Below are 72,089 nucleotides of genomic sequence, written 5' to 3' on the forward strand. Positions count from 1 at the left end.
TATTTACATGCTTATTTTTGTAAGTTCCACGAGTTATGAGATATTTCCTATTTCTAACAATTTGTCTGTTATTATCGGCTAATTTTATGTCATACGATCTATGTCTGAAATTTTTACCTATTACTTCTCCAGGAATATTTTTAGAATTTGTTTTTACATAAACTTTTTCATTTTTTTTAGTTTTGGCAAATTTTTTGTTCTCTTATCATAATAATATTTTTGACTTTTTTGTCTTTTTTCAAGGAAATTTTTAAAATAGTTCCTTTTGATATTAACTGGTTTTAAATGATGATCTGCAACAGGTAAAATACTTCTCAAAGATCTATTATTTAATAATTGTGTAGGTGAATATATTTTATTATACAGAGGAGTATTTCTTAGCTCCAATAATGCTAAAAAAGGATCATTTTTTGCCGCTTCACATTTTTTGAAAATATTTTTCACAGTCTGTATAGTTCTCTCTACTAACCCGTTTGATCTCGGATGTTTTAGGCTTGATGTAAGATAAATAAAGTCCCATTCATTTGCAAAACATCTGAATTCATTTGAGGTTAGTTGGGGTCCATTATCTGAAACCAGAACCTCTGGTTCTGGCAAAAATATTTTTAAGCTGAGTAATCACTGATTGAAGTCAATGAATCTAATCTAACAATCTCTGGATATTTAGAATACTAATCTACTATACAAATATAATGTTTTCCTTCAATTTCGAAAAAATCTAAAGCCACTTTTTGCCAAGGTCTTTTCGGAATTTCATGTTGTTTTAGAGGTTCTGAAGGATTACCTTTACTATACATAGCACATGCTGTACAGTTAGCAACAACATTTTATATTTCCCGGGTCATGCCTGGCCAAAATAATATCTCTCTTGCTCTATTTTTTGTTTTTTCTTTACCCAAATGACTAGTATGTAACTTTTCTAAAATTTTTGTCCTTAATTTTCTAGGAATTATTAATTTTGAATTTTTAAACAATAAATCATTGTGATATGAAATTTCATCTTGCATTGAAAAATAAATTCTTACACATTCATGTACTTTTTGTTTTTCACTTGGCCAGCCATTTTTTGATAATTTAATTAATTCTTTAATTTCTTGATCTTTCTTTATTTCATTTTTAATTTCTTCTAATTTACTTTCAGAAACCTGTAAATAATTTGTTACAAGGAAAACTTGAGCATTTAAATTTTCCTCGAATATTTTTTCAAAATTTATTTCATCTGCTTCAGATTTATAATTATTATCATGACCTCTTGACAATGCATCTGCTATGTACATTTGTGATCCAGGTTTATAAATTATTTTTACATCATATTTCTGAATTTGAATGAACATTCTTGGAAGAAGTGGTGGACACATATTTAAAGGTTTTTTTACAATGGTTTCAAGTGGTTTGTGATCACTTTCGACTATTACATTTTTTCTTCCATATACAAAATGATGGAAACGTTCCAAACCGAAACAAACCGCGAGTGTCTCTTTTTCTATAGGGGCCCAACTACTTTGCAATTGAGTTAATGATTTTGATGCGTAATAAACCGGTAAATTATTTTGTAAAAGAACAGCTCCTATTGCAGTTTGAGATGAATCAACTGAAACCGTGACAGGTTTGTTCACATCATAGAACTGTAAAATAGGTTTTGATGACAAACTTTTTTTTAATTCCTCGAAACAGTTTTGGTGGTATTCTTCCCAATGCCAAAGTACATCAATTTTTAAAAGATTTCTTAAAATTTCTGTTTTCATTGATAAGTTTGGTATGAATTTTGAAACGTACGTAATCATTCCTAAAAATAGCTCTAAGTCTTTTTTACAAGAAGGAATTTTGAAATTTTTTATTGCCAATACTTTATCAAAGTCAGGTTCGATACCTTTATCTGATATTTTATGACCAAGAAAAATTAAATTATTTATACCAAATTTACATTTACTTAAATTGATTTTTAAATTAACTTCTTTACATCACATCAATAATTTATTTAGTCTTTCATCGTGTTGTTCTTCACTTGTTCCCCAAACCAAAAAATCATCGATATAAGACTCTACGCCAGGTATATTTTCAAACAGAAATTTAATCTTTTTTTCGAAAACTTCTGAAGCAAGTGTTATCCCATACGGAAGTCGTAAAAATCTATAGCGTCCATAAGGTGTATTAAATGTGCAAAGCATCGAATTTTTTCTGTTTAATTTTATTTGATAAAAGGCATCAGAAGCATCTAGAACTGAGAAAAATTTAGCACCTTTTAATTTTGATATTATGTTATCTATTGATGGTAATGGATAATGCTCTCTTTTGATGGCCCTATTAAGGTCTTTAGGATCCATGCAAATTCGTATGTCTCCATTTGGTTTATTTACTATTACTAAAGAATTTACCCAATCTGTGGGATGATCAACTATAACAATTATTTTATTTTTTTCTAAATTTAATAATTTATTTTTTAATTTTTCTTGGACAGCAATTGGAACTTTTCTGGGAACATGAATTTCTGGACAAGCATTTGGTTCTAATTCTATATTGAATGTGCCTTCTAAACAACCCAAACCTGTAAATACATCATTGAATTCTTTTATTTTTTCATAATGAGCATCTTTTAAGTGTTCTGCTTTCAGAGAATGGACCAACTGAATTAATTTTAATTTTTGACAGTCTTCTTTACCTAATATTGGTACAATATTTTGTTCATCTACTATATAAAATGTTAAGTATTCTGATAATTCTTTTATTTTACAATTTAAATTACATTTTCCTAAAATTCTTATTTTTTCTCCTGTATAGGTTTTCAAAGTAGCTTTATCATATATTAAATTATTTGGATTAATTTCTAATTTTTCTAAAAAAATTGCAGGAATTATATTGACCTGAGCACCTGTATCAAGTTTAAATCGAATTTTTGTACCATTATGAACATCTAATAAAACTTTCCATTCATTTTCATCATTATCATTCACACAATCTATAAACAAATCATCATATACCTGTAGCTGAACTTCACTAACTGATTTACACATTTTAGCAAAATGATTCGATTTTCTACATTTTGCACACATTTTTCCGAAGGTTGGGCAGCGATTCTTCTCGTGTTGAGTTCCGCAGCGGTAGCAGTTAAACTTTCCCGATTTCACATATTCACTATTATTTTTCACACGCACACTTTCATTTGTCACCCTCTGACATCTTGATGTGCCTTGACTGGTCGATGGCCTGGGTACAAAACGAGTTTCTTTTGAAGTGAATTTTGTAACAGCTGCTTCAGTTTCTCCATGATGTCATCTCTTCTTTATTTTGTCCACTGTTAAGTTGTTACTTTTTACACTACTAATTTTTTCCAGTTGCTCCTTAGTTCTTTCTGCTACTCTACAGATATCAACAGCTTTTGAAAGGGAGATATTTTTTGTTCTTATTAATTTATTTTGCAATTCTACGTCCGACTTAAGTCCCAAAATTAATTTACTGGTGATTAAACTGTCGGTAAGGGTTTCAAATTCACATGATGCACTCAGATCTCTAAGATCCGTTATGTAATCATCGATGCTTTCATCTGGCTTTTTATCCTTTGAAAGAAACATGTGCCGTTCATAGGTTTCATTTTTTTCTGGGTTGAAATATTCTTCAAATTTTTTATCCAGTACTTCAAAATTCATTTTGTCTTCTCCTGCCTCGTAAGTGAAATTGTTGTATATCTTCAGAACTTTGTCTCCTATACAAGTTAACAGTAGCGATGATTTATATTCGGAAGGCTCATTCGTAGTTCGTGTTGCTTGAAGGAAAAGTGCAAATTTTTATTTAAAAAACTTCCAGTTGTCGGAGAGACATCCTTCCATACTCATTGGCTCTGGCTGTTTTATATTAGTATTAATGTGCTGATGCACAACCGATTCTTCTTTCAATGCATTAGGCATTTTCACTTTTTAAACTTATTTATATCAATTACTTTGACTGCGCCATGTAAAGGTTTCAAATCATACGACCTTTGCTAGAGAACTGCTTTATTGAGGACTGGTCTGCGAATATATAAAAGTATTAAAACATACATGTTGTTTGTTTCTTTGGGAAACATTAGTACAGTAAAATAGGTTAAAGATATTATATTTTATGATAACTATTCGAACTTTCTTCCGAACAGGTATGGTGGAAAATGTTTTACAGCCCATATAATCGCTAAAAGTTCTCTGTCAATCATAGAGTACTTTGATTCAGCGTTGCATAGTGTTCTGAAAGCGTATGCTTTTCCTATAGGTCCTTGCGAAAGAACAGATCCTATTGCAAATGCACTAGCATCTGTCGTTGAGAGAAAAGGTTCTTCGAAGTTAGAATAAATCAAAATTGGACTGGAAGTAAGGGCTAATTTTAATTCGTTGAATTATTTTAAACATTCTGAGTCGAATTTAAATGGGGTATCTTTTTGTAATAATTTTGTGAGTGGTTTAGAAATTTTGGCGAAATTTGGTATGAAGCGTCGATAATAACCAGCTAAGCCTAAGAAGGATTTGATTTCTTTTAAATTTTTTAGTTGAGGGAATTCTTGGATGCATTCAATTTTGGAGGGGTTTGGTTCAACGCCGTTTTTCGTGATCACGTGTCCAAGATAAGCGACTTCTTTCCTTAAAAAATCGCATTTGTCTGTCTAAATTTTCAAGTTGTCTTTTCTTAGTCTTTTGAACACTTCCGTCAGTCTTGAAATATGTTCGTGGATTGTTTGGTGAGTATATAATAATGTCATCCATATATATATAAGACAGCGCTCGTTTTGGATGTCGAGGAGGATGTTATCCACCACTCTTTGGAACGTGGATGGTGCGTTATTTAATCAGAAAGGCATACGGACAATTTCGTAATGACTATTCTCAACAGAGAAGGCTGTTTTTTGAACGTCTTTTGGGTCGATTTCTATCTGGTGAAATCCTGATGGAAGATCAAGGGTAGTAAAATACTGACATTTTCCAAGTTGATCTAGTAGGTCGGAAATGTTGGGTAACGGATACTTATCGTCTACTGACAGTTAGTTCAGATTTCGATAGTCAATCACAACAAGCCATTTGGGTTTTCCTGAAGGATCTAGCTTTTGTAAACACGGATCTTGCATTATTAGTTTCAGTTGTGTGTTTGATTTCATTTGTGAAGGTGAGATTGGCGCCTTCAAGATAAAATATGTCAGAAAATTCTAGGCATAATTCGGTTATCATTTGTTCTCCTTCATAGTTTAAATGATCAATTGAATCGGTGGAGGTATTTTTCACAAGTTTTTGGTTTGAATATCGAAATTCCTGCACCAGTATCTATTAGAATTTTGAAAGTATTTGAGAGGTCTTTGATATAGTATACATTTTTTTGAGTTCATGGAGTGAAGTGAACTTACATGAAGCGTTGTTCTGGGAAGTTCAGATCGAAGTGATAATCTTCTAGGTTCATTGATTGGATCTGGATTTGAATATCTGACGTGATGTCTTGGGATTGACTGAAATCTGGAGGGTGTCCTAAGATATTTGGATTGTTTACGTATTGGTCGTGTTGGTCGTTTTGGTCATATTGATCGTATTGGCTGAAGTTCTCTCCTGATTCGCATGTGTGCTTTGAGCATGTCTCTGGGGTTTCCAGCGCGTATTATTTGTCCTAGTCTGGGTTCAAATCTCCTAGTCTGGGTTCAAATCTCCTAGTCTGGGTTCAAATCCGGTAAGTAGTGTATTCAGTGTGTCATGGTTTCAATGAGTCTCGATTGAGCTGTCTTTTGATCGGCAGTGAGAGTAGATTTTTCAATACAAGCGTGCATTTTGGCTGGTAGCTGTTTTAGTCTTTGCAGGTCTTGGCTTAAAGAGGTGAGATATCGGGTATCTCCAAAGTTTCGAGAGCTTATAAGTTGGGCAGCTCTTCGGCGATGTTTGTTTTTAATGTGTACGCACAATCACAAGCGTTTATAAATGTCGTTAGAAATATTTGGTCTCCTTCAAACTCAGGGACGATTGAAAATATCTCCGACAATTTATATGGATCAATTTTGAGGATAGGTTCAGGGATTGGTTCAGTGGCATTTTCGTTATCAGGCATATCGCTCAATTAATCGATTCACTGGACTATAATAAATCAATAATAGCAATACTCAATACCTTTGAGATAATCGAACAGTACGATTATTTTGATGATAATTGATCTGTGCAATTATTAACAATTAGTTTTGACAATAAGCCAATAATCAATCTGTATGATTATTGCAATGTAATAAAATTCAATACAATAAACGAAATGAATCTTTGTTGACTTACAATATTTGTTTCATGGGTGATTCGTCTTGTTCTCGAAGTTTTCCACCAGAGGCTTCACTAGGTGTCCCTTCCGTGGGTTTCTTCAAGCGATAACTCCTCGGATTCTTTTGGTTCTCGCTTCCTCGAAGGGCTCGGTTCTTTGTTTCCTTGAAGGGATCGGTTCTTTGTTTCTTCGAAGGGCTCGGTTCTTTGTTTCCTTGAAGGGCTCGGTTCTTTGTTTCCTCGAAGGATTGGAATCCACCGCTGCCAGTTAGAATTTTCTTGTTCTAGCAATGTTCCGGAATCCGCGCGACTGCGCCAAATTGGTTTATTTCTTTATAAACACTTTAATACAATATTTGAATACAATATGAAAAACTTGTTGAACAATTGAAAATAAGTAATTGATGATGGACTATACTGGAGAATGATTGAATCGTTAATGAACGTCTTTCTGACCTCGCAGGGTCTATTTATATGTTTGGTATGAAAAACAATATTTGAGCACTTTTTGCAGGAAGCTGTTATCGCTTGTAGTTTAATACGTGTGAGACGTTAATTCGCATATAACATATATATATATATATATATATATATATATATATATATATATATATATATATATATATAGTTGACTGGCTATTATATAACAATAGATTATTTTTGAGTTGGGTATTTCAGTAAATATCTGCGGGCTATGGAAACACTATTTTTTGTTATTCAAGCTTTCGGAAATATATTTTTTTTCCTTTATCAAGAATATCTACAAAATAAAGATCATGCAAATATTATACAATAATAGATATGTTACAAAAGACTCACCAAAGTTAGTTTGAACTATGAAAAAAGGCATATAAATCCAAACATAAAAACGAAAAGTCAAATGCAAAATTTGACGTTGAAAATTTTGTTACAGCACCAGAGAAAATGTTATTATTATAATATTTACACACAGTGTGAGTTAAATGTAATTGTAAGTGAAAAATTATCAGTGATATGATATTGAAATTATTTGGTCAATTTTATTGATCAAAAGTTAAAATATAATTGTAAATTTGACTTGAATTTTGTATTTCTGATTTTTTGTTTAAATTATTATTGTTTACTTATGTGAACCATTTCTAGAAAAAGCCTTTTGAATTTATTATTTTCAACTGTTAAAATTTTAGTATTTTGATAATCCATAACATGATCTGAAGAGATAACATGTTCAGCTAGTACACAGGAACGTTTGTTGGGTCTGCAGTCACTTTTATGTGACGTGATTCTTCCAGATTACGACTGGTCTCACTAATGTAAATTGAATTACAAGAAGAACATGAAATACTATATATAACATTAGATTTTTCTTTGTTGCTGAGAGGGGTTTTGATTCTAGAATATAGGGTTGAACTTGTTTTATAAATCTTGGTAGAAATTCTAATAATTTTTATGTCACGAAATATATTGAGTAATTTAGGGGTTGAATTTGGAATATATCTTATAGAATAATTATATATAATTTGATTATTCTCATTAGAAGAAGGAGAATTATCTGTTTCGGAAATTTCATACCTAATACTACGTGAAGTTAGGGTAGATACATTTGGATAACTTGAATTAAGATTGATTTTTTAAGTAGATTAAATATTTATTCAAAAGCTCAGGAAGATATGAATTTTCCATTGGAATACTTTTTTTAAATTTTGAATCATTTTTAACAAAATCCGAATGGGACAATCTAGTGACTCTTTCTTTAAGAGATAAAATTAAGTTGGTTTTTATCCTCGAAGGATGCTGTGAAAAATGACTAATAAACCTATTGCTACATATAGATTTTCTGTGCCACGTAGTCTTAAGAATGTTTCCTTCAAACCTGATGATTTTCATGTCAAAGAAAGGTAAAGAATCATCAACTTCTTTTTCAAAAGTAAATTGAAGATGTGGATTGAAAGAGTTGAAGAAGTCAAGAGTGTTTTCGATCAGATTTGAAGGGAATGCTGAGAATATATCATCGACATATCGTTTAAGGAGGGGAATATTATATTCTAGTTTATTTAAAATTTCAGTCAGAAGGTCATCTTGTACAAAATTGCAAAGAATTGGAGATAAAGTAGAACCCATAGGTGTACCAAATATTTGTTTATATTATTGATTGTTGAATTCAAATATATTTGTTTTAAAAACAAATTTTAATAAAATAACGAAATTTTTTTGTCAATTTCGTTCTAATAATTTTCAATACTTTGAATTATTGATTGAAATGGAAGATTAGTAAACAGAGGAACAACATCAAAACTTACAATTTTATATTGATCGGGTAACTGAAAATTGTTGACGATTTCACTAAAATGGAAAGAGTCTTTAATATAAAACTGATTAACAGTTGTGTAGGCAAGAGTTAAAATATTTGTCAAAAATTTTGCAATTGGGCCGTTAGGAGAAGAAATAGAGGAAACAATAAGTCTCATTGGAATAGATGGTTTATGAATTTTAGGTAAAGCGTAAAATCTGGGAACAGTAGCGTTATAGATTTTAATTTGTTTGGCAGTAATGTCATCTGATTGTTTTTTATTAACCAAGTCTGAAATTAATTTATTAGCTTTCTGTTGCAATGTACAAACAGGATTACCTCTTAGTTTAGTCTAATATTGTGGATTATCAAGATGTTCTTGGCATTTATTTAAGTAATCATGCTTGTTCATAGCAACAGTTATATTGCCTTTATCACTTTGGACTATGTAAATTTGCAACAAGTAATTGGCAGTTTTATATTGTTTTCAAAATTCTGCAAACGAGCGGTGAATATCAAGTGTTATGATTTTTGGATTTATCTTTATGGAGAATAGACAAGTAAGTATCAAAATATGATATTTTGTCCATGAAGATAATAATAAAAAACTCAAGAACCGCTGGACCCATTTTTATGATTTTGTGTTTTTGGATTTATCTTCGTCGGGAATAGGATAAATATTGAAGTATGATATTTTATCGATGAAAATGATAATAATAATGGAAGAATAATAATAATAAAAGAACTCAACGCTGAATGTAAAGAGAACCTGCACATCTATAGATGTATAACGCAAGCGTAACCTCTCTATGGCCTGGATTGACTACCGTAAGGCATTTGATACAATATCGCAGGAGCTCATCGTGCATTTGCTCAGATGTCTTGCAGTATTTGACAAAATAGTGAGATGCATTGAACAACTGATAACACTTTGCGAACTCTCTTCACCATAACATCTGGTTAAACAAGAGTCCAAACAGGGTGGGTCATTTTCAGAAGGGGTGTATTTCATGGTGATTCCCTCAGTCCCCTTCTCACTATTGCCATTATCCGTTGCGCTCAGAAATACTCGAGGGTATGCCGTGGTACCCCTGAAAACCGAAGGCACAAGGTCACCCATTTGTTTTATATGGATAATCTTAAACTTTATGCCTCAGAGAGAAGGATCTCCATCAGTCCTTGAGGGTGGTGGAAGAGTACACGCATGATATCGGTATGAAATTTGGTATAGACAAATGTGCAATGGCCCATTTCAAAAGAGGACGATACGTGGACTAAGGAAAGGATATGCAGCTCGTAGATGAAAGCATCCTACACCATATGGATGCCGTAGAGACGTATACTTACCTCGTGGTGAAACAACGCCACTCACAAGAAGTAACAGCAGTGAATGATTCTCTTCGTGGCAAGTATCACCACAAACTTTAACAGATCTGGTCATCGGGACTGTCAGGGAAGAATAAAGTTAGTAGATGAACAAGGCCGATTCGACCGTTTTTCGTGCGTTTTCGACCGTTTTGCGTGCATTTTCGACCATTTGCTTGTGTTTCCACCGTTTTTCGTGCGTTCATTCGTTATCGTTTCATCATTATTGTCACTTCTTTGTTGTTGTCGTTTTCTGTTTTTGTCAAGGGTACATTATCATAAGGCGGTGAGCCTAGATAAAAAAGAAATAATTTTGAATAGAAATTTATTATACATTTTCATTTTGGTAATATATCACAAGGCCATTTGCATATAATGTATACGTTTCGGAGACTGCAATTGTAGTCGGTTCGGTTGTGAATGTGATGCATACATAGTGAGACACCTTGGTTGTTGTCAAATGTGGGAACCATTCATGTTGTGTTGTCATAGCCCTCTAAATTCACAACGCGTGTAGGTATATTCAACTCGTGAAATTTTTCAATTAGAAAGTCATGTTTTTGATGTCCCCGCACATAAATGACATCGACACTTTGCAGATTTTCCATGAGGATGGCATCCAATCGATTATATTCCACAAAGCCAGAGGAATACCTCAATCCATGAAAGTTTTGCTCCAAATAACAGGCGGAACGACGATCTTCTGTACTCAAACAGGAAAAAGGTGTGTTTGGCAGCAGTAAAAAGTTACTACACTGAATTCCAATCCTAATGGCTGTTTCTTTAGGATGGAATTTTTGCTCGACGGTGAAGCCTTGAATATTTTACAACAGCTATTCTCATGTTGACTCTTCGATTGATACTGAAGCAAAATCACATGTTCAGTTCCATTTTTTAATAATTTCGCTGAGTGGGAGGTGTTCTATGACAGTGTCGTGCACACACAATGATGCAATAGGCTCTAGTGTTTTGAGGAAATCTCTCGGATGCTTCGATTTCAAGTTTTACATCAACACTGGAACTTTTGATGCTCTCATCCCTTCTGGAACAATCGATGACAAAGAGAGCTTTGTCCGTAAAGACGGTGGAAGTGAGAAGAGGATTATATTGATTAATGATTGTGTAGCTGAGACCAAATTGTGAGTAGTTGAAATAAGCTTGCGGAAAATTCCCCTTTGCAAAATTCAAATGCATATTTTCCTTGGGGTACTTCTCACCGTTTAGAGTGAGCGTTATATTGGTAATATTCAAATGATTGAATATTGTTGGATCATTGTTAACTTTAGTGTAACAACGATTTTTTACAATCACAAAGCGAGGGCTTTCGAGGAACGAGGAAGTGTTAACGGCTCATATTTCATTTTTTGCACCTTGTGCGAGAGCAGGCAGCATATGGAGTTCCCATTTTCTGAACGGAATGAGAATAGGAGTGTCTGCTTGGATGGCTTTCAAAAGTTGCAATTCAATTTGACCATGCGGAAACATTCGTTTAACTTTCAGTTCGATATTTTCAATTTCAAATTTAACTTCCGTTTTCGGTGTTGATGCAGCAGGAGTTTCTTCTATTTTGAAAAAATTGCTATCATCTCCAGCCCGTATTAATCGAGTGGTATGTTTACCTTAGGAAACACTCTGATAATCTTTGAAAATATTCAAAAAATGCTTGATGGTTATGAGCATGTTGAATGTTAGATGCCTTGTGTTGATGACGCCTGTAATGTCGTGAAAAGTCTAACTAGAGGTGGCCAAGTGTTTGATATCTTCGTCGGTGTAGATAAGAAAGCCTCTAACAGTACTAACAATTCCAAGTTCACGAACTGCTTCCAATTCCTCACCACTCTGCTCATAACCAGCAGATTGAAACATGAAAGCGCCAGCATTGTTTACGAATGACACCTTACCGTCCCGTTTGGTCTTCTCAACTTTTCCACTAATGAACAGCAGACTATCGTACAAAGCATCGTAGGCATCAGATTGATTGATGTTGATTTCAATAACATCGTTGTTGCTAAAATACTTGACACAAGGATAGTAGGTACGCCACTCTACCTTTTGTATGGACTCGATTGTATCGATTTGCGGTTTTCGGAAAATGTTGAACACTTGATTGGACAACTTGATAACCAAGAGATTCCAGAAACAATGTATTTTCCGTTGTCATTAGTTGTCGACTAGTGAAGGTCTTGGTGAAGACTGACTTGGAGTATGGAGGTGAATTATTTTTATATATAGTCAACACCATACTTTTACTTTTATTCCAAACGAATTATTATTTTTTCGTTTCGGAAATCAATGAGTCTAGAATGTTGGTCGAGCACTCGCAGCGTAATATTTATTGTTTATTTCGTCTGTATGTGCAATAGGTAGATAAATGGTGTGATTAGGTGATTCGTCGATTGCATACCCCGGATCAACATCAACAGCAAATTCGTATATCGTATGAGTCGGTGTGAAAACCGAATATATGTATGAGTGGTAGGATTCCTCCAGATTTTGCTTCGAATAGTATTCTTCTAGGTATCCGTATGTTTTTAAGTCCTCCAGTTAAACTCGATGCCATTTCAGCAGATTGCAAAGACTAAGCACTAGATTTCTTAATAATGGTAAGATGTGGCTTCCAAGTTTTAGAAATTTTTTGAATCATATTACGTCGAAAGGACAACCCCATGTCGAGCTTTCGTTTTGCTTTCATTGTTTAGTTACGGGCCAGCTTTTTGACCAAATCTAGCATCTTTCGATTTAACGCGTTTCCAAGCTCTATTTTTCAACACTTGATCTGCTTTATGACAGTCATCTTTACAATACTCGTGCAAAGAATTTACACCGGTGTCACCGCGTTTCAATCTCTTTTTCAATTTGGTGCCTGGTCCGCAAAACTGATAACCAGGTAGATGTAATTCTAACGGGCGATTATTGATAAGCGAATTGACGACACCTGCACCGGAGTGAGTCAACATTTAGAATGATTGGGTGATGACTGATGTTTTTATTTATAACCGTAGCGCACTCATTGTCCAACATCACATCATGAAAGTCGTTCAACAAGACAAGACATTACCTATTGAAAATTTAGACTTTTTAAATGAAGCCTACAATAGTAGTGTGGTTGGGAAGCACGGTATATTATTGCCCAATTCGTTTCGTGCAATAATGTGTTGGCCGAGTGGTTGTGGAAAGACAAACGCTATCTTAACAGTGCTATTCCACCCGAATGGCGACAAATTTAAAAAAAATGCTACGTATATTCAAAATCATTGTATCAACCTAAATATCAAGTGACTCATAAAATTTTCAGTTGAGTCATTGGGGTTAGGATCTTATCCGTTCAGGGAAAATGAGGATATCATGATCCCTCACGAAGCCAAATCAAATTCCATATTCATTTTCAATGATGTCGCATGCGATGGCCAACAGAAAATTCACAAATATTATTCTGTATATAGGCATGAGAACATTGACGCCGCATATCTTTGTCAGACAAATTCAAAAATCCCCAAACAATTGATACGAGACAATTGCAATATGATTATACTTTTAAAACAGAATGAAATGAATTTGAAACATGTATTCGATGAACACGTCTCTCCCGACATATCTTTCCATGAATTAAAGAGAATGTGTGCCGAAAGTCAGCAACATCTATATGGAACTGTTGTAATAATCAAGAATATATAAGTATACACAGTGTGTGATGTAGTATCATTCACCATCATGAAACCTTTGAGCAAAGAAGTTGATGTTATTCGAAAGAATAAAATCAACGAAATTGCACGCATCATTCGAAAAAAATATTTGGCTCTGAAATTGGGCAAATCCGAAGAAGATGAGTCATTGCAAAGATTTTTCAAACCCCTGTCTATTCCATTGAGGAAAATAGCGAATGAAACAACAACACAGTCAGCTACTTCCCCACTGAAAACTGAGGCAAAAACCGAAGTGAAACAAGAGATAGTAGGAGAGCCTGAAACAACTCCATTCCAATCCCTCGTACATGTTGTAGGTACAGATGAGGATTATGATGATGAAAACGTCTTTAGTGGGTATACAGTAGACGAACAAGATGACAAAGTTGCGTCAGGCATAAGTTTACATTAAAAAACATTGGGGAAATATATGATGAGGTATCTTCGAAATGGTTCCTAGGCCAAAAGGAAATCGATTTTGACAAGCGTAACGGATACATAAAATTGGCTGGGTATCACTGGAAAGGAACACCTGTTATATATGAATTGTTATTTCTCGACATGCCTGAAAATTATAATGCTGAGGATTTGAATGTATACAAAAAGGTTTTGGATGTATCGAGCACTCACAAAAATTCCGATGGGCATCTAAATGGCACTCAGAGATACAAGTACACCAACATAATCAAACCGTTGTTTCCTACAGCTGGAAATCGTCGAAAAGCTGGTACTGGGTTTTCTCAACCTAAAACACCTCTTACTACTACTACTTCGATGACATCATATATACACAAAACGTTACCTCTTGCAATGACATTCAATACGAAACCCATTGAATACATTTATTGGGACGATCCCAACGAGCTATGCGAACGTCTCAAATTCATGATAGCCTCTCGAGATGCAGGAAATACTTCACACAAGAATGAAATAATTGCCATTTTGAATGAACTCAAAGAGGCAAAAATGATTCTTTAAGGTACACTACGTTCCCCAATACATTATCGTTTGCAAAATGGTTATCGAAAGTTTGGTCGTAGCGACAGCAACAGAAAGCGAAAATTGCCAACACCCTCTGGAGGATGTTTGTTGCATTACACCTCATATGGTAATATTCATTGAGGTGATGTGAAATTGTGTCATGTGAAGAGCCCTACCACTGATAACGATGTTGCTAATAAAAAGTATGTGGATGGAATCGATAAAAAACTTGCTTCATTTATATATCAAATAGCTAAGAAACACGAAAAAGAAATGATCCAAGTAAATGAAGAACTAACCAAATTTCAAGGTGACATCTCCAAACAAATTACCGAAATAAATTCGAAGGTACAATCTACTATCAAGGAAATCAAAAAGATACAAAATGAAGTTCAAGCTTAACCATAATAAAAGAGCGGGGTTTACACATATTCACCATCAGTCGTCATGACTTCCAAAGACAAGATTCAACTTGTCAACGAACTACATAAACCAATTAGAAAAAATTATCCTCGACGCTGTATAGTTGTCAAAGGAATAGATGGGTTATGACAGATGGACTTGGCTGAAATGAGATCGTTCGTTCACCAAAATCGAAATTTCAAACTGATTCTAGTCGTCATAGATTGTTTTTCGAAATTTGTGTGTGCTCGACCACTGAAATCGAAAACGGGAGAGGAAATTACCAAAACGTATGCAGATATCTTGACACATAAGAAAAGTTGTCCAAAAAATTTACAAACCTATCGAGGGAAAGAATTCAACAACAATAAGTTTCAAAATTTGATGAAAAAACATGGAGTAAATCAATAAAATACGTATAGCATCACTAAAGCTTATATGGCTGTACGTATCATTAGAAATACTTTTCAAATATTTCAGTCTGAATGGCACCTACAAATGGTTGAATGTCTTGCATGAAATAACAAAATCCTATAATGATTTGCGACACTCGAAGACAACCTTCAAAAATCACCAAAACCAACGAAAAACAAATTCTCAAATCAACGTACACCCATCTGAAAATAGCTGGACCAAGAAAATTCAAAGTCAGTGATGTACGTATCAGTAAGGAAAAAACACACCCAATCGGACTACGGAATTATTCAAAATTAACGAAGTTAACATTACCAACCCCGCCACCTCAATGCTAGAAGGCATGCAGGGTGCACCTATTAGGGGTGCTTTCTATGGGAAAGAATTTTAAAAAAACTGCAAATCCTTATATATATATATATATATATATATATATATATATATATATATATATATATATATATATATAATAATTCGTGGACACAACACTCAAAAAAAGGGGGCAAACCGTGGTCATGTTAGATGTAGCCTGGGAATTCTAGGTCTTCTAACTGGAACCACAAATGTGCGGTTGGCTTCTGTTGTTGACTCCGTACATATGTGTTGTTTCCTGCTTTCGGCAAACAAGTGTTGCCCATCTTTACACTTGGCTGCACCGCGCTGATGAGGCCAATAGCTAGAAACACGTGTCCGCGGTTTGCCCCCTTTTTTTTGAGTGTTGTGTCCACGAATTATTTCATTCTTGATTTGTATCATACACACTCGATAAAATCTCTATTAGACAAGTCATAACTTCTAGACTATTAGGTGTATCAAAACGAGATTTGGTACAGATAAATGGTATGTGGAGAGGAGAGTTTTCACATATTTTTCACTTTCCGGTCCGGTCCGGTTTCAGCGGAAATGGCTCCGGTTCTGAATTTTTAAATGGAACACCCTGTATATTGTAACATTTTTGGATTTCTGAGACAATTCTGGATCAGAAACTGACATTTCCGGAAGTTTTTCAGCCTACTTGATTTTTTCAGAGTCACTTTTAAAATTGCATCTAGGTGGCCATGATCGGACGTAAACTAATCTATGGACCTCAGGTGATATCAGAAAATTGCAATAGCGGAGTTTTAGTAACTAGTGTGTTGAATATGAATGAGACAAGTTTACAAAATAACATTTTCGTGTCTAACTATTATTTTTCAAATGGCGACCATTTTTTGACAAGCACTTTCCGAAAAAAGGATTTTTTGACAAATCTAACGATACTAATTTATTTGCGATTGGATCACAAATAAGAACATAAATTAAATATTACTGAGGAAAATACTCGATACAAATTCATTTACTTTTGTCAAGGGTGCCATGGATAGGAATGATGCATAATATTTTGCGGTTATTTCCATCAAGTCCACTTTGGAGAACAAAACGCTCACCTAGGTTATGACAGTGACATAAGCTTTATGAGCAGAAAGTAGAAGTTTCTCTTAATTTTCGTTAATTCTAGTTTAATTTTTCGTCGAAATAATGTATACTCAAAGTGAAAAAGTGGATATGTTGTTATTGTTTGGAGAATGCCACAGAAATTCAAGGAAAGCTGCTGAGTTGTATGCTCAGAGATATCCCAATCGACAACACCCATCTCATCAGTATTTTCCCTATGTTGAGAGTCGTTTTAGGCAAGAGGGAAATCGAGACGCAGAACAGAGGTTTGTCATAAATGAGGAGACTGAGATTAACGTTCTTGCTATGGTAGAAGTTGACAAAACGGTTTCTTTAAGAGAAATTAGTAGAGAAATGCAGATAAGTCACGAATCAGCAAGAAAAATACTGAAAAAGCACGGATATCGAGCATTTGAATATCAGTTACATCAACATTTGTATGCTGACGACGGCAATAGAAGAGTAGTATTTTGTGATTGGTTGCTTCAAAATCATAGAGTTAACCCAAATTTTATCAACTTCATTCTATTTTCCGACGAATCACGGTTTACAAATAATGGCATGTTTAATAAGCAGAATTGTCGGTACTGGGCCCAACAAAATCAACATGCAATGAGAGAGGGCAATTTTCAAGAAAGGTTTGGCGCCAATGTCTGGGCTGGTATCGTTGGAAACAGAATAATTGGTCCAATATTGTTTCAAGGTCAGTTAACAGGGGTTAGATACTTGGGTTTTCTTCAAAATGAAATCGAGGATCATCTTAATGATATGCCTTTAGAAGTTTTACGGCAAATTTACTTCCAGCAAGATGGAGCACCACCCCATAATAGCAGAGACGTACTTGATTTTTTAATAGAGCATTTTAATAATAGAGTTATTGCAACCAACGGTCCAGTACGGTGGCCTGCCCGCTCACCGGATCTGACTGTGTTAGATTTCTTCATTTGGGGATATATAAAAGAAAGGGTCTACTATGCAACAGCCCCAGCCACTCTCGAAATCTTAGAAGAAAGGATTCAACAGGCATTTAGCAGTATATCGCCTCAAATGTTACAAATGAAACAATTGAACGAGCTGAAATGTGTCTTGAACAAGGAGGGATGCACTTTGAAAATTTACTATAGTGGAATTTTCAAGAACTTAGGATATTGCAAAAAATCTAAGTGCATCGCTGAAATTATTAGTTAAATTTGTTGAATTTGTTGATCCAATCGCAAATAAATTAGTAACGTTAGATTCGTCAAAAAATCCTTTTTTCGGAAAGTGCTTGTCAAAAAATGGTCGCCATTTGAAAAATAATAGTTAGACACGAAAATGTTATTTTGTAAACTTGTCTCATTCATATTCAACACACTAGTCACTAAAACTCCGCTATTGCAATTTTCTGATATCACCTGAGGTCCATAGATTAGTTTACGTCCGATCATGGCCACCTAGATGCAATTTTAAAAGTGACTCTGAAAAAATCAAGTAGGCTGAAAAACTTCCGGAAATGTCAGTTTCTGATCCAGAATTGTCTCAGAAATCCAAAAATGTTACAATATACAGGGTGTTCCATTTAAAAATTCAGAACCGGAGCCATTTCCGCTGAAACCGGAAGTGACCGGAAAGTGAAAAATATGTGAAAACATTCCTCTCCACATACCATTCAACTATACCAAATCTCATTTCAATTCTCCTGATAGTCTAGAAATTATGACTTGTCTAATAGATTCGTTGACACCCGGTATACATCGGAAAAGTCTAGGAATATTTTTAAAAATGGCAATAATTTTTTTTAGATCGCTTTAGGGAAAAGAAAGGTTGACGGGTGATTATTAAACGAATGTAAGTTATAACAAAATTTATTAAATGGTCAAAAATACTGAGTGCGCATATAAGCAAAACTAAAAAAAATATGGCTCTTCTTTGGCACCCCGAAAAAAAATCATAATACAAAAAAAATTGGAATCAGTACAAAGTATGGCCTCCACGCTGGTTTATTACGGCCCTACATCTATCGTGCATCGACAAAATGAGATTGTCAATGTCTTATTGAGATACATTTGCCCATTCAGCGATTAAAAGCTCTCTCAATTGAAACGTTGTGTAAATGTTCCCCATATGCGGAGTAATTCTTCGTTGAAGCATGTCCCACACATGCTCGATGGGATTCAGGTCCGGTGATTGTGCTGGCCATGACAATAGATCAACTCCTTCGTTGGTGAGCCAGTCAGTCACTAGACGCGCGACATGTGGACGAGCATTATCGTGCATTAGGTGGAAGTTTTCACCAACAGCACCAGCAAACGGACGGACGATAGGTAGAAGAATGGTGTCGAGGTACTGTCGAGTTGTGAGGGAGTGATTTGGAAAAACGAGATCGGTTCTGCCGCCAATCATGATTCCGCCCCATAGCATTACTGTACCACCTCTGTATGTGTGGACTTCCTGGACGTATCTCAAACGTTCATTATTTTCAGGTCGTCTCCACAGTCTAACTCGACGAGAATCTGAATGAAATCCAAATCTGGATTCGTCTGTAAACAAAACTGTGGCCCAATCATTTGCATCCCAGTTTTGATGTTCTTGATACCACTCTAATCTTCTACCGCGATCGCCTCTCGACAAAGGTGGGCATCTAAGTGGCCTTCTGTTGTGGAGATCTGCTTCATGCAGTCGATTTCTGACAGTATCACGACCAATGGTTACCTGGTGCGTCTGCTGCAACACGTTAACCAACTCAGGTGCTGTGATTGTCGGTTGTCTTCTTGCGGTTAAAACCAAAAATCGGTCTTGAACTGCAGTTGTAGCGCGTCCTCGCCCTGGATGTTGTTCGGCTGGACTGCCAGTTTCACGGAAACGCCGCCACAATCGACTGATAACACTTTGGGAGACTCCCAAACAAAGAGCTACATCATTTTGTCGCATGCCACCTTGAAGAAGCCCTACAGCTCTATTCATCTCAGCCAATGGTAAGTGATGGCGTTCCATGTTAAAGTACAATATTTCCAGTTTAATTGCTGAGCAAGAACTGCATAGAATGTACAAACTCGACACTTTCAGATTATTCATTTTAGCCGAAAACCTACAGTTTGTAAAAAACTTGATAAAAGATTAGTTACCGTTTTTGCAGGCTTTGTTCAACCCATAGAAATCTACAGGGTGGTCGAGTGTACCAATTTAATCGAAATGAAACGACCTCATGCATTTATTTTTATGATATTTAGTATGTTATAAAAATATCCCTAGACTTTTCCGATGTATATATATATATATATATATATATATATATATATATATATATATATATATATATATATATATATATATATATATATATATATATATATATATATATATATATATATATATGACTAAAGTTCATTTCCAAGACTTTTCCTGCTAACTAATGGCTAGTTCCAAGACTTTTGTATAGTTCCAGGACGGTCTTGGAAGAGTTTTATGTTTAATATAGACTACCGGTACCTCAATGTATAGTTCCAGGACGGTCTTGGAAAAATAAAAGTCTTGGAACCCATGTTACCAATATAAATGACTCATGTGAAGCTGGCGCCGACTTTGTGCAAAAACACATTTTTTGGAGTTCTGGGAATATTCAATAGTTCTGGAGTTCCTGATATAAATATTGAATAGTTTTAGCAAATTGTGTATTTCAATAAAAAAAAATTGTGGCGCTTACTTCTCACGGTGCCAACTTTTTCGAAAAACTTTTGGTGGTATTTTTCGATGAAGATGGAATAGTTCTGGAGTTCTTGACCATTTTTGAATATAGCTCTGCAGAAATAAAAAGTTATATAAAAAGAAAATCAATTTTTGACTTAGGAAAATCATCATTTTGGAAAAAAATTAAGAGATATTTCAGTTTTGATGGGAGTTCTGAGTAGCAATCGGTAAGTTCTATAAAATATGTCAATCAACTTTTATAAAAAAATCGAAACTTTAATTTATTGGCCATCATAAGGTGAAAAATTCTAAAAACCGACGTTTCGAATAATGACAGAAATGAATTTCAGAACAGTTCTGATGGAAGTTCTGAGTAGCATTCGGCTAGTTACACTGAATATGTCATTGGACTTTTATCGAAAAATCAAAACTTTTCAAATTATTTATGCGAAATTCGAAAAACCAACATTTAGAATGACAGAAAGAAATCTCAGAGCATTTCTGATGGGAGTTTTTGAGTAGCATTCGGCGATTTCGACAAAATATGTAGATCAAGTTTTAGGAAAAACTGTGTTTTTGCAAAAAGTCGGGGCCAGCTTCAGATGATTTATATATAATGTATAATTTCAGATTTTTACAAGCAAGTTGATATCAATTTTGTGAGATTACATGTTACCCATGTAAAAGAACAAATATGTTTAGTGAGATTATATTTATGAAGCAATATTACAATGAAAAATCACAATCAATCGGTTATGTTGTGAATCGCATTGTCAGTACAACCTTTTTGTGTTTTCACCGGGCCACTATGTGAATTCACATAATTAAATCGCAATCAATTTACTTTGACATCACAAGAACTGTGGTAAAATCCAATATCCTCTAATTTGACAATCACTCTTTATTTTAACTTACCTGAATTTTGAATTTGCATTCTGATAATGAATTTATGTTGTAATATTCATATTAATTCCGATATTATCTGCACTTCAGGCTATTTTTTTTAAGTGATCTCATGTATATATAGCTGACGATTATGAAAAGTCGAGAAAATACTATTTACTTACCGTGAAAAAACGCGTTTATATTCAAAATGACACAATTAATGAAAAATATTCAAATGATGTTCAGTAGTACCGTGCCTATTGATTTTTTTCTTTCCTGCAGACGTTGTCAAGGGCATTTGACAATATTTCTTTATATTTCAGTTGTATGAATTGATTCGATAGTCCTGAAATGTTTCAAAAGAGATTATTGGCAATTTATCTAGCGTGTAAATTACCTATGATCTTTTCGGAAATCGCAGTAAAATTGTTATTTGATAAAAATTATTGGAAATTCTTCACATAAACACTGTAAATTTTCAAGATTCGCTCAGAGCCGTACCTTTTCATTGTACTTCAGATTTCAGTGCTTTGTTTTTCACAGGAAAACGCATAAATTTAAAAAATAAAGAGACTTAATCGTGAACCAAGTGAGATGTCGTGGTGTGATTTATTCAACTTATTCAATGTGTACCTTGTATATTCGGAGTATCCACAGATTTATATCTAAGATATAACTTCATCAATGTCCAAATCCATCCTGTTTTGGCGAATAAATCTACTGTAACAAAGAAAACATTTTTACATTCACCCGAATGTTATGTTTTGTATATTCAATTTCATCTCAAGTTCAGTAGTCGATGTTACTCATCACCAAAATAAAAAAGTGCACATAAACATGGGACTGTATAATTTTTGAGATACAGGGTGTTAAACATTTTCTAAATGATTTTTTTTTCAATATAGAAATTTTTTATCACGACACGAGAAAAACTATAGTTTTATTAGTGTTCTGCTAAGACTTATTATAGAGAAATTCAATATGACCTAAATAATTGATGAATGAATGATATCTTTGGAATCCAACTATCAAGCGTTAGCTCATTTTTGCCATAGGATTTTTGTTTCAAAATTTCTCTCATTGCATGTGATTGAAATAAATCTGGGCCCGAAATAAGATGTTCTCACCTATTCAGGGTGTTAGTGAATAAGCGCGACAAACTTCAGGAGGTGATTCTGTACGAAAAAATTATGACAGTTTGCTCTCTAACTTTTGTCCGCCAATTCTTCGTATTTATAGATAACAGATGTTAAAGTTTTTTTAAAAACTGACTATTCCATTTATTGCTCCGAAACCGGTCGAGATATGCAAATTAAATTTACTGGGCTTCAAGGGGTAGTTATTGCATATTTTCTTACATACAATTGAGAATTTTGTTCATCAGTGGCGTGCGTACGGGTAATTATCTCAATTTTTTTCAAGAAAAAATGGTACGTGAGATATTTTAAACCAACAATAATTTTTGAATTCTTTGTTCAATTTTTGACAAAAAATCTCTCTTGCCTTTTTTTCATATGGAGGGCCGTTTTTATGCAAAAAAAACATCTCAACACACATTTTTCATGTCTTCAATACACTATCAAGAACTTTATAATTCAATTACATTAAACCAGAACAACAACAGAAAATAACACTTATAAATAAATAGGCGCATAGCTACAATAAATTTTCAAAATGACCTCTCTCAGACGATATACAAGATTCAACTCTTCGCTTCATTGATTGTCGTATTCGGGTAAATATTCCTAATGTATTTCTTATTGCCTCACAGCCGGCTATAATTGGTTTCCTCAGGCCTAAACCAACGACTTGAGAAAATCCGAATGCAAAAATGTAGAGGATTTAAATCCGGCGATCGAGCAGGCCAATGTTCCGTACTTCCCCTACCTATCGAACGATTTGGATATTCTGTATCTGAGTGAATACGTACATTAATGCTACAATGGGCTGGGCATGAACCATAAGTGCTGTCTCAGCTGTAGAGGGATTTTTTCAAGAAGAACAGGTAACTCTTCCTGTAGAAAATGAAGGTAAGAGTCGCTATATAATCGTCAATTACCCAAGCCATACATTTACTGAAAACTGATGATGAAAATGAGCTTCAAAGATTCCACGTAGATTTTTCTCAGCCCAGAAGTGATATGGAAATTTCATATACACTGTCGTTCAGAATTAGCTTCGTAAGTAAACAAAACGCCATTTGAAAAATTAAGAAGTTGAGTAATTTGATGAAGAATCCAGTGGCAAAAAACTACGTGCGGAAAAAAGTCTCTAGCTGGTGGAGCTTGCACAAGTTGAATATGAAACGGATACAATTGCTGTTATGTAAGAATTTTGAATATAGTGAAGTTGCTTACATTCAATATGTTGGCAATTTTTCGATTACTTGTTGCAGGTTTTTCTATATACAGAATGCATCTCTGACAATTTCACATTTCTATAATTGTTCAGTCTCTCCGATAAAAGAATAATTAATTACTTATTTATATTTATATTATATACCAAACTGGAAGCTTAATAATGAAGAAATGTTAATTTGACATTTCGTTGAGTTATTCGTTTTTGAGAATGTTGACAGTCTCTCAAAGTGTTCTGAGGGAGCAGCCGGTTGACAAAGAAAAAACAATTTCAGAACAATATTAGAATAACAATGACAAATACGCGCCCCATACAAAAAAAAGGCAAGAGAGAAATTTTTGTCACAAATTGAATGAGTAATTCAGAAATGATTGTTAGTTTGAACTCGTTACCCGTATGCGCGCCAATAATGAACATGAAATTCTCAATTGCATGTTCAGAAAATGCGCAATAACTCTACCCCTCCAAATTCAATTTGCATATCTTGACCGGTTCTAGAACAATAAATAAATAGTCAGTTTTCGAGTGAAACTTCAACAACCTGTATATCGGATAAAAGTTATATAGCAAAATGTCATTATTTTTTCATAGAGAATCACACTCTGGAGTTTATTTAACTCATTCACTAAATACCCTGTCTATGAATGTTTTGACAAATCAGATCCAAAAACGATGATGCCAAGACGTCTAGAGTGGTGAAAAAGTGAAAATTGTAGAAAAATCTCATGGACTATGAATGAAGTGGATTTCCGAAATTCAATCACCTGTTTTTCTGCTGTTGTTTTCATTAGATTCCTCATGACGAATATTATATAATTATTCCAGGGATTCTAATATTAAAGAACAATTTATGCATTTCCTTACGGAAAGGAGTCAATATTGATACCATGTCATAGTTTTTTCACTAATAGACGCCAGGAAATTAAAAAGGTTAATATATTCATAATAATGTATTATTTGTATTATCGAATTATTATAATTATTAGTTTTCAGTAATCACTACAATGGTGAAATCGATAACGTCACAAAATCTTTCACGCTGATATCCCTATCAAATAGAAGAGAGGTCTCGGATATATTGTTATTACATAAAATCACGAACAACACCATAGACAACCCTTACGTACTAAATTAAATTCAAATTAATGTTCCTGGTCGGCATTCAAGAAAAACAATGTATTTCACATACCCTTCAAGTAAACAAATTCGTCACAGAAATTTCTCTTATGTAGAATTGTTCGAAAAACTTTCAATTATCTATCTATATTTTTTATTCATCTCAACAAAAAATTACACATACTCTAAAATATTTTTTCCTACAGTGAATACAACGCTTTCTTTTTCCCGAAGTGTGTTTCAAATTATTATTTCAAATAATTTTCATGATATTCTGATATCATTTTGGTATCTCATCTGATCATATGTATATTTTTCTCATTAACTTTGTCACGTATACCGTATACATATATACATTCAGCACCAACGCTTCCACAACACAGGTGTGTGTCTAGGTTTTTTATGTATTCTAAGAAACCGAAAATGAAGCAGTCTTCTCGCAATTGTGGTATTATTAACATCGAAACAAACTTATTTCTTCACAATGAAAATGTCAACATTATACGTTACAAAATCATTGAAATATTTTTGTATATACTTTAGTGGACTCTTTGTCTGGTTGTATCTGAATTGCAATAAACTGAATAAATAAATAATTTTCAAAGTTTCCAAGAGGTTCCAATTATATACTGAATGGTGTAGATGGTGAAAATAAAAATATTTATCACAATTTTTTATTACATAATTTGAAAATAGCATGTGTCCATATGTGGTTGTCTAGTTGGAATCGAATAAATAAATAAAATAAGGACTTTTTCTTTATATATTCAATTGTTAGACTGAAAAGGAAGAACTCTCACAAAAACTTGAAATTCGATTTTATTCCATTCATTTTATACTTATTTGTTTTATTGTTACAATCATTTGTTGTTGCATATCCCGGAATTCTTGGGGGAACATTCCAAATATTTGAAATAGTATTTTTTTCACCAAACTTTCATTAAAAAACTCTTGCAAAAAATAAAATGAAACTTTAATTCTTTTAAAACAAATTACAATTCTATTGGAACAGATTATCAGAAAGTATCAGGTGAGCCTGCAGAAAATTATCAGCTTGAAAAAGATAATTTTTTTTTGTTTTTTTTTTTCAGTTGGTTGTGGATCCAAGTTGGTTGTGGGGAAGTTCGTTTCTGAAGGGCTGGCGTTTCTTTGATAACCAACTGGATAGTTTTCAGTGACGGTAACACCTCCTTTTGTGAGTTTTCGCTAAATATCCGGAAAATTGCTTCCTTTTCCTCTTCCGTCCACCTTACTTTTTTTGTGAATCCATATCTCTCTGTAGCTGAAATGATAAAAATATAATTATATCACTCGTTACTGAATTTTCAGATACACAAGGTGATTTAATTTTTATGAAAATTACTTCGGATTGGAACATGGAGAAATAACTAGTTTTTCCAATAAATCACACCTTTGAAGGGCTTCCAAGATCTGAATTTCATTTCTTTCCAATTGGATGGCTACGGAAGATACGGAAGTAATTGTCTACCGAATATCTCAGGTAATGTATGAGATAGGCTTGTGAAATTTGTAGCGTCGATGATATAATGATATAAGAGCTGGAATTCAAGCATATTGATCGGAAGTAACGTCAAACATGGTAGAAAATCATAATTAAGAAAAAGAGAATTGAAACTTTAGTTGGTTTCAAATAAAAGTGGTAAAAAATGAAAGTTTCAATTCTCTTTTTCTTCAATAAGAAACAATAATCATTGATTTTCACAGCCAGTCAGTCGGTAGCCAAGCGGTTCGGCGTGGGTGCTTTGTTCACTCACTCGAATTGACTGCCGTGTTGGTCGGTGGTTCAAGCCCTAGTCTGAACGATCGATCTTCACTTGCTACCGTCCAACCCGTGTTAGGAATCACACGTTAAAAGGTAAGACCTCGTCAATCCTTAGCTCGCACAAGTTTCGACTTCTGAGGGTTGTCGTTCGTAGGGGTGCGACAGCTGGTTAACGGAAAAACAGATTTTAAACAGATTTTTTAAACAGAAAATGAACTCTAAAAATTCAATAGTTGGCCACGGAAACCGTACGTCACTTAATAACAGTTGCTACTACTGTTATATTTAATTTAAAGCCGTCAAAAATGAAGATTGGAAGAATTGGAAAAAAATCGATACTCTGTAAGTCCAAAACTGAAATAGGAACATACTACTCTTTCTTGCCTGTACTATTCAGCAGAATCATCCTAATGATACAATGAAAAGTAATTTTTTGAAATGGAATATAAAAAAATCCAATTATCACTCTTCAAATAACAAGAAACAGATTCATTGCTTTGAGTGAAATAATATTTAAAATAATGTGGAGTAATAAATAACACGTACTTGTGGATGCACTGTTTGAGTATCCTTTGGAGTATCAATAAATATTACTGGAGTTCTATCCCAACACCAAACCGTTATTTTCAACGCGTAACACTTCGACACTTGTTTCAATCACCAAGTGATCATCTTCAAGAGAAATATTAAACTAAGCTCAATCTTCTTCTTGAAGATGATCACTTGGTGATTGAAACACGTGTCGAGGTGTTAAAAATAACAGTTTGGTGTTGGGATAGAACTTCAGTAATATTCAAATAAAACGTAGGTCAATATGCTTCAATTCTTATGTCATTATATCGATGCTCCAAATTTCAGAAGCCTATCTCATACATTAACTGAGATATTCAGTAGGCAATATTTTCTAAGCCGGCTGTATATTTTCATAGTTCTCCAATCACAAGATCAGTCAACTATCTAGAACTCATTCGTGTTGAGCTTTTAGTAATTCAAAAACAAGTTTCAATAAGTTTTTCTGTCAGAAACTTTTTGTATGAAATACTTCAAAACAGAATGGGACAGGTCCATGAAACGTTGTCTGGGAAATTAAAATTCTTACTGACTAATAGAGACTTAAAAAAAATTGAATGGAAATTTTCGTTACGTGGAATTTATATCAATTCAACCGTTTATTTTCCTAAAAATAGTCAGCTATTCAAAAATATCATAACCATGCACTTCTAATTAGTACAACCTGCCGCCAAAGTACCTTCATTGAAAAACATATCAAAACCTAAAAATCGAATTAAAATATTCCAAATGATGATTATTGATAATACTGACGGGTCTTGCCGCTAGGTGCCTGAGGCGTTATACATTTGCTCTCAGCACATCCAGTCGGCAAAAAGGCAGCCGTATGAATGCAGGCGGTTGTTGGGGGGTGATCTGTGGGGTATTTACAATAACACGTCCTTCGTAAAGGTCGGAGTGCCCGGATAAAGGGTCCAACTGATACGATTTCCTGATAAAAAAATTCAAAATGAAGGTCGGAATTAGATGAAAGGCCTGAGCAGAACAACCATCGAGAAGAAGAAATCGGGCATAACAAATAATCAAGGCAAATGAGATCAACAAACTTACTTATTTTCTTTTTGGTGCTAGTCAAATAATCAGATGGACCTCGAGGCGTTGTACTGGAACTGCACTTTGCGGGCTTTTCATATTCATACTCCTCTCTAAATTCTTCTTCATCACTGGAATTATTGTCATCGCTATCATCTGCTGCTTCAATTCCCTGAGTTCCCTGAGCTGCCTCCAATAGTTTTGAAATACCTAAAATTTCTCTGCTAACAATCGGCTGCCTATAAATTCCTTTATGTATATTCTCTGAGTGTCCCATGAAGTTGGACAGGTCAGAGATATCTTGAGGTTCTAAATTTAACATAACGCAGGTAGTGGCAATGTGTTTCCGTAAATGAGTTCCTCGTAGTCTTTCTGGATGTTCAGCCCCACAACATTCGGAAAATTTGCGCATTAAATGGCAAGCTTGAAGATGAGGGTATTGTTTTTTATCACCTCCTGGTAATCCAAAAATGTAAGGATTATAGTTCGAAACTCCAATTTCAGTTCTATGTTTCATCACTAATTCCACACATTCCAACAAATTTGTGTCCAAAAGTACTGGAACCGTACGATTTAACTTCCCTCTTATTGTAAATCTTATATATTTTCTAGCTATTTGCTTGGATATGTTTGATAGCGAATCAAATAAATCAGAGTTACTTTCTTCAATTGTTTGATGATCCTAACTGTCTGCAAAAGATGACAATTATCTAATGTTATGATGGCTAGGTACGAAAAGTTTGTAATTTCCCTCTCTAATATCATTTTTTCGTGGTTTAATGAATGTTTTTTCCGTGAAAACACTCCAGTGCATTTTTAGGCCCCACCAAGTAAGTATTTTTCTTTGTTACTAGGTACGATATTTTTATATCAGACTCATTCATAAATATTTTGTCTTCTTTTTTCTCTACAAGAACACAACTAGAATCAGTACATGCACAATTGAAAACTCACTCAGAAACTTTTTTTTATCGAAAGCGTTATTATAAATATGAAAATTTGTAGTTCGAACTAAGTTGGAAAAGTGTGCAGGATAGTTTCAACTAAATGAAACGAAAGATTTTGACGTAGTCGAGTTTCCCTTCTCCCCATACTATCCCACAAAGTGGAAAATTTAAGGCAAATATCTATCAGAAAACAACTAATTCCCCCTAGAGACATTGAATTATATCTGACATCAATTTGTGCAATGTTCCTCCATGAGGACACAATTGCAAGTGCTAGTTACAATCAAGAATTGAATATTATGCTCCATTGGCTGGGAATAACCACCTGCAGACACGACCTGTTTCGCGTTTTTTCCCCACTCATCAGTGCAAAGATAGGTCGGACAACATCAGAGTTATCCTGGCCCACCCAATGAACGATAACACCCAAAACTCGACAACAAGAAGCACTCCTCGGTAGCACAGACTCTGGGAAGAATTAATGCATGATTCGTACTAAGTTCGAGAAGTGTGCCGGAGAGTTTTAACTGAATGAAGTGAAAATTTTTGACGGAATCGAGTTCCCCGTCTCTCCACACTATGCCACAAAGTGGAAAATTTGAGGCAAATATGTGTCAGATGTAATTCAATGTCCCTAGGGGGAAGTAGTTGTTTTCTGACAGATATTTGTCTCAAATTTTCCACTTTGTGGGATAGTGTAGGGAGAAGAGAAACTCGACTACGTCAAAAATTTTTGTTAAATTTTGTGAAAATTCATATTGAAAAAAAAAGGAAAATTCATTGGGTGATAGTAGAATGGAAAACGTTTTAAGATACGTGTACGTTAAGTGTAATTGGGGTATGTACTTGTTTAGAATGTCTGTGATATCTTGTCTGCAACTGAGAAATTTATTATCCTACATTTCACAATGTCAAATTCCCTGAGTTTTCAAGGGTATCACCGGTTTGATCTACTAGGATATTTCTAAAATACTTTTTTATATTTTTCATGATTTCATTTTTTCCCGGTCCCAGAAGGTTTTTAAAGCGATCTGGCAACCCTGTAAACGAGAACAACAATTGAATTATTGAACTTGGAATTCGTGTTTGACAATGTGAAATTCTTCAAAATCTGAAATTGAAAAATGTCAAAAGATTTCCATAGATACGATCAGACAAGAGGCTATCAATTAGCTAGATTTCATAAGAAATTATTTATGACAGTTTTCATCTGGAATTCTCAATATATAATAGCTAAATATTGACTTATTATTTGCATAGATGGACAAAAGATACCTATAATATATCTCGGTCAAATCAGTATTTTACGGAGCATTGAATGAATTTTTAATTTTGATTTGTATGATGATGTGAAACCTTACTAATTAACAGTTTGAAAAAATGTTTCATGATTTCATGTGAGTTTCTTGTTGTTTTAGTCATAGACAAGAACCTTTGACTTTTTTCCATACGTTTATCAGACATTTTTACATGAAGATATCAAAAATGGATAAAATGTGATATTTTCCTATAAGGAAAATGGTCCCTATCTTTTTCACTCTAGACCTCAAAAACATCCATGATTCTTAAATTTCGAAGAGCTGAAATACTGATTCACTTCTTTCGATTCTGCTCAAAAATAGATAAAACAGACGACGGAACATTCAGATGTTGTTGAATGTCCTTAATGGAATCTAGAACTTTTATGGTTTTGTCTGATGAATTTTTCGACCAACTATATAAAAATACCCACCTAATAACTTCTACACCTTTGAATCTGATATTATATAATCTGGCTCTCAACAAGCATTCATCCTGTAAGCCTCTTGGTTGTATATTTTATTGAAAAGAATTATTTTTTCATGCTTACTATGATCCTGTACGGATATTTTAGAGAAACCTTACCTGAAACTTCCAAATCATGTCTTTTTTCATGATCCCAGTAACCTTCAGCCTCATATTCTTTTTTATCACAGGGGCCTGGAAAAATGAATATACAATTGATACCAACAGTCAACGAAACATATCTTCATACCTGATATATCTGCAGACTGACCAGCATTTGTTTTCTCTTATTCACATTCATCATTTTGTGGTTCATAATCTCCACAGTTCTGTTCACAATTTTCATTGAAGACAAAGTTATCAAAATTGTTGATAAATGAATTCGATGATCTGTTAATATCAACATAATCGATGTCAATTGAAAAATCCATGAAACTGTTTTCGACATTGGATGTTTCTGCAGGTATCTCTATTTTTTTAATTTCCTCTTCCTGAATTAGTTTCAATTCATCTATTTTTGCTGAAAATATACAAGAATGAGCATTCCGTTACAATCTCACGACATCATTGGAATTATCCAAATTCAGATTTTACTGACATTTATTATTTTCAATATTTCAAAATAGAAACTCAACACTACACTTACCATTCACAGCAATCAATTTTGCTTCATATTTGCAACCTTTATGCTTTACTGTGCAAGTTTTAGCAACCTCACTCAGTTGCAGAATATTCTTAAGTGGATATATCCCGTAGGACTCATCAGAAAAACAAACCAAACCGAACATACTTCTGTTTACTGACCGACTTTTCATACTAAACGTTAAATATGTAATAAAATCAACACAGTTCAGAATTCACAATAATCTGGTCATTCCGCATGCTCGCACCTGGAGATCCATAAGGAGCAGGGGGTGTGTAGTCTTGGAAACAACTTTTTCTTGAATGTACAAATTCAAATTTATATCACAAATTGAAATAGATGATGAGTGGGACAAAGACAATACAGTGAATTGGATAGTGGCCTTTGTTTTTCATTCTTGCAGCCTTTCGATAACTACTACCAATGAAAAAACATAACACCTCTCCAGAGTTGGTTTGGCTCATGATAGGAAAGTTGCAATTCCTCATTTATATTTCGTGTATAACTTTACGGTGAGATAATAATGCGCCCGAATTCGAGTAACTTTTAAATGGAATGCCATATGTGTATCGGTGCAATTCAAGAAGCATATTTCTAATCCTGTATTATAATTGGCTGTCTCCCAAGCACTTGGCTCTTCAAACTATGCAGCTATGTAAAATATCTTTATTGAACGCTTTAACTGCTAGACATTTTCAGCTACTGAATTTTTTCTGAATAATAATTCAATTTCCGGGACTTTCTGTGTTTGGAGTCCCATATAATAATCTGAAATTTTCATAAAAATCCTCAGACCACCGCATCAGGCCGATCGCTCGAACAGTAGTCAACCTACAAATAGGGTCAAGTTGAGATTCATTTCATTAGGCCAATCAGCGTTGCCACCAAGCGGTTGGTCTGACTAGGGTTTCTCCTACTACAAAATGGCATATTCGAGCATAAACGATGAAAGGGCAGACAGTTGATCAAAATTTGATTGCACTTATGATGCACTGTTTAGAACCTTTGGTGTAGTAATGAATATTACTGGAGTTTTTTCCCAACACCAAATCGTTATTTTTAACACCTCGACACGTGTTTCGATCAGCAAGTGGTCATCTTCAAAGAGGAAGATTAAAACTGTTTTAATCTTCCTCTTTGAAGATGATCACTTGGTGATCGAAACACATGTCGAAGTGTTAAAAATAACGATTTGGTGTTGGGAAAAAACTCCAGTAATATTCAAAATTTGATTGGGTAATTTCATCCAATAGGAACACATTTTGACATGAGTCATTTTATAATCGATACATAAAATTCTTATTTATACTGTAATAATTATAACACAAATCATGAAATTAATAATTATAACACAAATCATGAAATTAATAATATTATTTCGGAATGCTAGTGGGGAAACAGTATCACTACTTTTAGTCGATTTTTTTCCTGACGTTTTGCTGGCGCGAGTGGCCAGTTTCGTCTTGAATTGGTCTCCGATGACTGGGTATTCCGACTGCGTAAAGCGTTTATATGTGGATTCAGGTAGTTTGGAGTGCTAATTACTAAATCTGTATTCAGTGAATTTTCATTAACATTCGTTCTACCTGCCGTTCTCCCTGACGTCATGATATTTGCCACTTTCTTACAATGGGATTCCATATTTGTTTGAGGTTCACAGCTTCTCTTTTTCTGTTGAAATTATCCGTGTGTTTATGGATCTCTATTGCTTCCCGTACCAGTACCAGAAGAGAGGAGGGATCTCTACTCTAACAGAACTTGCTGGAAGAATATGTAAACCAGAGCATTGTAGAGAATAATGATATTAAAAAAAATTGAATCGAAAGAAACATAATGACATGTAGGAATGAATAACATGTACCAATGGAGGAGGATATAATTTATTTCACATTTGCTTCAAAAACATCACAAAGTAGAAAGGATATGTTTTATTTTCTTTTTAAAAACCCCAATGGGTGTTGAGAATAGGTCATTTTTTTCGCATATCTGATTGAACATTTTGCACATCGAATGAATTAGAGATTACAATAGTATGTTCGTTCTTGGAGTAGGTAAATAAAAGCAAGGTGAACTACTGTTCAAACGAGGTATATTGAAGTTTAGTTGAGACAATAACTCAATAACTCTGGACAATCGGTCGGGTAGTTTGTGAGTTTATAGATAAATACGCGAGAGTGGTAAGCTCTCCGATTCATCAAAGATAATGGCGAAAATCTGTTCAATAATAAGTTATTATCTGAACCATGTTCTCGATAAATTCCATCTATATATAATATACTTCATGAATTTCCGTTGAATTGATTCGAGTATATAAATATGATTTAAGTAAATAGAAAACCAAATCAGCGAGCCATATTCTAAACGTTTTCTTACATATGAGGTAAAGAAAGCAATGAGACTATCTTCATTTTTTAAATCTTTGCAGTTTCTGAAAATCATGCCAAGCATTTTTTTTGCTGCTGATGCAGTTTTGATAATGTGTGATGAGAAGCTCAATTTGGAGTCAAAGTTAATACCAAGATTTTTGTTATATCACACCGATCCAAAAGAAGTGATTTATGAAGTAAGTGTATTCCACTGGTTTGCTTTTCAAAGTATAGGTAGTGTAATGGCATTTCTGTATATCAAGGAGAAATTTCACCACAAAATGCTAGACGGTCAATATCATTTTGGAGTATAGTCACTTTGAGATTCAATGACTATAAATACTTTCAAATCATCAGCAAATAAAAGAATGTTACTTGTTATATTATCGGCAATGTCATTCACAAATAATTAAAAGAGAAAAGGGGCTAAATTGTTTCCCTGGGGTGCCTCACTGGTAGAAATGAGAAATTGTGATTTATGACCATGGTAGTCAACATATTACCGACCGATTACTAAGGTATGATGAGTAGGTCAGTATCAAAGCCAAGAATATTTAATTTAGATATCATTATTTTATGGTCCAATTTGTCAAAGGCCTTTGAAAAATCTGTATATATGGTATCGACTGATTATGTATAGCACTGCTGATAATTTGTGTGAAGGACATCAAATTGGTGATGGTTGATCTTTTAAATATGAAGCCGTGTTGCTCAAGTGATATTTTATTTTTACATTCGGAAATACCCTATTACATATTGAGATTTTAAAAGCCTTTGCAAAGTTCGATAATAATGTAATAGGACGATAGTTTCTTATTTGATTGATAGCTCCAGATTTGAAAATTGGGCATATTTTTGAGGTTTTCCGAACATCGGGAAATGTACATGTGTTTAATTATCTGTTATATTTTGTTTGGAGAGGTTTTGCAAACACATAAGAATAATCTTTTACAGAAAAGCTAGGGATGTTATTATGGCCACAGGTATGTTTACATTTAAGTTTTTTCAGGGCAGTCTGACCTTCGTCTTCATTTAATTTCTCAAGTAATATTGTTGGTGTGTTCGAGGGTAGTGTATCATCATCCATAGTGTTATTATCAATTGGGATAGTATAAACACTGCTAAAGTGATCTGCAAATGCATTTAGATTACTTGAGAGGTTCTTACATTCTACGTCATCCACATAAAGTATTCCATTAATCCTAGATGTCCCTTTTTCACTTTGAATAAATGATCAGAACTCTGAGAGATGGGATCAGATTTGATAGCTTTCTCGGATTTGTCTATATATAGTCTGTAGGATTTTTAACATTAGTTTCAATAGATTTTCTCAGTGCCACAAATTGTTCTCTTAATTCATTTGAGTTTTTTGAAAATTCTATTCTTTACTTTTATTTCTTTTATAGTCTCTTTACTAAACCAAGGTGGGTATTTTCTAACAAAATTTTGAGTTTTTAGTACGTCAAGAATGGATCAAGTCATTTTGTAGAATTTGGACACAGCTTCATTGACATCAGAATAGGTTTCCAAGAAGTTCCAATTCATATCGAGAAGATGAGAGTATATGAGGGGAAAATTAACTTTTTTTAAATTGTAACTGACCGATTCAACATTATATTGTATTACTGATGTTTGTGGAAATTCCAGTGATATTCGGAGATTATCATCAAAAATCATTGGTAGCTGATCACGGGTGATACGGTACTCCATATTGGAAAATACTAAGTCTAATAAACGCTCACATGTGTTCACTATATAATTGAACTGTTTTATTTCGTAAAAGCTCATTTTTTGCTGTTAGTTAATGAAGTTAATGTTGTTAATATATATTACATCCGCTCGATTTACAAAGTTTGGTTGATTGAAATCACCCATCACCAATATATTATTTTCATAGATGCATTCAAGTGTCTCTAGTGTTTCCAATAGATTTTGAGTTGGGTGGGATGTAAGTTACAAAAGTATAGAAAAGATTATGTTTAAATATTATCTTACAGCAAACCAAGTCAAAGCTAGCGAAATTGTCACGATATGATGAAAAATCGATTTCTGCAGTCGAGCAGTCACTCCGCACTCCCAAAAGTATTCAGAGGCTGCGACTGAGGTAAAGAATTCCTGGGTTTTGTTGTTTAGTCCACGAACATTTTGATAATAACAGAGTAGATCTGACAAGCTTCTCTGTTTGACAAATCTAAGGGTATTTTGTTATTTTGGGTTCTCCATTCACATATTTTATCCTTAGGTTAGTTTCGCCACTTTGCGTACGCTCAGTTAGTTGGTTTTTCAGATCTTTATACTGCTTTATTTGAAGGGACGTTTTATCAGTTGGTACAACAATGTCATTGAAACTGGCCTGTTGCTTTAATATTTTCGTGTTTCGAATAATTTGATTGGCTTCTTCCTGTGTATTGAATATTATCTTTATCAGTATGTGTCTCCGAGACCCTTCTGTGAGACACCCGATTCGATATAGTCTAAAATTATTTTCAGTGACATTTTGTTTTATTGTTTTCATGATTTTTAGTGTATTTTTTTATTCTCATTTCCATTTTCTTCAGATTCTGGTAGCCCAAATATCATGACATTCTTTATGCGGATTTTTCTTTCAGCTACTTCAGATATTATTTCATTCATTGAGAAGTTCTCATTGTGTTGAGCAGTGGTCGGTTTGCTGAATTGGGAAAGTTTTAGTTCTTCAATCTCCCTCAAAGAATGGAGGGTTTCTAAGGTGGCTGATATTTGTTGCATACCCATTTTACAGCCTTTACAAAAAAGTTTCAAAACACTGCCTGATTTGAGTTGCAGATATTTGATCTCAATGGCTGTGAGCCGCGAGCAGCCTTTCTCGTGAAACGGTTGTTTGCAATAGTAACAGTCATATGAGACCTCATATTGTCATGATGACATATCATTAGTACATTAGTACATATATGTACTACATGAGTACAGACATTGTATACATGTATACATGGTAAATTAAAGATTTTTCTTAAGTTTGAATCTGTTGCCTGTTTATTTGATATTTCATACCTCTTTGATGGATTTTATTCAAAATCAAAGACAATGTTTCATGTGCAACAATATTTTCCATATAGAACGAATGGCAAAATTAGATGGAGTTAATAATGAAGAAGAACAGGAGATTGCTAATCAACAAAGGAAGAATCAGAACTATCCGATATTCCCATTGAGAATTTCACAAGGCTCTGCCTGAATCGTAATAGAGCAGTATTGAAAGAGATAACTGCTTTGGAAGATGATTGGACGTTTCTCAAAACTCAATCTGAATCGGTTGACTCTGAAGTGCCCAGTCAATGTCAGAGATAATGTTAAGGTCTTGCAAACATCACTTGGATGAGAACGGTTTTTTACTGAGACTAATTCTTTCTGGGATGCAGTTTAATTTTCGATCATGTAGAATGAAAAAATACAAGAACTTAGGAATGTACAGAACATGCCCCAATGGGATTACCAGGACCAAGAGAGTTTATCAGATGGAGAATTCAAATCGACGATTCCAATGAATGAGGATCAGTTCCGAAATATCTTTAGCTACTGAGTTTCTGTACTAGTAGAAGGTGGAGACAGATATATTTATAAAAAAGATCTTAAACAACGGCTGTTCGAGGATTTTTTGAAGTCATTTTCAAATATTTTCCAAATCTACCATATATCCCTAGATTCACAGACAGAATTGGAAAACTCTTGGTGAAACACAACAACAAAACGGTTTTCAAACTCACCAAGAAGATATAACTGAACCTCAAGTCGCCTAAAAACAAAAGAGACCCACTATCAGCAGCAGGAGTATATCCCATACCGTGCACTTGTGGGAAGGTATATATCGGTACCACTATATATTGGGTACAAGGCTGAACGAGCATGGAAGAAACTGAAGACTATGCCAAATGGGCAAGTCGGCTGTAGCGGAACACGCACTTAGTGGGGGTAACCACAGGATTCTATTTGAAAACTCGAAACTAATTACCCCCAACCAGGAATACCAAAGCCAACTGGTACGGGAGGCAATAGAGATCCCACTAACACACAGATAATTTCAACAGAAAAGAGGAAGATGTGATCCTCAACTGAATATGGAAACACCTTCTAAGAAGTTCAAGCATAGTAAACATCGTGACGCCAGGTAAAACGAATTAATGAAAATTCACTGAATCCAGGTATAGTAAATAGCAACCCAAACTACTTGAATCCATATGAATATGCTCTACGCAGTCGGAATACCTAGTCATCGGAGTCAAAATCAAGATGTATGAGTCTCTGAAGAAGCTACCCATTCGCGCCAGCGGAAGGGCAGGAAGAGTCTTCAAAAAACGTAGGCCTTCAAACCCGAATTGAAGTAGTGATACTGAAAACCTCGGCCGCAAAAGTCTTAACCATTTTGTCTAGTAGGGAAATCATGTCTCTAGTCGTGTATGAAATGAAATTTGATCCGATGTAGAACTCAATATGTAATTAGAGTAAAACCGAAAACAACGAAGAGAAACACGGAATATAAATTGAAGCAAGGATTTCGTATAGGTGGTACGAAGTGTCTAGTGTTCGTTCCTCGTACTTGACCTCTGTTGTTGATTAACTAAAGGAAGATTTTTCAATTTTCTCTAATAGTGCATTGAAGAAGTTGATCACATATATGAATTCAGGGAATTATTAAAAATTATTAATTTTTTCCCAAGTCCATTTGACAAACATCAAAATAAGTAAATAAGTAGAAATATTGAATCATTGATGTTACTTTTCATTTCAAAAAGTATCAGTAATTCCCAACAATGCAACAGTCCATCTGCATTTTATATCGTTATCTATTTTTAATAGACAATTTGAAAGGAAGTCCTGGTATTATACGGTTTATAGCATCTGTTAAGTGAACTCATATATCACAAAAAAAACCTATATACACTTTGGTATAAATATTTTCTCAAATGTACAAAATGTCCCTGTACTCGCTGTTAATATATATATATATATATATATATATATATATATATATATAAATATATATATATATATATATATATATATATATATATATATATATATGAAATCTCAAAAATCAAAAAATAAATAGATAAGTACTCTTTGATCTTGGTTTTTTCTCATTTTGTCTTCAATCGAGAACCGCCTGTTCGGTACTGACGATGCCCAATAGGCTGAAACAGCTGTCTACCGGTGGCTCTTAAATTGAAATCAATATGGGAATGATCAAAGAGTACTTATCTATTTATTTTTTGATTTTCATGGAATTATTTTCCAGCAGCTTGACTGCATTAACCTTTCTAGATTTCATATCATTTCTAGAAACATGTGGATTCGTTTTCCGATGGCATTTCAGGTTAGCTTCCCAAATTTCTGCTACCGCAGTTGTCGGTTGATTGGTCCAACCACCAACACTGACATAAAAACTTGGCAAGTTGACTTGGGTGTCACAACAATAGGTGGTTCCACTTATGTTTCGCTTGCGTTTACGCAGCTATTTTTATCAAGTACTTTCTTGGTTTTTTCTCATTTTGTCTTCAATCGAGGACCGCCTGCCCGGTAGTGACGATGCCCAATAGGCTGAAACAGCTGCATACCGGTGGCTCTCACATTGAAATCAATATGGGAATGATCAATGATCTATATATATATATATATATATATATATATATATATATATATATATATATATATATATATATATATATATATATATATATATATATATATATATATATATAAATATATATATATATATATATATATCTATATAACAGAATAATTAGTGACTGGATTGACTATAAATCGATTTAATTCGTGAGGTTGCAGTCAATAGCTGGGCTGTTACAAAGAAAACTCTTTGTTATATGTCAAGCTTTCGGTATATTTCACACCTTCGTCAGGACAACTACAATAATAAGATTATATATCTTGTAAAAAATATATAAATATGGAGAACTTACTAACGTGAGAATAAAATATAAAATGGTTCAAAAACAGATAAAAAAACATTAATGAATGACAGTTAATAAAAATTTTGGCTGACAATGTCAAGTGGGAAAATTCTGAATGATACTCGAATGACTAGATTTTTTATTTTCTTTATCATATTTCAGTAGGTACGTGTAAATTTTGCTGAGACTATCAATATCAGTTCGTTTATTCATTGAATGTTCTTCGTATATATATATATATATATATATATATATATATATATATATATATATATATATATGGGGTGTCCCTGGACTTCCTCTTTTCCTCTCGGGAATGTATAGATGGGGTCAAAACCAAGTTACGGGCCCTCGAAGTTACAAAATGAAAAATGTTTTTCTTTGATAACTTTTCAAGTGAATATTCAAAATCATCCAAATTTTGGTAATTAACTAAACAAATGAATTCCGTCGATGAGCTTTCATGCAGGAGTCAGTTGTTTTGCTACAAAGTCAGGAACGGACTACCCCCGATGGTCCACACCCCAAAACTTTGAAATGACAGATATTTTTCGATATTTTTCAACAAAATAAGGTTACTTGGACAATTTTATGAATAAAAGTACTCGTGTGGAAAGTCGATCGGAGCAACGAGTCTTGATAAAAATGTAGTTCTACTCGACGACATCAAACCCGCTCGTCCACCATTATTTGAAATGAATAATTATCAAAGCAGAAATAATAATGATAACGTTAATTCAACAACATTTATAACAGGAATAATACAAAGTATGCTAAAATGAAGTCGTAAACAAAAAGTACAGTACCTATATGGAAGTCTAAGTCACAATTGTGATAGCAGATATTTTTTCAAAAGAAATATCAAGTTCTGTAGATTCGTGGTGTTTTTAAACTAACAAGCTACTCTACTATGAAATATCGAATTCATTCCATATTTTGTATGTACATAATACGTGTGGAATAATCACGTTTCGTATTGATCAGTTATCTGAATCTCATGAAACTCAACATTTGAATGTTTCGAATTCTTCTTCACAGCTAAACTGTTGAGGAGTTTCACTTATAATTATAATTTTATGGGAGAAATTCTTCAACACGATGTCCTCCGGTAACACTTACTTCGGGGTCGATTTGCCTCGAGGGGGCGTGTCCTACGACTCCGCCCCCTCCGACCGCGCGTACCGTTCGCCGTAACGGCCTGCTGGCCTCCCAGACCTGAGTCCCAGGGATTTTGGGACTCAGTTCTTGTCTGAGTACGACGGGAGGTTGGTTTGCTTCAGTTAGCTCTCTTGGAACGAAGAACTCCTTTTGGAGGTACTGACCCCGCCATGAAGCCACCCCCAAGCCTCTCTCGGCTTCAGGGTGACCCCCTGGCATTCCACCAACCCCTAGCGCTTCCGCTAGGTCGTCAGTATCCAGCTGGTTCAAGATGCGAGGCGCTCCTGTGCGCAACGCACCCCTCTCCTCCCAGGGATCGCTAAATGCTCCGACCTGGGGGCATCGCGACGCCTGGCGTCGGACGACCTGTGCTTCGACGCTTTGTTCCATGTCCATGTGGCCAGCATCTCCAAAGCCTTCGTTGCTTTGAAAACGCTGTCCGTAGCATGAATCTCTTGTCGGGTTCGACAATGGCTCTACTTCCTGTGCACATGCTATTTCTACAGGATGGCTGTACACCCTGTGTATCTTCGGACTCCTGGTTACCACATAAGTGGGTAACTCTTCCGTCATGTGTCCTATTATCTCGCGTTCAGGCAGAATTGTCGGATTCGGAGGGAAAGCTCCTTCCGGTTTTCGCCGTCGGCAAAAATCTCCGATTTCTGCGTTTTGTTCCGGTTGGGAACAAAATTGCGAATTTCCTAGTTTCGGGGCCGATCTCAACATAGGGGATCGTACTCGCATAGATAACAGCGCGCGAAGCCCTAATTGGGGTTCGCTTTGCGGTCTAGCTGGTGCATCTCTTCGGAGATGGTGTCCAGTTTTCTGTAGCAACGTCTCCTGGCGTTCTACTTCCGCATGTAGGAGATCAATCCTTCTCATCGCCGAGGTTTTATTTTCCCTAATGCGGTTTAATTCCAACATGCTATTTCGCGTTGTTTTATCGCGATTTGAGGACGACTTTGTCCTTTGAGATTTGTCGAATTCTCGAATTATTCGGCTTGCCGAAAAACCACCAATGCCCACGGTTTGTCGCTCTGCGACCAAGGGAGAGGCACTGATGTCCTCGTTTATTGAAAAAGAACGGTGAGTAGAACCTAGCCTCAGACTGGCTGATCCTACCGGAGTTCTGGGAATACTGTTTCCTGTGAAACCAGATTCCAGGGGGGTTCCTTGTCGGCTCGTCGGAGTCGCACTCAGGCGACTAAAAATGTCTGACAGGAAGTTAGTTTGACCGAAACTTGTGGTCTCGCGATTTGGCACTGGCGTATTCTCGGCAAGTTGCGCTCGCGCGTGTTTTGCCCTAGTCTGCATTTCGATTTCAAAAGTCCCTAATATGACTCTGACGAGGAAATAGTCAGAGGGTAGGATTCACGGAAATCTATGTTTTTAAGTTCACCCTTGGTTCGCGAAAGCTACTTTCCTAACCAAGGCCTACAGGGTGAACTGAGCTAGTGATGTAGGAACAAGGAGCCTAGCGGTTGAACAGCACCCTAGGATGAGGGCCGCTCGCAGGATTAGGTGGAAAGGTATCGGAGTCCTGGAAAGGTCCCAACGGATAAGTTGAGTCGTTCGCCCGAAGGACGTAACTAATGATGTCTTGACCCTCTCGAGTTTAATCTCTAAACACCTCGATCTTTAACACCGCAAGGTGATCGGGTGGGTGAGACCGAGCAACTTTAGTAGGGACCTGCTCTTCCTTTGCAGGATTTGGGCTGCTTTCCTTCGGCGGGGTGCCAAAAGGAACCTGGACAAACGTAAAGTATGGTTATGTGCAATAATAATATATTCGACCAGTAGTCTGCTCCAGTATCCGTTTTAACAGCTCCCAAAATATCCACGGTCCTGGAATTCCTCTAATGAATATCCAGCCACTAATATATCCTGATTTGGTTTCAAGGGATCCTGAGAATTCCAAATTCCAGTAAAAATTCCTCCAAATTGGCTATATAGTGTTGACCGCAGCTTCCTGATGACTCCAATGATGTATTTTGTCTCTATTCAGTTCTGAAAAGAACCCGAGACACGAATTCATTTAAAAAATCCTGACCGCAACTTGAAACTTTTAAAATATTTTCGAATATTTTAAATCGTTGTTACTTGTTCACTACTTTAACTTCGACTAACTATCGTGACTCGGAACTCCGCATATTTATCCTAAATAAACGGGCTCTCTTCCGCGCCACTTTCAGCCAACCAGAGATCGCAAAAGCCGTGCGATCCTGACTGACCTACTTTCAATAGTTCCACTACGAAAAAAACTCATTTCGTATGGATTTGCCAGCGTTTACGACCTGTTTTTATGCAGGCGCTGGGCTTTGAAGTAGGAATACCGCTCTGCTAATTTCCATTGACGTCTATATGCCGCTGTTTCTGTCTCATTCTTTTCATATTTCGTTTCGCTTCCTCAATTTGCGTTGTACGATAAATGAAATCTAACAGTCTTCGGCCTCACTCGGAAATCTTCGGAGAATCACGAAAAACCTGAATTTTCGTTTTCCTTGATTTCATATAGATCTCAGCATCCTAAGACAAAAAGTCTTATGCCGCGTCTCGATATTCCTATTCCTTCTTGCAAAAATGTGCGTTTGAAAAATCTTACATTTTTCAAACTCAAATGCTAATAAAAATTGACCCACGAGCACTGGAAACGTGATCGAGGTGTCAAACGATAGCTGCTAAGAATCTCTATCGATGCTTCTTTGAAGAAAGCACGATTTCCCTGTCTAGCTAACTGAAAAAGCCATTTTCCGTAAAATCAGCTTTTTCCCTATTTAAAAATTAGCGAAGACTAATAATCTTGCAAAAGATTTTTCTATCGCTTAGGAAACGACATTTCGTATCTTAATTTTCGAAACTAAGCTGAAATATCTTGGGAAAACCAATGTTTTTCCGCGTTTTCGTATTGTTCATTCTGAGTGGGCGGTCCTTATACTGGAGCTCGTGAAATTTCAAACTAGTTTTGTTTCACGACACCCCCCTCCTTTAAAAAAGGTTCCTGTCTTGGCACGCCGCCATGGCCCCAATAGGACAGTACTTGTTCCGCTCACAGGGTTCTAGTGTACCAGGGCTCTGGTCACTATCACCCTAGGTCCAGCGCATTCATCGTCACTATCGCTGTCACCGTCCCCCGTTGCTGCAGGGTACACCTTCTGCAGATCTTCCCTCGTCGCAGCTTGGCTCTGATCGCGTTGCCTGCTATCGGGTTCGAGCGATATGACTCGGGATCTTCGTCGGTCTCCGACACGACGCTCACCCGTGAATCGTCGCTGGCCTTCGGACTTCTCCGCAGGCCCCTCCTGCAGATCCGCCCTGTCTGTTTCTTGGGGTTTTCTCCCCTCGACTTTCTCTGCTGCTTGTCCTCCAGGTGGTTCACGATCTTCTGCCGAAGACGTGTCCGCGCCCTTGACAAACCGATGGCAGGTTCGCCCCTTCGCGGCTATCACCAACTCCTTGGTGTGCTGCAGGCTAGCCTTCACGGTCCTGTCAAGGCGCTTCACCTTTTCTTTGACCTTCGGGTCCCGCGTATCGATCGCGATATCCGGTTGCTTCCAGGGAGGTACCGGTGGGTCTCTGGGCGTCACTTTCCGCATCCCTCGAAGTATTTCTAATTTTTCGTCCCTCTTGGGCTCTATTGGCGGTTCTTCCGCCTGTGCCGCGTCTTGGTCGACCACCTCTTCCGGTGGCGGATCTTCATCGTCCTCTTCCTCGACGCGCACATCCTGCTGTCTTGGCAAGACCTTCTTGACATGGCTCCTGATGTCGTCCAGATGAACCAGTCGGTCTACGCCGCCTCGCTTGATCTCGTAGGTATCCGGTCCTGCAATCCGGATAACCTTATACGGCCCTGTAAGGGTCGGTGTGAAGTTGCCTCCCGCGAAGTTTCTGACGAGTACCTCGTCTCCGACTTGGTACCGTCTGGGAGGTTCCTTTTCCTTATCTGGGAATAGCTTCCTCTGGTAGACTTCCTGCCTACGCTTCGCCCTTTCGAGTCTCTCGGCTCTGGCCGCGAGTTGCTCTGGTAGGGGTCCTCGTCGACTAGGTATACTCCAGTCTCCTGGTCTAGGAGGAGTATAGCCTAGGAGTATATTCGCCGGTGTTTCTCCGGTCGCCGCGTTCTTGCGGTTTCTTAAACAGTACAGCATAGTGGGGATATGACTCTCCCACTGCTGTTCCGGCTGTCCTATTAGTCTTCCTCTCAAGACTTTCTTCACCTCCTGTACTCTTCTTTCAACAGGGTTTGCCTGTTGATGGTATATAGGGGTGGCTATTTGTTCGATGTTTCTGGTTCCACAGAAACGTTGCATAGCGAAGCTCTCGAAGGCTGGCCCATTATCTGAGATAAGGGTCTCTGGGCATCCCCATCGTGCCACTACCTCCAAGTCCAAAAACCGTGCAATATCCACTGTCTCGGTCTTTGCTACCGCTTTCGCTTCAATCCACTTGGAGAATAGGTCTGTGCATATTAGCATGTACCGATTACCTTGGGGAGAGGTAGCGTAGGGTCCAAGCACGTCCACCGAGATAGACTGCCAAGGTCGTTCAACGACTCGTGGTCGCAACGGCGCATGGGTCTCGTGTCGTCTCGATTTGGTAATTTGGCACACCAAGCATCCCCTCACGAAAGCCCGAACATAGTCCTCCTGTCCAGGCCACCAGTAGTGCTGGCGGATCGCTCTCAGCGTCTCATCCTGTCCAGGGTGACCAGAGGTTGGGTGTTCATGGTAATAGCTAACCATGTCTTCTCTCAAGTCTTTGGCGAGGTATAATACGTCTCGCTCTGGTAATCTTCTGTAGAGAATTCCGTCTTCTACATTATACTGTTCCCTCAACTGCTTCTCAGCATTTGTCATGGGTTCTCGAGTGTTTAGCTCAGTCCGTTTCTCTACCAGTCTTTGCACGTCCTCATCCGTGCGCTGCGTCCTGCATGCGACCTCGTATGGACTTTCCACGTTACACACTTCCCGTGTTGATGGCAGCTCTACCTTCATCGGAGGTAACCCCATTCGGTCTACGTCAGCATCCAAGTCCTCGCCATGATCGCCCCTCGGGTTTCGCGAAAGATAGTCAGCCAGCTGGTTCTCTTTCCCCGGGACGTGCACGACGGTAAATGAATACTCCTGTAGTAACAGGGCCCAACGAGTCAGTTTTGCCTTGCTGTCTTTAAATTTGTCCAGCCAAGTTAGAGCCTTGGAGTCAGTCTTTAAAGTGAAAGGCCTATCCTCCAAGTAATGCCTATAACGCTTAATGGCCCACACGATCGCTAAGCATTCCGCTTCGTTGACATGGTAGTTAAGTTCAGCCCCCTTCAGCTTCGCGCTGGCATGGCTGATTACTTTTCGGACTCCGTCGACCTCCTGGTATAGCACGGCCGCCATTCCAACACCTGAAGCATCTGTCTGCACGGTGAATGGCAATGACATGTCTGGACGGGCTAAGACCATTAGTTCCGACGTGGCTTCTTTAATCTTCACGAAGGCTTCTTCAGCGGCTGCAGTCCACTGCATCTTGCCGTTCTTCAAGCGCTTCGTCTGCATGAGGTCCGTCAGAGCCCCTTCCAGCTCTGCGAGCCTGGGTATGAACTCCCCACGACTCCATCGAATCCTCCTAATTGCTTTAAATTCTTCGGCCTAGGATACTCTCTGATAGACAGAACATGTTTCTCCATCGGCCGGTTTTCGTCCTCTGTGATGACATGTCCTAGGTATTCCAGTCTTCTTTGAGCGAAGTGGCACTTGACTGGACTACACCATAGTCCATGTGCCCTGAACCTTTCCAATACCAATCGCACATGGTACAGGTTCTCTTCTTCGGTCGCCGAGTAAATAATAACATCATCCAAATACACTTTCACGAACCGGTCCACGTATCCTACTAATACTTCCGTCATCAGACGTTGGAACGATCCTGGTGCATTGCATAATCCGAACGGCATCGAATTGAACATGTAACAGCCTCCCTCAGGAGTCGCAAATGCTGTGTATTGCCTTGACCGTTCTTCCATTGGCACCTGCCAGTATCCCGATTTCAAGTCTAGGCTGGTGAACACTTTCGCCTGCCCTAGCTCTTTAATCGTCTCATGGATATCAGGCAACACTGATGCTTCTGGAATCGTCTGGCTGTTCAATCGCCGATAGTCTACACCAAATCTTGCTGTGCCATCCTTCTTCGTAACTATCACCACCGGACTCTGGTATGGTGAATAGCTCCTACTGATGACCCCTGCTGCAAGCATCTTGTCCACTTCCTCTTGAATGAGCAGCTTCTTTCCATCGCTCACCTTGTACGGGCGCAGTTTAAACGGCGTATCATCCCTCAGCCTAATCTGGTGCTCTCCGGCTCTCGTGATTGGCTGGCGTGGCGATTCGTAAAAGACGTCTGCAAATTCTTCCAATAGGTCTCGAAACTCTTCTGCCAATCTCTCTGGCAATTGCTCTAGAGTACTCCTCTGGTGGTAGGCATCCCGCCTCCGACCAGAAAATAGTTTGCCTAGGCTTCCGGCCAACATAAATCGTCTTCCGCGAGAAGTCGACCATTGCCTCGTGCGCTGTCAGCCAAGAGCACCCTAGTAGTAGATCTTCTACGAGGTCCTCAACAACATGCACCGTCACGTCGTAGGGTACGCCCTCTATGAGTACCACGACCTCAGCCGTGCCCGTACTCGACGAACCTACTCCGGCACAGGCCAGTTGAAAGGATGTTCCACGATCAGTCTCTACGCTATGGGTGTCTGCCAGCGCAGATCGGCGTAAAAGATTCAGCGAACTGCCACTGTCCACTAGTGCTCTGAGCCGCTGGTCTCCTATCCTCACATCTATCCTCGGCAATTTTCGATGCAGGTCTCCGATTACGTTGCTACCGCCTTTCAGGATCGGCTTCATCAGGTAGCGGTTTCCAACTTCCGTGCGCGTTCGCCGCAAAGGTCCACTTCCTTGTGAACCAGCCAAGAGTCCCTCCCCTTGGCTACAACTACCAGTCACACCCCCGGCTTTCGTACCGCTCCTGGATACACCGGTTGTGCCTGTAACGCACTTCGGCTGCCGCTCCTTCGGCTCCTTCGGGTTTGGCTCAGCAATCGCTGCATCTGTCCTTGCCTGGTGTCGGCGCTGCTTCGCAATCGTGTCGCTACTACCTTCCGAGATCGGTTTCATCGAGAACTTCAGGGTGGCTTCCGCATGCTTTCGCCGATATCCACTGCCCAGTGGATCTGTCAAAATGAACTCCTCTAGGTCTGTCATTGGTCTGCTGTTGGCTTCTAGGGTCTTGGCGGAGCAGGGACCTCTCGGGGTTTGCTCGGCTTCCCCTTCCACCTCTGTGTCGGCTTCCGCAGTCTGGGCGAGGCAGGGACCCCCCTGGGTTTGCCTGGCCACTGCTTTCACCTCTCCATTGGCTTTCACAGCTCGGGCGAGGCAGGGACCTTCCTTGGTTTGCCTGGCCGCTGCTTCCGCCTGGTTGTCGGCTGCGGCTTCTCCGGGAAAGCAGGGACCGCCTTTGGTTTGCTTAACCACTGCCTGTGCCTGGTTGCGTGCGTCCGTAGTTTCGGCGAGGCAGGGACCTCCCTGGGTTTGCCTGGCCGCTACTTCTGCCTGCTGCTGCGGTGCGTCCCCCTTGCTGGCCGGGCAGGGACCCCTCAGGGTTTGCGCGCGCCTGGGTTCGGCTTTGCATCTCGTTGGCCGAGGGTTTCCGTCACACAGGATTCCCCCAGCATCAGCCCCCAGCTGAATCGTTGGCCGAGGGTTTCCATCACACAGGATTCCCCCGACATCTGCTACTCGCTGAATGACCAGACCTGAGTCCACTCGACTTCGACTACCAGTCACGCTTCCAGTTCCAGTACCCATCCTGGGTACCCTGAAAACGCCTGTGGCACACATCAGCTCCCGTTCTCTCAACTCTCTTTGGTTTCGCTCCACAATCGCTCTGTCATGTCTGCGGGTTGGGAGCACAGCTGTAAAGCTGTTCTTCCTTTCTGGAAGGGCTCCTTTCCTGCTTTGAGGTATGCCTCCTTCGCAGGGCTTCAGCCTGTCCAGGACAACAAGTTGCCTTTTCGAGAACATACCTCGTAACATCTTACTCGCCTCTCCGACACGACGAATAATTTTTTCCAGCCTCTGTCTTCGTGCTGCTTTCTCGTCTTCTTTCAATACTGCTTCAGGCACCACTGTGCCGCTTTCTTGTGGTCCGGGTACCTTCCTTTCCGCTCGTTGATCCGTCCTCGTGCCGATGGGTTCCTGCGTGGCAAGCACAGGTTTCTCCAACCTGTCCTGTTCTTCCACAACCTCAACTCGACTTGCTGGTCCACCAGACTTGAGTCCACTTGGCTCAGTCTGGCTTTCCCTGACGGTATGGCCTACTAACCTTTCGGACCTGAGTCCTATTGGGTTTTCAAAATTTTGGCCACCTGACCTGCCAGATCTGGGTCCCATTGGCCCCTCCTGGTTTTGGCCACCTGATCCACCAGAACTAAGTCCCTTGGCCTTGTTCTGGGTTTCCTTATTTTCACGTTTAACGCCCGTCGGCGATCCAGGCTTGAGCTTGCCAGCTCCTACCTGGTCCAATACTACGTTCCTGCGTTTAACGCCCGCCGGCGGTTCCAGCTTGAGCTCTCCAGCCCTCAGCTGTTTTTCGACATTTTCGCGTTTAACGCCCGCCGGCGATTCCAGCTTGAGCTTTCCAGCCCCCAGCTGCTTTCCGACTATCTTTCCACGTTTAACGCCCGCCGGCGGTCCAGGTACAAGTCTCCCCGATTTGTCCTGCCTTCCCTCGTTGGGTGGTCCTTCCACCATCGTTGGGGCACATCCCTCGGGACGTACTCGATCCTTGACAGACAGTGTATTCACTGCCTGCCCTTCGCCTTGGAGCCGCCCTCGGGAGCCCCCTTGCAGCCCCCGCTGGCGTTTCCCGACGGCTTCTGCTGTTCCTTATTGCTGTCGCGCGGTCGAGTCGCTTCGACCACCCGCGCGACTGCGTTCCCATCAGGCTTTGTCTTCGCCTGGTATCGCTTTCCATCACTATTGGCAGTCGTCTGCCGTTGCTTCGGGCAATCTCGGGCCCAGTGGGGTCCTTTGCAGGCCAGACACCCTGATGAGGGTGCTGGCCTGCCCTCGCCTGGTCTGTTGCCACCTGCATTCCTATTTTCCGGGCTCTTACTAGCCCCGATCGGCTCCTGCCGCTGACGAGGTTGTTGAGACGAGTCCTCTCTTCGGCCTCCTTTGTCCCATCCTCTATTTCTTCCATCGATGCCACGACGAGGCCCTCTGTCCTCGTTGTGGTTTAGTTTAGGCGGGTCCATTCTTTGACCCCCTTTGTCGTGGCTTCCCGCGTTGCTACGACGAGGCTCTCTGTCCTCGTAGTAGTTTCGACGATTTGTGCCACTGCTGTTTTCCTTGACACTGCCTCTTAGCAGTGACTCCACAGCCACTGCCTTCTGGGTCAGTTCTTCAATGGTGGTGAATGTGTGCAGTTGGAGGTGAACCTTCACCTCTGCACACATCCTATTCATTATTAATTGAACGATCCTTCGTTCTTCCATCTCCGGGTATAGCCTCCTGGCTAGACCCAATTTATTCGATATGAAAGACGTTATGGATTCGCCTTTTTTCTGGTCCACTCCGTACAAGCTGCTTTCTAATGAACTCACCAAGAGTTCGTTATCAAAACGCTCTTGTAAACGGTTTGTGAAAAATGCCCAATCCAGGGTCATATTCCTGTAGGGCGTGAACCATTGCGCTGCTGCGCCTTTCAGCCACTGTCCGGCTGTCGCTACCCACACTGAAGGGTGTAATTCCAAAAGCTGCTCTTCAGCTTTCTTGCAAAAGTCAAAGGGGTCCTCATTCTCCAGTCCGCTAAAGGTAGGAGAAGGCACCTTGACCTTTTTCGAAATTTGAGAATCGCTTTCCGAACCTCTCTGTGGCTCTCTGCGACTCTCCAGAACCGTCACCAATCGGGTGAACAATTCTTCCATTTTATCGGCCGGTTTATCAACTTCCTGTTGTCCGGTTGTTTGCAGCAATGGCACTCGTGCGTCAGCTCGTGGGGGTTGCATAACCCATGCTCCCTCTTCAGCTATCCCGCACCCTCTCCTTTGCCTGAATTCCGCCTGAACGGGATTTCGTACCTCATGTACATCATCAGTACCCGCCCAGTACTGGTCATTGAAAACGTTGATGTTAGGCGCCAGAGTGTTTTTGAACAATTCGGGATCACACACAACCCGTTCTGCCATTGTCTCCCCCTCGTGAATTCGGGTTGGCCTTCTGGCCTTCCTGGGCACGTCCTCGTGCTCCAGCCCCACACTTTGGGCGACATGTCCTCCGGTAACACTTACTTCGGGGTCGATTTGCCTCGAGGGGGCGTGTCCTACGACTCCGCCCCCTCCGACCGCGCGTACCGTTCGCCGTAACGGCCTGCTGGCCTCCCAGACCTGAGTCCCAGGGATTTTGGGACTCAGTTCTTGTCTGAGTACGACGGGAGGTTGGTTTGCTTCAGTTAGCTCTCTTGGAACGAAGAACTCCTTTTGGAGGTACTGACCCCGCCATGAAGCCACCCCCAAGCCTCTCTCGGCTTCAGGGTGACCCCCTGGCATTCCACCACCCCCTAGCGCTTCCGCTAGGTCGTCAGTATCCAGCTGGTTCAAGATGCGAGGCGCTCCTGTGCGCAACGCACCCCTCTCCTCCCAGGGATCGCTAAATGCTCCGACCTGGGGGCATCGCGATGCCTGGCGTCGGACGACCTGTGCTTCGACGCTTTGTTCCATGTCCATGTGGCCAGCATCTCCAAAGCCTTCGTTGCTTTGAAAACGCTGTCCGTAGCATGAATCTCTTGTCGGGTTCGACACTGGCTCTACTTCCTGTGCACATGCTATTTCTACAGGATGGCTGTACACCCTGTGTATCTTCGGACTCCTGGTTACCACATAAGTGGGTAACTCTTCCGTCATGTGTCCTATTATCTCGCGTTCAGGCAGAATTGTCGGATTCGGAGGGAAAGCTCCTTCCGGTTTTCGCCGTCGGCAAAAATCTCCGATTTCTGCGTTTTGTTCCGGTTGGGAACAAAATTGCGAATTTCCTAGTTTCGGGGCCGATCTCAACATAGGGGATCGTACTCGCATAGATAACAGCGCGCGAAGCCCTAATTGGGGTTCGCTTTGCGGTCTAGCTGGTGCATCTCTTCGGAGATGGTGTCCAGTTTTCTGTAGCAACGTCTCCTGGCGTTCTACTTCCGCATGTAGGAGATCAATCCTCATCGCCGAGGTTTTATTTTCCCTAATGCGGTTTAATTCCAACATGCTATTTCGCGTTGTTTTATCGCGATTTGAGGACGACTTTGTCCTTTGAGATTTGTCGAATTCTCGAATTATTCGGCTTGCCGAAAAACCACCAATGCCCACGGTTTGTCGCTCTGCGACCAAGAGAGAGGCACTGATGTCCTCGTTTATTGAAAAAGAACGGTGAGTAGAACCTAGCCTCAGACTGGCTGATCCTACCGGAGTTCTGGGAATACTGTTTCCTGTGAAACCAGATTCCAGGGGGGTTCCTTGTCGGCTCGTCGGAGTCGCACTCAGGCGACTAAAAATGTCTGACAGGAAGTTAGTTTGACCGAAACTTGTGGTCTCGCGATTTGGCACTGACGTATTCTCGGCAAGTTGCGCTCGCGCGTGTTTTGCCCTAGTCTGCATTTCGATTTCAAAAGTCCCTAATATGACTCTGACGAGGAAATAGTCAGAGGGTAGGATTCACGGAAATCTATGTTTTTAAGTTCACCCTTGGTTCGCGAAAGCTACTTTCCTAACCAAGGCCTACAGGGTGAACTGAGCTAGTGATGTAGGAACAAGGAGCCTAGCGGTTGAACAGCACCCTAGGATGAGGGCCGCTCGCAGGATTAGGTGGAAAGGTATCGGAGTCCTGGAAAGGTCCCAACGGTTAAGTTGAGTCGTTCGCCCGAAGGACGTAACTAATGATGTCTTGACCCTCTCGAGTTTAATCTCTAAACACCTCGATCTTTAACACCGCAAGGTGATCGGGTGGGTGAGACCGAGCAACTTTAGTAGGGACCTGCTCTTCCTTTGCAGGATTTGGGCTGCTTTCCTTCGGCGGGGTGCCAAAAGGAACCTGGACAAACGTAAAGTATGGTTATGTGCAATAATAATATATTCGACCAGTAGTCTGCTCCAGTATCCGTTTTAACAGCTCCCAAAATATCCACGGTCCTGGAATTCCTCTAATAAATATCCAGCCACTAATATATCCTGATTTGGTTTCAATGGATCCTGAGAATTCCAAATTCCAGTAAAAATTCCTCCAAATTGGCTATATAGTGTTGACCGCAGCTTCCTGATGACTCCAATGATGTATTTTGTCTCTATTCAGTTCTGAAAAGAACCCGAGACACGAATTCATTTAAAAAATCCTGACCGCAACTTGAAACTTTTAAAATATTTTCGAATATTTTAAATCGTTGTTACTTGTTCACTACTTTAACTTCGACTAACTATCGTGACTCGGAACTCCGCATATTTATCCTAAATAAACGGGCCCTCTTCCGCGCCACTTTCAGCCAACCAGAGATCGCAAAAGCCGTGCGATCCTGACTGACCTACTTTCAATAGTTCCACTACGAAAAAAACTCATTTCGTATGGATTTGCCAGCGTTTACGACCTGTTTTTATGCAGGCGCTGGGCTTTGAAGTAGGAATACCGCTCTGCTAATTTCCATTGACGTCTATATGCCGCTGTTTCTGTCTCATTCTTTTCATATTTCGTTTCGCTTCCTCAATTTGCGTTGTACGATAAATGAAATCTAACAGTCTTCGGCCTCACTCGGAAATCTTCGGAGAATCACGAAAAACCTGAATTTTCGTTTTCCTTGATTTCATATAGATCTCAGCATCCTAAGACAAAAAGTCTTATGCCGCGTCTCGATATTCCTATTCCTTCTTGCAAAAATGTGCGTTTGAAAAATCTTACATTTTTCAAACTCAAATGCTAATAAAAATTGACCCACGAGCACTGGAAACGTGATCGAGGTGTCAAACGATAGCTGCTAAGAATCTCTTTCGATGCTTCTTTGAAGAAAGCACGATTTCCCTGTCTAGCTAACTGAAAAAGCCATTTTCCGTAAAATCAGCTTTTTCCCTATTTAAAAATAAGCGAAGACTAATAATCTTGCAAAAGATTTTTCTATCGCTTAGGAAACGACATTTCGTATCTTAATTTTCGAAACTAAGCTGAAATATCTTGGGAAAACCAATGTTTTTCCGCGTTTTCGTATTGTTCATTCTGAGTGGGCGGTCCTTATACTGGAGCTCGTGAAATTTCAAACTAGTTTTGTTTCACGACAACGAATCTAAATTTAGCTGAAAAAACGCACATCGGAAAAAATATTTACTATACTAATAAAAAGCAAACGAATGAACTACAAAAACGGCTGCACATGATCAGGTGAAAAATATCCAGGGAATAATATTTCTTTCACAGACGTTGACAAAAAAACCTTTTGTTTTGATAAAAAATGAGAAACTGGAATGCGATTTTGTTTTGTTGAGTGGTGCGTTGTCATATGACTATCATTGTATTGTCAATATTCTATAGGATATTTTGAATTTTTTTGATATGGCCGAACAGTTTACATTCAATGAATATGCAGATATGCATGTATTTTATGGACGAGCATTTTGTAATGCTGCAGAAGCTCGTCGTCTGTATTCCGAGCATTTTCTCAATCGAACGGTACCGTCAAGAGAAACATTCGAGCGTGTCGATCGCAGCTTGAGGGAGACAGGTATGTAATAATTGATAATTAATTTGAGCACGTTGTTTTATTTCGATATTATTGTGGGTACAGTTTTGCCAAAACGAGGTGGTGAGGGCGCTCCTAGGACTGTACGTACCGTTGTATTGGAGGAAAATCTTTTGGAAGCCGTCGCTGATGATCCTTCAATGAGCATCAGAAATCTATCAGAACAGTTCCATACATCCAAGTCCACTATTCATAGAATAATTAGGGAACAACTGCTCCACCCATTTCACATCCAGAAGGTACATGCCATGACACCTCAAGATTTTCCAGCACGACTGGAATATGCCAATTTGTTCATGGATAGGCAAAGAGAGGATATGACTTTTATCAATCGAGTTTTATTCACTGATGAAGCAGGTTTCAGTAGAGATGGAGTTATCAACTCTCATAATCTCCATATATGGGCCGAAGAAAATTCCCATGGGATATTGCAAACCAAACACCAACGGAAATTCAACGTGAATGTTTGGACTGGTATCATAGGAAACCATCTTATAGGACTCGTTCTACAGGACCGATTGAATGGAGAACGTTATTTGGAGTTCATTCAGAACGATTTGAATGGACTTTTGGAACATGTTCCATTGCAAACCCGAAGAGATATGTGGTTTATGCATGATGGCGCTCTTTCTCATTTTAGTTTGATTGTGCGTGACCATCTGAACCATATTTTCCACAATAGATGGATTGGTAAAGGTGGGCCATATTCATGGCCATCGCGGTCTCCGGATTTAAATCCATTGGATTTCTTTCTGTGGGGACATCTAAAAAGCCTTGTTTACGCTACACCTATTCACACAAGAGATGCATTGTTGAATAGAATAACATTACATTGTGAAGCCATACGAAACGACCCTGGAATGCTATTTCAAGTACAGAGAGGGTGTCTTCGCAGACTAAGAAAATGTATAGAGAGAGAAGGTGGTCATATCGAGCAGTTTCTGTAGCGGATTTTTCATTTCTGTTTGCTCTTGAGGCTTTTGAGTTTCGTTAGTTAAACGTGTTTGCATTATAAAAATTCGTTATGAACATTTTACCTATCATTTCCATTTTCCTTAAAAACTAATATTTTCGAATAATGGTAGACATCTCAGGATAAATGTTGTTGAATTAACGTTATCATTATTATTTCTGCTTTGATAATTATTCATTTCAAATAATGGTGGACGAGCGGGTTTGATGTCGTCGAGTGAAACTACATTTTTATCAAGACTCGTTGCTCCGATCGACTTTCCACACGAGTACTTCTATTCATAAAATTGTCCAAGTAACCTTAATTTGTTGAAAAATATTGAAAAATATCTGTCATTTCAAAGTTTTGGGGTGTGGACCATCGGGGGTAGTCCGTTCCTGACTTTGTAGCAAAACAACTGACTCCTGCATGAAAGCTCATCGAAGGAATTCATTTGTTTAGTCAATTACCAAAATTTGGATGATTTTGAATATTCACTTGAAAAGTTATCAAAGAAAAACATTTTTCATTTTGTAACTTCGAGGGCCCGTTACTTGGTAACGAAGGATTTTAGGAAAAAAAGTTATATGAAGTACTGGTGATATTTTGACCCCATCTATACATTCCCGAGAGGAAAAGAGGAAGTCCAGGGACACCCTGTATATATATATATATATATATATATATATATATATATATATATATATATATATATATATATATATATACCGCCAGCTATCAAAGTGAGGATACAGTTCAGTTCATTTATCTGGAAAATCTAAATAGAAATTTGAATTTTTTTAACTTCGACTTCGAAATGACTCTCTTATCAGTGTCGTTCCTTTTCGAGTTCGAAAGCCGTGGGTTTTTGGAATTTTTTTTTCTCTCTTATGCTACAAAAAGTTAGCAGTTAGCAATCTGGTTATTTTTTTCTGTCACTGAAAAAGTGAAAGTGTCAAAGCTCTCATTGTGGAATAATAACTTCATAAAAATCATTTTTTGTAGTAAAAGAGGTACACTTCGATGTCGAAGTTCAAAAAATACCACTTCCTATTTAGATTTTTGAGATCAATGACGTAAAAATTGGCCTATAATAAAAATCAGTGAAGAGTTCATTGATGAGTGAAAATTTTCAATTGTCGACTTTCATTCCAAAACTGAGAAAACTTCGTCGTTAGTTTCTCTTCATATCGAGTTGTTTGACATCATAGTACTACCATATTCAAATAGAAATGGCCACATGTGTTATGTCGTTGAAAAGAGAATTTTATTTCTGATAAAATGGTTGAAAAAAATATCCTAGAGTCCTATTGGAAATCCTTGACTTGGTTTTGTTTACGATTGACACTGTGAAGATTTTCACGAGTTTCATTATAAAAAATATCAGCTTCGAAGAACTCCGAATTTCAAATTTCTTGCTAAATAAACAATTGAATGGCGCCGTGTATAATGATTTCGTTGTCACCCGGTATAACAACTTCACAAGAGGAATCAACATGCCCACTTTCTATTCATAGTCTAGTACACATGTACCATTTTTTTTATGAAAATATGAAAATTATTATTTAATATCTGAAAATTACGATCAGGAAAATTAAAAGTTGTGCATTGAAAAGACTTATAAACAATAGTCAATAATTAAATAAATAATAGAGCTAGAACTCAAATGAAAAGCTGAAATTGTTAATGAATCAATAATAAACAAAAAAGACTTGAAGCATTATTGTCATATCTGCAATACTTTAAAGAGTTATTACGATTTTATATACAAAAGAGCCGATGAAAAATACAAATTTCAAGGCAAATTATATTGAAAGCTATATAAAAAAGAAAAAAACAGTTCGAAAAATAAAACATATATGGCTATTTGAATTGAAGGGGTTATATTTTTAGGAGTGATTAATTTTTGGGAAAGAAAGTTATTGGCTTTCTACTACTCCATCTTGATACAAAAAACAAGGCTACTTCTATTGCGAAATTGAGTATCAAAAAAATAAATGGAAAAACTAATTTACAAATTCACAAATTGTTTTTTAAATGAACAATTAAAAAACTAATTTTTTTAAATTTCGTAGAACAATAAAATTAATAATTTAAAAAAATGTTTCCTCAATTTCAATATTTGGTCGCAAAAAAATGTTAATAAATGAACGCATTTTTAGCAACAAATAAATTTTTTCTCAAAAAATCATAACTTCCGTCAATAAATATATAACGAAAAATATTTTTATATTCACCCATGTATTTGTTCATAACAATTTTTCAAACAATAACTGTAAGAAATTTAAAAAAATTGGTGGCTTTCAACCATTTGTAATTTTTGCAACGGAGCGCGGCGATCTATTCATTAGCCTATTGAGAATAACTTCACGGAGTGAAAACAATTATAGGGTTTTAGTTTGTTAATTAACAGTGTTTTTATGTCAACCTTCAGTTCAAAAAAAAGTATTAAGTAACAAATGCATAATTAATATAAAAATTGGGATACAATTTTTTTACCGCGGATTATTGTTCATTGATGTATTCCAAAACTACATGAATTTTTTCATTCTTCAATTTTCATATTTAATATGTTAAAAAAATGTTTCTTGTTGTGTCAGATTGACATCCCGCGTGCGAAAGCCAAGCTACCCGTTTTTGACTCTAGTTTCAGGGTTCTGTAAAAATTATAAATAACAGAGGTATGCTCCGGTAGTCGAAACTTTTTTTTATCAAATTTGTTCTCTTTTGATATTTTTTTTAAATTCGAAAATTTTGAGTACTGTTCGAGATATTCAGAAAAAAACAACTACAAATTTGTTTATTACTTTCGTAATTTGTTTCAGTGCCTTTTCGACCTTATCCTGAAACTTTCTACGTGATAATACGAATCGAATGTCTCCTTGATTGTAATTTTTAGAGACTATATAAAAATTTGAGAAAAAAATGGTACATGTGAACTAGACTATTGATCTCATTCCTGCCAAGTAACTTGGTACTTTCATATTTTGGAATCCACAACCGGTACAAAATATCGTTATTATTTTTCATCATATTCAAGATTTATGTTTTCCTGTCCATCCTGAAAAATGTATTTGTGAAACTGAAATACTCAAAACATAAACAACATATATTTTTCAGTTTATTTTGATCAAAACTAAATTAGGCAGTAGCTTCCATGACGCAACAATCAAACTTTCATGAATCTTCGCTAAAATACATATTCCTTATCCACCCTACATCCATCTGTTTCACACGTGAAAAACTCGGCAACGTTGAATGGACCTCACTTTGCCTTCTGGATGAATTAGTACGTGTATAAATGTCCTCACATTTTTAGGATCTTTGATTCTAAAAATATAACCCCTTCAATTCAAATAGCCATATATGTTTTATTTTTCGAACTGTTTTTTTCTTTTTCTTTTTTATATAGCTTTTAATATAATTTGCCTTGAAATTTGTATTTTTCATCAGCTCTTTTGTATATAAAATCGTAATAACTCTTTAAAGTATTGCAGATATGACAATAATGCTTCAAGTCTTTTTTGTTTATTATTGATTTATTAACAATTTCAGCTTTTCATTTGAGTTCTAGCTCTATTATTTATTTAATTATTGACTATTGTTTATAAGTCTTTTCAATGCACAACTTTTAATTTTCCTGATCGTAATTTTCAGATATTAAATAATAATTTTCATATTTTCATAAAAAAATGGTACATAATGGTTAGGCTCATTCGATCTGGAATATTGTCTAGATCAGTGGTCGTCAACCTGTCGATCGCGAGCTACCGGTAGCTCGCGGAGGCAATTCTGGTAGCTCTCACAACGATTTTAATTTAAAAAATACAGAGAAGCTTCCGAAAATTCCACAAAAAAATCTAATTGTCGTAATATTAAACATAAACAGTGGCAACGTTGCGGTGAGCGATCTGCCGCTGACGCCATCAAGCTAGAATCGGCTAAAAACGACCAGCCGGACCAGCGCGTTAGTGTTTGAGAACGATCTGAATTGCTTTAAACGGGATAAATACGCACGACGCGGCGACATTGCGCTTAGTTTAAAACTGCACGCGTAACCAACGTCCAGCGGTTGTGTTAGTAGAGAACAACCAAAATAATATTATGGCAAGCAGTAGTAAGAAGGTAAAGACATACCACTTTCATTCGGAATGGGAAGAACAATACTTTTTTACAGAAGTTAAAGATAAAAATGTGTGTTTGTTATGTAATACTTCGGTCTCCGTTGCTAAAAAAGGAAATATTGAGAGACATCATGAAACTGTACATTCTAATTTTGAAAAATCAATCCCACTACATTCTGCCGCCAGAAAGGAGAAACTGAAACAGTTAAAAAAGAGTTAATTGGACAACAATCAACATTTTCAAGAACAGTCGACAAAAATAAGGCTGCAACTGAAACATCGTACCGTGTCTCCCAGATAATTGCACAAAAAAAGAAACCTTATAAAGACGGGGAAATGATAAAACAGGCATTTTTAGAAGCTACTGATTCGTTATTTGCCAACTTTAGAAATAAAGACGAGATAGTTTCAGCTATAAAATCTATGCAACTTTCTGCTTAAAGTAATGAGCAATGATATTTTTTTACAGTTAAGAACTGATTTAGATAACTGTGTTTATTTTTCACTTCAACTGGATGAATCAACAGATGTCGTTGACACTGCCCAGATGGCTGTGTTCGTCAGGATGGTTTTTAGTGATTTTACGATTAAAGATCTTTTGAAGTTCATTCCACTAAAAGGACACACTACTGGACATGAGTTGTTTTGAATATTACTGGAGTTTTTTCGCCACACCAAATCGTTATTTTTACACCTCGACACGTGTTTCGATCACCAAGTGATCATCTTCAAGAGGAAGATAAAACTAATAACTACTCAAAACTAAAGCTACTTATACTAATCAGGTACATCATACAGGTAGGTAATCAGTAATACCACCCATACAAGGTTACCACCCTAAATTAATTTTACAATTGGCCTTTCTATTATTTACAATATGTCCTTATGTATGTTTAAATGTTACAGCTATATATGGAACAATTTTCAGCTATATACAATTTTATATAGCTGAAAATTGTATTGTAAATAATAGAAAGGCCAATTGTGAAATTAATTTAGGGTGGTACAATTGTATGGGTGGTATTACTGATTACCTACCTGTATGATGTACCTGATTAGTATAAGTAGCTTTAGTTTTGAGTAGTTATTAGTTTTATCTTCCTCTTGAAGATGATCACTTGGTGATCGAAACACGTGTCGAGGTGTAAAAATAACGATTTGGTGTGGGGAAAAAACTCCAGTAATATTCATTACTACACCAAAGGTTCCAAACAGTATATCACAAGTATGAGTTGTTTTCTCATTTAAAAAATATTATTTCTTCCGAGAAAATTCCTATATCGAAAATGGTAGGCTTGACCACCGATGGCGCTCCAGCTATGGTGAGTTGTCATAAGGGTCTGGTAGCGTTATGTCGTAAAGATAAAACTTTTCCGCAATTTCTCTGTTACCACTGCATTATCCATCAGCAAGCATTATGTGGAAATTTCCTGAAAATAAACAACGTTATGAAACTGATGGTAAAAATTGTGAACAAGATTAGAGCTCAAGCGTTACAAAAATTATTCAGAACCTTGACCGATGAAGTTGACTGTCAATACGGGGACCTACTCCTTCACTCTGAAGTCCGATGGTTAAGTAGAGGACGGGTGCTGAAACGTTTTAATGATGTCCTATCTGGCACAGTTCAATTTTTCAAACAACGCGATGAACCGACTCCGGAACTAGAAAATTCAATCTGGCTTTGAGATTTTGGTTTTCTCGTGGACATTACAGAGAAATTAAACGCTTCAGGGGAGAGACAAAGAACTAGCGGAACAAAACCTAATTAACAGCGATGCCAAGCATTTTCCTATTCTTTCAGAAAAAACATCTCAAAATCCATTAGATGACAACAAATATCATATAGAAATAATTTCTACCCTGAAGAATAACTTCAAAAATCGTTTTAAAGATTTCAATGAAATGGCTTCAGTAGCGCAGTTTGTTGTTTCACCCTTTATGGAAATTGATATCCAACAGTTTGCAACTTGTGTTATGCAGAACTTTGGCGAAGACATAGCTGCAACAGCCTTAAAATCGTTAGTCTCAAGTACTGAATGTATCTGGCCTATTGTAAGTAAAGACAAATATTCAGTTCTATGCCGTGTTGCCTTGGAAATGAAAGCATTATTCAGTTCAACCTATTTGTGTGAATCTTCTTTTTCCAATAGGAAGTTTATTAAGAACAAATATCGCAATCGACTTACAGATGAACATTTGGATAATTGTATTCGAATGGATGCATCAAATTATACTGCAAACATTATTAAAATTATCGATGAGTCTGAGTGTCAGCCTTCTCATAGAACGTGCTTTTTTATTTTTCAATGTTTATGTTCGTTACTTTTTTGTTGTTATTATTAACTATTTTTGAATCATACGTGACATGCCGTTGTGGCTGGATAAAAGTTTGTGTTTATTTTTCAAACACCTTCGTTTGATAGGTAGGAATGTAGCTATGAACAAGTACGTACTAGTAATATTAGTTATTTTATTATTAGTTTATCATTAGTACCTATGTATTATGGATTACCAGTTGGAATAGTAAAATAAATACATATAATGATAAATTAACTGTGGATTATTTCATTTACGTTGCGTTACGTGGCTTTCGTGTGGATAGCTCGCTGTTTATTCCAAAATTAACAAAGTAGCTCAACACATTGAAGAGGTTTGCGACCACTGGTCTAGATCATTGTGAGAAAAAAGTAAATTAGTTCATAAACAATTCTAAAAGCTATAAACAATTAAAGACCCTAAAAAGCAGTGTTCGATTTTGTTGTTTATAGTTAGTAAACTATAAATATTTTTGAATTTTGAAAAAAAGATCCTTGATGAGGAGGAAATTTACTGAAAAAAAGTTCCAACTCCCGAAAAGGTATCTCCGTTATTTATAATTTCGATTTGACGCTGAAAATAGCCGTCTGCGCGCCATGTCTATGTTACGCTCTAAGCGAGTACGTAACTTGAAAATATTTTTTTTAAAGTACTTGAAGTGAATAGAAAAATTTAAAAAATTTATAATATAATCTAAACACCATAGAGAACTGATTCCCTTTGGAATTTTCCATCAAAGTTAGTTTCTCCTAGACAGTTTTTAATTAACAAAATTTTCTAAAACTTCCTTTATCCTTCAAAGTAAAATAAGTATCTGAATAATTACCGTAACATTTTTTCGTTTCGTGGAGCCCTTCTTAGATACATACAAAATAGATTGCATGATAGAAGTTCTGAAAATTTCAATACTTTGTTTAAAATAATTTCTAAAGTAAACAAAAAAGAAAAAACACAATAATGTTGTAACTTTTTTTCCTTTATTCATCATTATTTTATCGTTTTTATGTCAATAAAAGACATTCATAAACTGAAACATTTATTTTAGAAAATTGTTTGGCGATTCCAAAACTCATGTACGCCCTCAGATGTTCCCCCACTAGGTCAAGTCAGTTAGAGCTTGACGAATTTGATAATTTACTCCGCCACATGACGGAATATGTTACAAACAATCATTTCAATAATGATTCATGGCTCCAAGCAACTCTTCCTGTAAACCTTGGCGTATCAGGGCTACGTTCAGCTTCTTCCTTAGCTTTACCAGCTTTTCTGTCATCAGTCAATAGTGTTTTCGACCTTACCGATTCCATCCTTCCTTCCACATTTATCAATATCAAAGACGTTTTTTATTCTGAAGGTGAATCACTTTGGCATGCTGCAACTAATATTACTCCTCCTACACATAAAAAGAAAATACAAAGTGTATGGGACCGACCTCTCCTGAACAAATCTACAAGTGTATACGATAAGGCTCGTCTGAAAGCAGCAATGATCAAGTAATCAGGTGCTTGGCTGAATGCTTTACCTGTTGCATCTCTTGGAACACTATTAGACGATGAATCTTTCAGAATAGCAGTAGGACTTAGGATGGGTTCATCTATTTGTGTTTCTCATACTTGTGTTTGCGGTAGTATAGTTGATGAGAAAGGTACACATGGTTTGAGTTGCAGGAGAAGTGCAGGGCGTACATCTCGACATCACCAAGTGAACGACATATTGAAACGAGCTATGTTGTCAGCGGATGTTCCTGCAATTCTGGAACCCTTAGGTACCAGTCGAGATGATGGTAAACGACCAGATGGTATTTCTCTCATACCATGGAAATACGGTAAACCTATGGTATGGGACTTTACTTGCGTTGACACGGTCGCGGCTTCCCATCTAGCCAAAAGTTCCAAATCTGCTGGAACTGCAGCATTGTCTGGCGAGAAATTGAAGAAAAAAAATACCAAAATCTTGAAAACAACTATCTGTTTCATATAGTAGTGGTTGAAACTTTTGGTGTTTGTGGCCCGGAGTCTCTGTTATTCGTTCATGAACTCGGAAGGAGAATAAGCCAAGCAACGAAAGATCACCGTTCTACTTCTTTTTTGATAGAAAGAATTACTATTGCTAGTCAACGTGGCAATGCTGCTTCAGTACTTGGAACTATTCCTCCTTCACATAATCTCGATGAGATCATGCATTGCCCTATTTTCAGTACTGAACTGAAACCTCTTCGAAACAAGCCAAGATATGTGGATATTCATCAGTCTCCTATCAAGGTTAATTCACAAAATTCACAAGTGATTGATCCACCTTCTTTTTTTCAGTGCGGTCAGTGGACTCAGGTCATTCTTGCCCCCAAAAAATGAGTTGCAGTCCTCGTAGAACTGGTTCCCTTTCAAGTGGAAGAGCTTCATGAAGCAAGAGCCGAATCGATCCCTCTACGAAACCCTTCTTCACTCAGAAGGATCGATCGCAGCTTGAGAAATGGTTCTTTTGGAGATTCTGTGAAACATGTAGATAGTTGTCCTGAAAATCTAGAGAAGAAAATTGGATTGGATAATTTAGGAAACACTTGCTACATGAATAGCATTTTACAAATGTTGTTCATGACGAAGAATTTCAAGAACGAAGTTTTAATGATGATCGAGAACGGGAATGTTTCCTACTTATTCATCAAACTCAAACACCTGTTCATGCAGCTGCAGTTTCGTAAGAAGGTATCATCTTTCCCTCCAACCGATTTCCTGGAGTCTTTGAAGTCCACTAGATACTCGTTAGGACAACAAGAGGATTGTTCCAAATTCTTGGGGTTCTTGTTGAATACTCTTCGTGGGCAAAACACTAGCAAAATCAATGCACCTGGCTGCTCTGGACTGAATGATTCCGTACTGCCCATCTCGTCTTGTGTTTGTAAATCTTTTGCTAGAAAAATCCTCATTTGTATACTTTGTGGTAAATGTTCAAGAAGTACTGAAAACTTCTGGAACTTCATCTAGCTTTTCCTAATACGACTAATAACCAGTCCGTGCAAAGCTTATTGTTAAATAATCTGAGAATGGAATTTTTAACAGGTAATGATCGACTGTATTGTCAAACATGCGCCAAACTAACTGACTGTTATAAGGAAACAAGTATAGCTGAGGCTCCAGTCAATCTAATGATAACACTGATAATTTTCAAACAAGACTCAACCTCTAACGAAAGCAAGAAACTCTTTGGAAGGTTCGAAATAGATGAACATTTCAACCTAGCAGACCACTATTATAATATTCATGCAGTCATTGTTCACCGTGGTTCTGGCGTTGAATTTGGTCATTATTACGCCTTGGTCAAAGAAGAAACGGACTGGTTTAAGTTTGACGATAGTCGTGTCACGAAGTGTTCTGGCGACGCATTGAATTTATTGGAGCCTCTGGAGACACCCTACATTTTGTTTTATAAGAGAGAGGACATTGTTAGATCAAGATCTTCAGATGATGTGGTGCTGCAGGTTTTTCCAGGTTTTCCTGCAGCTAAAAAAGCAAATGCGCCACTGGATTCAATGAAGTCACCCCGGAACGCCAATTAATGTTTATTGTTGTTTTTATTTTATTTTTATCCTCGTTTTAATAAAATTAACTTCCTTTTATGTGAATAATAAATATTATAAAATAACAAAAAAAAAATTTAACAATTTCATTGTTTAAAGACTTAACAATTTGTTATAACCAAATTCTCGATTACATGTTTTTCTATTATTTATTCAATTTTGAAAACACACGTGCTGCAAAAGTTGCAGCAGCGGATCATTTGTTGACTTTAATGCATATATAATTTTTAAACTATTCGAGATACGACAATAAATATCCAAGTCATTTTTGTATGTCATCTTGCATATATATTTTTGTTGATGTTAATTTGTTGTTTTAGGAATGTGTATATGAAAATTAACGATTTCCTCGGGTTTTTTCAACTTTTCAAGCTTACAGCTCAGTAAATAATGCGAATTCGGATTTTGAACTTCAGAGCAAGTTTGTTATCCAGATGAAGATGAAAATAATGACTCTGATGATGGAGATGAGGATTTCGAATACGGCATGTTCACTTATCAACAAAATAAAAAGAAGTCAGCGTATCAACAAATTATTAACGGAATCGTCAGAGCAGATTCAGACTTCGAATCTGAAGAAAACAAGGAGCCAGATAAGACTGGAATAGCAGAAGAAGAAATGGAAGAATCTAGAAATCAAGAAGAAGAAGATGAAGCAGAAGAGAAAGAAGAGCAAAAAATCGAAAACCCACCGAGTAACAAAGGAAAAAGAATAGCACGTTCACTTCCAAACCTAAATATTGCGAGTACTTCAAAAACTTCCCCCTCTAAAATACAAAGGAAAATATTAAATTAATAAAATAAATTTACTGCTTTATTATTCTTGATATAATAATAACGAATATTATCGACGCTAATTGTAATATTACGATTGAAATTTTGTATTTGAAAGGAACAAACTATTTTCAGTTATATAAATATCATATTTACTCAACAATATTATTCTAACCTCGTGTCCTTATATTTTTTAATGAAATTATTGCATGTCTAAAGCATTTTTTTAATTACAAACAGTGAAATAGTAGTAAGCAATTAGGTGGGAATATAATAATTTCCAAAATTTAGCGAAATTCATTGATAGCTCATAAAAAATGAACAAATAAACAGATAACCAACTGCAACTGTGAGATAATTTATAGTTTTACAAAATTGCTCTGAAGTTTAATATCCGAATTCGCATTATTTAGCTGTAAGCCTGAAAATTAAAAAAAACTCGGGGAAATCGGTAATTTTTATAAACTAATGCCTAAAACAACAAATTAATAATAACTAAAAAATATATGCAAGATGACATTTGGAAGATAATTTAATTATCTACAAAAATGACCTGCATGTTTATTGTTGTGTCTCTAATAGTTTAAGAGTTATATAAGCATTGAAGTTAACAAATGGATCTGCTGCTGCAACTTTTGCAGCAAATGTATTTCCAAAATTGAATGAATGTCTCAACTAGTAATTATTCATTAATATCATTATTAAGAATTTTTTAAATCATAATTGACAGTTAGAAATAGTCCATTTGTTTATAAAAAAATTATAAACAAATGGAGACAAACATTATTTGTTCAAGTTTATAAATGTCTTTTATTGGAATGAAAACGATGAAATAATGATGAATAAAGATAATTTTTTTCAAACATTATTGTGTTTTTTCTTTTTCTGTTTACTTGAAAAATTTATTATAAACGAAGAATTGAAATTTTCAGAACATTTATCATGCAATCTTCTTTCGTATGTATTTAAGAAGGGATCCACGGGGCGAAAATGTTTTACGGTAATTATTTAAATATTTATTTTACTTTGAACGATGGAGTTTTAGGAAATGTTGTTAATTATTAATTGTCTAGATTATTCAAAAATTAACTTCAATGAAAAATTCTACCGAGAATCAGTTCTCTATGGTGTTTAGATCACTTGATAATTTTTTTAAATTTTTCTATCTACTTTAAGTACCTCAAAAAAATATTTTCAAGTCACGTACTCGCATAGAGGCCATGTGCGCAACCTAAAAATGGCGCGCGGACGGCTATTTTCAGGTTTAATTAAAATTATAAATGATGGAGATACTGTTTCGGGAGTCGAAACTCTTTCTTAGTGAATTTCCTCCTCTTCAAGGATCTTTTTTTTTTTAATTCAAAAATATTTATAGTTTACAAACTATAAACAACTAAACCGAACACTGTTTCTAGGATCTCTAATTGTTTTAACTTTTTGAATTTTTTATGAACTGATTTTTTTTTCACAATGATCTAGACAATATTCCAGATCGAATGAGCCTAACCACTTAATTTTACTGAAAGTATGTTCATTTAACACGAATCTAAACTTAAAGCCCAGACTAAATGATACAAACGTAAGTATTTCTGAATTTGTGAACTCATATAATATACTTACAAAGCCACCGACAAAAAGAGGACAGCGCTATGTTGCGACATCTCCGGGTATCACCGGGCACCTTTGGACACCTTTGGAATACACGAATGAAAATATACGGAAGGAACAGCGACCTCAAGCTTCCAACCATTGAACTGAAATATATGTATATATATATATATATATATATATATATATATATATATATATATATATATATATATATATATATATATATATTGTTATAAAAATATAAAATTAGGAGAGTATTTATAATTTAATTAATTTGATTCTTGATTGATATTGTGATAGTTCAAATAACTTGAAATTTTTTTTTTGTGATATCAAAATTCTTAGTGCTCCGGCAGATACCTGTCCTTACCTCTAAATCTTACCTTTATTCTTCAAGGTTGCTCAGCTCAATCGAAGCTCATGCAGCTCTCTTTCTCAGAGTAGAGTTCTTGGAAAGGTGTTATGAATAAAATTTTGTATGTCTGTGTTTTTGAAAATAAAACTTTGTCTCAAAGTTGAAAAAAAAATATAATGAATGTCAAATTTTTGTAAATGTTTTGTCAAACCAAACTTAAATTACCCTAAAACTGCGCCAAAATACCTTATGCTAAGAAATGTTACAGTAAATGTTAAATTTGAAACAAAAATATTCTTAGAATTGTGTTCCGTACAGTTAAATTTACGTGTAACGGCAAATTAGTTACTTGAAAACTTAAGATGTCTGTGGTTCGTGCGTGGGAAACGATTCTAAAAATATCTGTGCTAAATGTCAGTGAATTTTTCAAATTTTCCTAATATTAAATCCAATAACAGTTCTTGTAAATAAAATGATGAAGTTCGTTGATAAATAAAAGTTCAGAAGTTGTGATTTTCACACTGGAAGTTCCTTGTGACTGGAAAACTTTTGATTCGATTTGGAGGTTATAAATTGTTCAAGATTTTCAAAAAATGTATTCTTCTTATGGATTGGGAATTATAAATAATATTGTAATACCTCAAAACTGGTACAGCTTCCCTGGATTGGTTTTCCCTTGATTGGAATTTTGAATTCTTCCAGACACTCTAAAATCTCCAGTAAGTATCCTTTCTCGTTATTATTATTTATACTCTGGCTCCTATTGATGGATTTATATTGATAAGAACATGCAAAACGACCTTTTCTCTTTCTTTTCCCTTTTTTAATTTCTAACAGGTCTTCAAAAAAATTCGCGTCTGCACAATTCAAAAGCTTCCCTCCTCCTTGATTATTGATTCACCCCTGGCAACCAGACAAAATTTTCCTGCCTGCTGCTCTTCCTCACAATAATTTTGAAATTTCTTCAATTTTGACACTTTTTTCACTGTTCACACATATTATATTTACGATTTCTGTTACCCAATTTTCACTAATACTAATAATGATTAATTTTGATTACATTTCATCACATTTTGTTTTGAATTTTTCTAATTTTGAATCCAAAATTCATCATTTTTCAGAAGTTAACACCTCCTTTTCAATTTATCATTCTGATTGGCTACTCTTCAGTTGCATCCAAATCATGTACTGAGTGTTCTTACCATTTTTCAGATAAAATTCCTAATGTCAGTGTTAATTGAATTTTTGTTATTAATTTGTAGTGTAAATCTTTTTTATTGTATGTTATTATGTTGTATTAATGTCTTTACTGTTTTCAGTGTATTTTTCCCGACGATTGATGGTTTCTGGTTAGTTGTGCTGTTTGGAAATGATCTGAAATACTCTAATACTGATAAGTCACAACTTTGCCTGATCTGGGCATGAACATTACTCCAAATTATACAGATCAGAATTTGAATAAAGGTAAAGTATCTGGCTTTCTAATAAAATTAAACATCTAAGAATAACTTTGATTTTCACAAACTTTTAACACTGAACTAACAAAATATGTGAACTTTTAACATCAAATTAATAATAATATGAAAAACTTTTAACATCGAACTATCAAAATAAATACAAACTTTTAACTTTTAACATCGAACTATCAAAATAAATACAAACTTTTAACTTTTAACTACTAAAATAAATGCAAACTTTTAACTAATTAAAATATGAAAATCTTCAACTTTGCAAACAGAATAATCTTATAAAAAAAACTTATCATAACAAAATTCCCCCAAATTCATGTTTGAAATTTTGGAACGTTTTCTTAAAATTCAAACATAAAATTTCCTTTAAATATATTCATGAATTCACTTTCTTGTCATAATCGAGATTTCTTTCTCTTTTTTATTTTATGTTTCATATTTATAAATACTCTCAATATTAAAAATACCTCTCACAGTTTTATTTATTGGGTGTATCAATTTATAGCTGTTCATGGGATTCTCTGTCGCAACTTCATAAGGTCCTTCAAATGGTAACATCAGTTTGGTACATTTATCATTTTTATTATCTGGCATTCTCATAGCCTTAACAATAACTAAATCTCCCTTTTCAAACTTAACCTTTTTACCTCTCCTTTTACTTTCTCTTATCATATATTTCTCTGCATTCCTTTTAATTTTAATATTCACTTTCTCCATTATATCATTCATATCCTTCTCATCACTAATCCATTCTCTTTCTGGCATTCTTCCATTCATAATCAACTCTGCACATTCTTCTGTAATAGTATTTGGTACTTCATTAAAATATTTCTCAATTATACTGATTTTATTATCCCAAGTTCTGTGATTTTCTTGTGAAACTATTCTCAAATATTTAATTATTAATAATGTACATATCTTTCAGTCGGATTTGATGCAGGATGTCTAATGCTGGTAAAATTTAATTTAATATTCAAATTATGTGCAAATTTCTTCATCCTGTCGTTATTGAAATATGTTGCGTTATCTAGGATTACTTGTGTTGGTTTACCTAGTTCTACCATAAATTTTATTAATAAATTTTTAATTTATACCTCATTATTATTACTCTGTACCTCATTCGTAGCGTGTGTTTGTTGTATATTGTTTAGCTGTCTAATTTCTTCTACGCTTCTACTTCTCCTATGTCTGTACATATCATCATTTCTTTCGTCCTCGTAATCCCTATTATCTCTGTAATTTTGTCTGTCTGTACTATTAGTTCTATGTCTGTATGTATTATTATTGTTATTTCTATTATTATTGTTATTATATCTGTTATTATTGTTATTATATCTGTTATTGTTATTATTATCATAAGGTCTACTATTATTATTATTGTAGTATTGTCTTTGGTTATTATTGAATTGTCTGTTGTTGTTATGATTATTATTATTAAAATTTGTTCTATTCATATTATTTTGTTGATATCTATTGTTATCATTTACCCTATAATGATTATTATTCTGTTCCCTCTGTTCATAGTTATTATATCTATTATTGTGATACTGACTATTTTGATTATTATAGTTATTCGAAAATGTTATTCTGTTTTGATCATTTCCTCTATTTCTATAGGATAATGTCCTTTCTAGTCTCATTAAATAATCACATAACCTGTCCATGTTTTTGATTTCATGCATGCTAATAATTTCAAATATTTCCTGCCTGAAATGCCTACTAATATATCCTACCATTTCATCTTCTCTGATTTTTGGTTGTAGATATTGTGCTGTTGCATATAATTGAATTGCGTAATTATTATAATTTTGACTCCTGCATTCGTCAAATTTTCCAAATTGAAGTTTATCTCTTATTTTCAATTGCGCATTTTCCCCCAATACTGTCTAATAAATAAATTCTCAAAATCTTCAAAAGTTTGAATATTGTTTTCCTGGCTGTTGAACCATATGCATGGTTGGTTTACCAGATGTTGCCTAATTATGTCTTTCATTTCCTCACCCTTCATTTTGTTATTAATTTTATTCTTTAAGATTTTAATAAATACAATTGGATGTAACTTTTTAATATTGCCCTCAAATTTGTTAT

General features: G+C 36.6%; 2 protein-coding genes and 1 pseudogene across 2 annotated transcripts in view; all 3 read right to left on the bottom strand.

Moving 5' to 3' along the window:
- Positions 1–2,703: 2,703 nt before the first annotated feature.
- Positions 2,704–4,067, bottom strand: LOC141482378 (uncharacterized; annotated as a pseudogene).
- A 21,704-nt stretch (positions 4,068–25,771) lies between these two features.
- Positions 25,772–32,894, bottom strand: LOC141483088 (uncharacterized). Its single transcript, XM_074177354.1, has 2 exons — positions 28,219–32,894; positions 25,772–26,097 (listed from the first exon to the last, which is right to left on the bottom strand). The coding sequence occupies exons 1-2, from the start codon at positions 28,715–28,717 to the stop codon at positions 25,865–25,867; spliced, it is 732 nt and encodes a 243-aa protein (XP_074033455.1). The 5' UTR covers positions 28,718–32,894; the 3' UTR covers positions 25,772–25,864.
- Positions 32,895–70,317: 37,423 nt separating this feature from the next.
- The window catches only part of LOC141483090 (uncharacterized), a 3,134-nt gene continuing 1,362 nt past the window's right edge, over positions 70,318–72,089 (bottom strand). The window contains exon 1 of the mRNA XM_074177359.1: positions 70,318–72,089. This exon is cut by the window's right edge and continues 1,362 nt beyond it. Coding sequence (XP_074033460.1) covers positions 71,860–72,089 — 230 coding nt within the window. The 3' untranslated portion in view covers positions 70,318–71,859.

The sequence above is a fragment of the Leptinotarsa decemlineata genome, unplaced genomic scaffold (assembly GCF_025532065.1).
Source record: "Leptinotarsa decemlineata unplaced genomic scaffold, Ldec_3_MD MMD2_P_RNA_scaffold_14, whole genome shotgun sequence".
In the NCBI taxonomy this organism is placed as follows: domain Eukaryota; kingdom Metazoa; phylum Arthropoda; class Insecta; order Coleoptera; family Chrysomelidae; genus Leptinotarsa; species Leptinotarsa decemlineata.

What these genes read in the sequence shown, in the direction of transcription:
- LOC141483088 (XM_074177354.1), bottom strand. Translation starts at nt 28,717, where the DNA reads ATGAAACATAGAACTGAAATTGGAGTTTCGAACTATAATCCTTACATT. An exon ending in TAGCACCAAAAAGAAAATAA is followed by an intron (nt 26,098 to 28,218) that starts GTAAGTTTGTTG and finishes TTATCATTTCAG; the next exon opens with CTACAGAGAGATATGGATTC.